This window comes from Chanodichthys erythropterus, chromosome 23 (genome assembly GCF_024489055.1).
Source record: "Chanodichthys erythropterus isolate Z2021 chromosome 23, ASM2448905v1, whole genome shotgun sequence".
Lineage (NCBI taxonomy): Eukaryota > Metazoa > Chordata > Actinopteri > Cypriniformes > Xenocyprididae > Chanodichthys > Chanodichthys erythropterus.
In genome coordinates, this window is record NC_090243.1 from 20,754,494 (window position 1) to 20,826,582 (window position 72,089).

The following is a 72,089-nucleotide window of genomic DNA, read 5'->3' on the forward strand; positions in this document are numbered from 1 at the left end:
CTACTCGATACCATCTGAAACCGAGGACAGATTCTCATGATCCATCTGAGCCATACAGAAAAATGACCTTTGGAGAGAGAGACAAAAACAAACACCATAAAACCATCATGATGGTTGGAGAAACAGGAACAGGAAAAACAACCCTGATCAATGTGATGGTCAACTACATGTTGGATGTAAAGAGAAATGACAAGGTTTGGTTTGAGATCACAGATGATCAGAGTGACCGAACATCAGCCCAAAGTCAGACCTCCATCGTCACTGTTTATGAGTTTTATCTACAAGACAGTCCAATCCATTTAACAGTCATCGACACTCCAGGATATGGAGACAATAGAGGAGTTGAGAAAGATAAAGAGATCGCCATGAATTTGCTTCGTTTAAGCGAATCTACAAAAGAGATCAATGAAATAGATGCAGTGTGTCTGGTGATTAATTCACAACAACATCGACTTTCTGGCAGACGAATATACATATTTGATGCTGTTCAGTCTTTATTTGGAAGAGATATTGCTGAAAACATTATCCTGCTCTTCACACACTCAACTGGAGCTCAGCCTAAAGATGCCCTGATGGCTGTAAAAGAGGCTAAAATCAAGTGTGCAGAGAATGACAAGAATCAGCCAGTGTATTTCCTGTTTAACAACTGTCAGTCAGAAGTTGCTGATGAAGGATATGAAATGATACTGGAACAATCATGGGATCTCAGTTTTAGAGGAATGACAGGATTGTTCAAGTTTCTTGATATAATTCAACCAAAAACCTTCAAGATGACTCAAGATGTGTTACAACAAAGACAGCAGATGGAAACAAATATCTCCAATTTACGATCACGAGTTCAAATGATGAAACTGAAGCAAAGCGAGCTGATACAAACTCAAGAATCTCTTAAGGAATATGTCAAGAAGAATAAGAACTTTGAGTATGAAGTTGAAGTGTCCTACAAAGAGAGGGTTGATATTGATCTTTCTTTAGCCTATAAGGCGATGTGCTGCACCATCTGTGAGGAGAACTGTCATTATCCAGGATGCTGGTGGATCAGAGATCTCTCATGGTGCAGCGTGATGAGAAATTATCACTGTACAGTGTGCACAAATAAATGCCACTACAGCAAACACGTCAAAGAAGCAAAAATATATGTAGCAAAGACAAAGAAGGAGAGGAGGACAAATGAAGATTTAAAGAAGAAATATGATGACAAAATTAGCAATGTTGGGTTTGTGGTCAAGAAGCTGGAAGAAGAACTGCGTGAATTAGAGATGCAGAAAGTGAAACTTGTAAATGATGCTTTTCACTGTGTGAAAGCTCTAGAGATGATCGCACTAAACACTGATTCTGTGTTCACACTTCAGCACATTGATTACCTGATTGAGAAGCTGAATGAAATAAATGAGCCTGAAAGGGCTGAAACACTGGAAAACATCAAGAAGAGAGCAGGAGAAGAAAAACAAGCAGCTCTGAGATACATGTGTTTATCTGAATGTTATTTTTAAAAATCTGAGGAAACACATTAAGTTGGTTGTGAAAAGCATGTCTAATCTCACCAGCACCAAACTAACATTAACCAGCACACTGCCCTTAAGCTCTTTATAGAAAAATCAGAAATAAAATCCTGAAAATGTTGTAACTGCTTTCAGTCTTTCAGTGTGATGTAAATACATTGACTGTAATCATTGAATTCACTGAATTATTCAAAATCATTGACTGTAATTTCAATATTTCTGTTAATCTAAAATTGCATTGTTTTTTCTTCTTTAAGTGTCAGTTAACACTTTTTCATCACATCTGAAGGGGTTGATGTGAAGGGGCCGGTGTGTAGGAGCCATTTTAATGCAGTTATATTTTTGGGTGTCTATTGGGTGGCGCTCTGACAGTATATTAGGAGCGCATGAATAATTAGACAACGGGTGTGTTGATGGTAGAAGTGAGCAAGTAATTGATGCATGTGTAAATTAAATCCATGCACACAGATGTTAAAATGCAAGATTGTGTTCCAATCAATAAAAATTACTTCCAAATTAGCTTCCCGTGAGCTCTCATTCTAAGTTCATGGCATAACAATGCAACATTCATACCTTCCAGCAAAACACATCCATAATGTTCCTAAAGTGTTCAGTTTGAAATTATATTATGGCTGCTTTATTTCACACATACATTTAAATAACAGTGGTGTGAATAAGATATCAATGTTTTTACACGTGCATGTCTCTACACTTCCACATGTTCTGAAAAACATGAGTTGATGTTATACATATTTGACAATAATGACAATAATTAAACACCTGACATGGCTTGGGCTACAGCTTAAAGTTCATGAAGCATGTTTTTCCGAAGGTGCACAGTCCCTTTAAGTATACTGTACGAAGGTTCCTCTTAATATCACATGCTCGCTGAGGTTATGAATATTAAATAGGCTGCATGACGTTCACCGACGTGATTGGCGAGTGGACGCACCAGTCAGCTGATGAATGAACGAATCCAGCCATGGTGAAGGTTGAGCTCATGAATATTAAGTAGGTCACATGACTGTCGCTTCAGGAAGTTTACTGTAGCGTCCTCATGAATATTAATGAAGTAAGCCTTCGCTACTGTAGCGTTCGATGGCGGGATGTTTGTGATCTGAATGGCTGAAGCAGCAGATTCCTGTTTTCTAGGGTTTGATTTCAGCACGCAACAGGTAGAATCACACACACACACACACACACACACACGCTTTTAATGAAGTATAGTGTATATAAATACATATGTCAGTGTCTGTATTGCATAAGAGATGTTGTACTAGAGAAATCATTGCATGATGTTTTATGATAGAGTCACTTACTAAAGCAGTGTAGTGCTACTGTAGTACAGTGATGTATTTACCGTGATATTTACGTGCTACTTAAAGTTATTTTTAAAAATACCAGGGTAATATACTATGGTACATGTCAAAACATTAAAGTACCATGATATTTTTCAGTGTACTTGTGATACAAAACTCATTCTTAAGCTCTTAAATGCACATTTAGTTGATCTGCTTCTGTGTGTAGATCAGTGCACCAACACTGAGATTAAAGGTCAGTCAGTAGTTGACCTTTGGTCTCTCAGAATCTTGAATATTTGGTTAAATATATGTGTTGAGCCACTGATCAGGATGAGAGATTGCCTAGTGCTGAAAAAGTGTGAATTTGACAATAAAAATCATTAAATGAGTCTGGTGTGGGCTTCTGGACTCATACAGTTGAATTAATAACATCATAAATCTGGAGTTCAGCTCCCAGTGATTGATAACATGCATGCCTTAAATGCACTGGAAGTCGCTTTGGATAAAATCTGCCAAATGCATAAATGTACATTAAACTGATGCAAACACTTTTAAACTAATCCGTATCATCCTGATTTTATTGTTTAAGCTGAAAGTGGTCGCTATTGATGGGAAGCTTGATGTTGTTCATCAGAGCAGCGTTCAGTTTGACAGCGAGCTGCCGGAGTTCAGGTCAACATGTCACATTACTACTTATTATATTTTATATATCATATTTCTGTTATTTACAGGGTCCCCATACCCTTTTGGTCCATGATTACATGATACAAAATTATTATTAATAACATATATTTGCTATACAGACCTCAATGATATCCATTCATTTTCCAAGCCTGGAATTCACAATTTTAATACTTCCCTTTTTGTGTCCAATAATAACATGTGTTTCTGCAGGACTCATGGAGGAGTTCATATCCATGCAGACCAGCTGACGGTCACGTCTCCAGCGCTCATGTGGGTGAAGGTAAACCTGCCTGATCATTGAACACACCTGTAGATATGTAATAAATGATGACCATGAGTGATTCCTGGTGTGTTTGGATCTGTTGTGCTGTGTGTCGTCCGACTGCAGGCGCTTGATGTTCTCCTGGAAAAAATGAGGAACGCCGGCTTTGACTTCTCTCGAGTGAAGGCCGTCTCAGGCAGTGGACAGGTGACTTTAAATCATTTATTTATCATTATTTATGCAGTAAAATATACCTGAAATAAATCATCCCTCATAATGATGATCAGTTTTTTTTAGATGTTAATTTTTAGCATTAATTTGGTGGGAATCTGAGGGATTCCCTGTTTTTAAACTTGGTAAAATGTGGTAAAATAGTGGTTTATATCTGAAAGCATAATCAAATTACTCAAAACATTTATTAAACTGACACTCATGGAGAGTCACATGTGTAGAACTTTGATTGACAGACATTTAAAAAAATTTATTCCCAGCAAAAAAACAAAAAATAAATCAGTATATTTTAAAAATATAAAAAAAAATAACACTAATATAAATTTTATACTTATTTATATTACCTCATATATTTTCAATATAAGAATACAGCATGTATACAGCATATGTTTACATAGCATATATATATATATATATATATATTTTTTTTTTTTTGCTGTCAATTGTTAAAAAAATTAATAATTAATCACAACTAACATTAACATTTGTAATATTATTTTATATTGTAATGCATAATTTCACATTGAATCTCCAAATGAATGTAGAAACAGAATAAAGATGGTATATTTTAAGTAATTTTAAGTAATTATAGCAATTTAACATTACAGTATAATTTAAAGCCATAATTTTTTAACATTTAATAGGCTTTAAAAATATAACAACTTTAAATTTAAGTGATGTCGCATTTATTGTTTTTATTCTTTCTGTGATCATATGCAGTAATGCTAAAAACAGATGCTGTGATATTTTATTTATATATATATATAATATTTATTTTTTGCTGTATGGGGTTTTGTGTGTATTTCTGTTGATGCAGAATCAGTTCAGGTCTGGATTTCATGTTTGATCCGATGCTGAATCTCATGGATTTGATCTTTTTTCCAGCAACATGGCAGTGTGTTCTGGAGGAAGGGCGCAAGACAAACCCTCAATCATCTGGACCCGCGGAAACACTTACACGAGCTTTTACAGGTGACGCTCAGACTGTTTGTTGAGGGTCAAACGTCCATCCCTGATGGTTAATACTTCACCTGATGTATGATGACACAAGAGCTTCCTCTGATCATCTGTTTGCACGGGGCACATGTTGTGGAACTGATCAAATGTGTGTTTGTTTTGTGTAAAATCGTACATTGCATGACATACATGAAGTGGGAGCATAAATACCCTCAATCCACATTATGTATGTAGTGCTTGTTATTGTAGTATATATGTTTATGCTCTCAGTGCTCAGTGGGTTGTGTCTGCTGTAGGACAGTTTCGCGCTGCAGGACAGTCCGGTCTGGATGGACTCCAGTACGTCAGATCAGTGTCAGTATCTGGAGGCGGCAGTAGGAGGCGCTCAAACTCTGGCTGACATCACTGGATCACGAGCATATGAGGTGCTTTAACCCTGCCCTGTCTGTCTTATTTATACTAACTATAATGAAAATTAATAATATTAATAACTTTTCTGTATTTGTCAAACAGCGCTTCACTGGAAATCAGATTGCAAAGATTTATCGCTTGAAGCCGAATGAATTCAGAGAGTCGGAGGTAAAACTCAGTGTGCACAAATATCAATAAAACGCTCTCTAGAATTATTTATGAAGATGTTTGAAAATAGAAAGTGACGAGCCCTTCAGGATGATTATCCCAAATTAATGTTTCAGTAGGAAATAAATCAGCACAGGAAATAACTTTGCTCATTAAACTATTTTAAAATGTTTATGTTTGTGTGTAATTCTAATTATATATAGAATTTATATACATGAAAATATATTTTGTTATTTCATATAATAAATTTGATATAAAATAGTTTTTAATAAAAAATAATAAAATATTTATTGATTAATTTTTATAGCATTTGTTATAATTATTATTTTATAAAATATTGTTATAATTAAATAAAATTAGATATTAAAATATGTAGCTATATATATACACAGTATATACACACATATATATATAATTACAAACTGTTTAATTGTTTATGTAAATAAAATATATATTGAATTAAATTAAATTAATATATATTTTTTATTATTATATCTTAAAGTATATTGATCAAAATAAAATAATTATTATTATAAAATTTTTAAATAATTGGTTGATAAGTTATTTTTAATGTGTACATATTAATTTTAATTATATACAAGCAATTAAAACAGCTATAAACATATTTCAGTAAAAATAAATATTCATCCTGATTTTTGTGTTTGTATGTAATTATAATTATATAAAGAATTTATGTAAATTCTTATATATTTTTATAATGTTCATATAAAAGTAATTATCATAGAATTTAAAATAATTATTGTTGATAAAATATTTTAATTTTAAATATTTAAATATGAATTTATATAAATATAATATAAATATAATATAAATAAACATTTAAAACCGCTATAAACACATGGTTTCAGTAATAAATAAATATTCCTCATGATTTATATATATATGTATATGTGTGTGTAAATTCAAACAAATATTTATATATTTAATTATATATCATTTATATATATATACATTTTTTTCTATAAAATAAAATTATTTTGTTTATAAAAGATTGTTTTATTTTTTAATATTATTTAATTAGCTGTAAACAATTTCAGTAATGAATAAATATTCCTCATGATTGGATTTCATGTGTTTATTTAGCTAAATTAAAGAGCGTTGAGTCTGTGTCACATTAAAAGCATTTCCTGAGAGTAATTAAAGCACTAATTATGAGTGTGAATGAACTCATGAAGCAGTCGAGCATCAATATCTGTTGTAATAACATGTAATCGGTGTGATTGTCAGAGAATATCACTGATCAGCAGCTTCGCTTCATCTCTGTTCCTGGGCGACTACGCCTCGATCGACTTCAGCGACGGTACGTTCCCTCACCGCGGGCCTGAGGAGTGTGTGTCATGAGCCGTTTGATTGACCTCCGCCCCTCTCTGTCCTCTGAACACATCTGATGCATTATGAATAACTCTCTGATGAGTATTTCCCAACTCTGAATATAAAACTGTGATCAGATGAGGAAGTTTGCTGTCAGTTTATGAGCTGTGAATTATTAAGAAGTCTGATCTTCATTGAATCGTGTGTTTGTCTTCACATGAAGGTTCTGGGATGAATCTGATGGATATTTTTAAGAAGCGGTGGTCTCAGGCGTGTCTGAACGCCACAGCGCCGGAGTTGGCTGAAAAACTCGGAGATCTCACACCATCTACAGCTGTTCTGGTGATTTAGACTGTTTTTAATCTTTAACATCTCAAACGCCCTCTGAGGCCTGAAGTGATGAACTGTGTGTGTCTTTCACAGGGTCGTGTGTCTCCGTATTACTCTGAACGCTACGGGTTTCCACAGAGCTGTGCGGTGCTGGCCTTCACTGGAGACAATCCTGGTAAAAATCAAGCAGTTTCTGTCATTCTGTGTTCAACGTGTTACAAACGGACCTGCTTAACCTCAGAAAATCAGAATATTGAATGAACAGGTGATGCATACGTGATTTTACAGTGTCACTCAACCTCTTATCACTGATAACATCTTATTGACTGTAGATGGCAGCAACAACACACGAATACAGCTCTACACATGCAGCCATTACACACACACACACACACATTTATTTTACAATCTTTTATGTTTTTATTTATATATATATATATATATATTTATATATATATATATATATATATATATATATATATATATATATATATATATATATATATTACAAGATTGTAAAATAAATTGTCATTTTTTTAGTATACTTATATATGTAAAATAATAATAAAAAATAAATATTAATAAAAATTATCATATAGACATTTCATAAAAAATCTAACAAAAATGACAAAAACAACAGAAATACAAAAACTAACTTAGCTTAAAAATTAAAACAGAAAAATGTGAAAATACAAACTAATTAAAAATATTAATAAAATATTTCAATGATACTAAAATAACTAAAACTGAAAAAATAGAAAAAAATAAATATATACTTAAAAATAATAATAAAAATGACAAAAACAACAAAATTACTAAAACATTAAATTTAAATTAAATTAACAGAATATATATAAGATTGTAAACATTTTTTTTACATTTTAATATAATTATGTACATATACATACACACATATATAAATAATAATAATAACAACACATATATATATATATATATATATATATATATATATATATATATATATAAGTGAATATTGTTGAATATATATGAATGATATATTTTTAAATTAATATAAATTATATTGGAAGTATAACTTGTAATTAGGTTCATTTTCATATATATAATGTCTTCTGAACCATGGTCATGATAATTTTGTGGGATTTATACTTGCACGAAACAGGCCTAGAACGACTGCTGAGGTGAATAAATCTTAATTAATTTTTCCCAAGCATTTTTGTCAGCCGAACCCCTTTGAGCTCAAATATTTTCTTGAATTTCCCCAGAGATTTTAATTAAATTCTTCAATAATTCAACAACACATCTGCATGTTGACGGTTTTCTGAAGTTAATGATCACATGATGCACCTAAACAAGTAATAAAGCTCAGTGTTTTAATTTCATTGCTTTTATTTTAACATTATTTATTTTAATTTGACATTTTGATGATTTAATTTTCACAAACAACCTGCAGTTCTGAACAAAAAATAGAAATGTTGCCTTGGTTTGAGTAAAAGCACTAAAACTAAATTTGGAATAAAAATAAGTGAAAGCAAAAAAAATAATGACAAAAGCACATAGCAAAAGTTTCAATTTTTCTAGAAAGTGCTGAAATGTTTTTTTCCTCGGCTCCATCCTGATGAATTGAAATGAGAATTGCGGATCATTTTTCTCGGCGCTGAAGCTGCTGTTAGCGTGACGTTCCTGGTGATTTATTGAACTTTTGGTTTCTGTAAGGCCGCCAAGAACAGCTCTGACCACCTGTGATTAAACCTGACCCGAGTCGTCCCTCTGTCCCTGATTAAAACATGGAGGAGACGCCAGTGACGCCCGCCTGACCCTGTCACACTTCACTATCAGTGCTTCATTAGTTCATGACGTCCTCCAGGACAGAAGCGTCTGTTTTCAAACAGCAGATATGTGGGACTAGAGAAGATAGATTTGTTTTATTTAAGGATGTTTTGTGTCGTTTCAGGATCTCTGGCAGGAATGAGGCTACAGGAAGGAGATCTAGCGGTGAGTGTTTTACTAATAAACAAATGAAAATACAAACATCAAAGTCGCTGTACCGAAACCCAGAGAGTTCTGATGTTTTACACACATTCACAACTGATCACTTTTGGTCAACTTGTTTAAATTAATATTTTATTCATCAAGGATGCATTGAATTGATCAGAAGTGACAGTGATGCTAGTGTTTAGGAGTTAAATCTGGAGCTAATTAGCTTGAAATCAGAGTTATTATAGTTAAATAAAACATAAGCCATAAAAACACTTTCGTTTCTTAAAATAAACTTAAACTGACATAAAATAAAATATTAAAAAAGCATTATTTTTATTTATTTTCAGCTAGTTGATAAGGCAGCATTCCTCATTTACATTTAGTTACACTAAAATAAAAATGAGTTACTATTGACTAAAATTTGACCTGAAAAATAAATAAATATATATATATATATATATATATATATATATATATATATACTTAAAAACAAATAATAAAAATGACAAAAAACAACAAGATTAATTAAAAATTTAAAAAATACAAACTAATTAAAAAATATTAAAATATCTCAATGATACTAAAATAACTAACTGAAATAAAAATTAAAAAATCATATAGACATTTAAAAAAAACTAATAAATATGACAAAACATAAGATTTAACTTAAATTAAAAATGAAAACAAAAAATATAAAAATACAAACTAATTAAAAAAATATATAAAATATCTCAATAATACTAAAATAACCAAAACTGAAATAAAAATTAAAAAATCATATAGACATTTAAAAAAAACTAATAAATATGACAAAACATAAGATTTAACTTAAATTAAAAATGAAAACAAAAAATATAAAAATACAAACTAATTAAAAAAATATATAAAATATCTCAATAATACTAAAATAACCAAAACTGAAATAAAAATTAAAAAATCATATAGACATTTAAAAAAAACTAATAAATATGACAAAACATAAGATTTAACTTAAATTAAAAATGAAAACAAAAAATATAAAAATACAAACTAATTAAAAAAATATATAAAATATCTCAATAATACTAAAATAACCAAAACTGAAATAAAAATTAAAAAATCATATAGACATTTAAAAAAACTAATAAATATGACAAAACATAAGATTTAACTTAAATTAAAAATGAAAACAAAAAATATAAAAATACAAACTAATTAAAAAAATATATAAAATATCTCAATAATACTAAAATAACCAAAACTGAAATAAAAATTAAAAAAATCATATAGACATTTAAAAAAACTAATAAATATGACAAAACATAAGATTTAACTTAAATTAAAAATGAAAACAAAAAATATAAAAATACAAACTAATTAAAAAAATATATAAAATATCTCAATAATACTAAAATAACCAAAACTGAAATAAAAATTAAAAAATCATATAGACATTTAAAAAAAACTAATAAATATGACAAAACATAAGATTTAACTTAAATTAAAAATGAAAACAAAAAATATAAAAATACAAACTAATTAAAAAAATATATAAAATATCTCAATAATACTAAAATAACCAAAACTGAAATAAAAATTAAAAAATCATATAGACATTTAAAAAAAACTAATAAATATGACAAAACATAAGATTTAACTTAAATTAAAAATGAAAACAAAAAATATAAAAATACAAACTAATTAAAAAAATATATAAAATATCTCAATAATACTAAAATAACCAAAACTGAAATAAAAATTAAAAAATCATATAGACATTTAAAAACAAATCATAAAAATGGCAAAAACACACAAGATTACTAAAAATTAAACTGAAATTAAAAATTAAAACAAAAGTAAAACAAATATATTAGTATCATTGAGATAATTTATTATTTGTTTTACTTTTGTTTTAATTTTTAATTTCAGTTTAATTTTTAGTAATCTTGTGTGTTTTTGCCATTTTTATGATTTGTTTTTAAATGTCTATATGATGATTTTTTAAATATTTTTATTTAGTTTTGGTTATATTAGTATCATTGAGATAATTTATTAACTAAAACTGAAATAATAAATATAAAAAATCATATAAACATATTTAAAAAAACAACTAATAAAAATGACCAAAAAACATGACATTACTAAAATTTTAACTGAAAATACAAACTAATTAAAAAAGGTGCTAAAATAACTAAAACAGATATAAAAATTATAAAATTAAATAGACAAAAAAAAAAGACAAAAAATCAATTTCTAAAACAAATTAAAAATGAAAACAGAAAAAAATATAAAAATAAAAACAAAGTAAAAACACTAATAAAATGTTGTTGATTCTTAAAATCGTAGTCCTGTTATTCTTTCCTGTGTTTAAGGTCCAGTGTTTCTGCCAGTTTTGGACCCATAATTGCAGCTCAGATTTATGTTTCTAAAATAAAATACTGCAATTAGTGATTTAGATTCTGTGTGACAGATGAATGTATCCAAACATCAAAGCCTCTGGATTCCTGTGTGGATAAACCCCCGTCACATGACCACATCCGTGTGTTTCATGTGCTGAAGAAGCACCTTTGATCCGCTCTTAAATGATGAATCGCGTCTCCTCGCTGAACTCTTCGACTCTTCATAAATAATTTCAGCCTCTTTCATCCACACGTTTGAATATATATCAGCACGGACACTTGCGGACACTCGCGTTAGGGTTGATGAAATAGTTGGAGAGCACGTGGAAAACCAAAACCTGTTGAAACTGTTGCATATTCAGGCCTAAAATGGTTCGGAATGTCCAGAGTAACATTCAAATGTAACGGAATGATTGAAGAACGATGAAATGGAATGTTCATATAACCAAGAAGAAACATTTGAAAAGAACATTCATTCAGAACAACTTAATCGGAACGTTAGCTAAACGTTTGTTGAATATATGAGTGTTTTAGGTGTGTCAGTGTGGTGATGTTGTTCTGGATTGTCTCCACAGGTCAGTTTGGGCACCAGCGACACGGTTTTCCTGTGGATCCGGGATCCCAAACCCACAGTGGAGGGCCACATCTTCTGTAACCCGGTGGACTGCAGCGCGTACATGGCTTTGATATGGTAAAACACACACAGCGCCTGATGTAAACCTGGGCGTATGTTACTGTCTGACCTCAGAGAAAATACTCTGACACCAAAACGGTCAAGAACATGTGATTCTGCTGGTCATATTTCACCCCGAAATAAACATTTGCATTGTTTCTTTACTGTACTGAAAACAACCTCATTCTGATTAACATGACATTGTGAAGTATTTGTTGTTTTGCATTTCATTTATTCTGATTTAAACAAAATGTTTCAATAAAATGTTTTTATGCTAACATTTTACAATTAGGTTCTATTAGTTAACTTTGGTTTAAGCATATTAACTAACGATGAGCAATGCATTCGTTGCAGTATTTGCTACTCTTTGCTAACATTAGTTAATAAAAATACAAAATTCTGTAGATTTTGGGGTGAAATATGACATTTCTCTGTGAGATTTGGCCAAGTGTATGATTCTGTTATGCTCATTTTGTGTGTTTAATGTTTGACAGAACTGATATTGTGTCATAATTCATGTTTCTGTGGCTCTTGAAGAATAACCTCAACACTTGACTCTCTGTTCCCGTCACAGTGTTTGAGAAATAAAAGTGAGTCAATGTAAAAACTGCACTCTCTGTGCAGCTCGACACTGACCTTCTTGAATTTTTAAAATGAGGGTTTGAATGTTTTTGTTTACGTGAGGGACGGCGACGTCAGTGCTTTACCCGTCAAGGCTGGATGTATAAAAAGCGAGTTTGGTTACTTGCTTTTTCCTGAGAATGTGAAATTGTATTCTGTGAACTTTAGATGTAATGAAGATTGACCTCATTTACAACATCGTCAGACAAGAGGAAGAGAGTCGTGTTCACAGCATTCAGAGGCAGAAAGTTTTTATCTGAAGTGTCACAGTCACCAGTTATGTTTAACCTGAAACTCTCTTGTGTCTCTCAGCTTTAAAAACGGCTCTTTCACACGAGAGAGGATTCGTAACGAATGTGCTGGAGGATCATGGGAACGTTTCTCCAGCGCTCTGAGGTCCACACCGATGGGAAACAATGGAAATTTAGGTGGTTAAATATTGTATATACCAGGGATATTGTTGTTAACTAAAACTGAAACCATAAAAAAAAACATTTTCATTACTTGAGTTGAAAATTATATAAAATATACATTTATTTTATATTTAAATAACTTATTTTATTTCAGCTTGTTGCCAAAGCAAAATCTTTTCTGTATTATTCTGATGTATTAAAATAAGTAAAATTCAACCTGAAATAAAATTAATAAAAACTATATATAGATAAAAAAAAAATGGCAAAACAAAATTATTATAACCATTAAAAAACTAAATAACTAAAACCATAAAAACATTTTCATTACTTGAAATAAAATAAATGTTAACTGAAATAAATTAGTTAAGTTTTTTATTATTTTATTTTTTTTATTTCCCAAAGCAACATTCTTCATTTTCATTTGGTTTAACTTAATGTACTAACATAACTAAAACAAAATAAAATTAATAAAAATATATAAACATTTTTAAAAATATAAATATGACAAAAACACAACAAAATGACAAACCATTAAAAAAACAAAATAACTAAAACCATAAAAACATTTTCATTACTTGAAATAAAAATAAATGTTAACTGAAATAAAATCAGTTAACAGTTTTTTTTATTTCATTTTATTATTTTATTTTATTTTCCAAAGCAACTTTCTCATATTCATTTGGTTTAACTTAATGTACTAAAATACCTAAAACAAAATAAAATTTAAAAAAAAGTAACATATTTAGAACATATTAAATGTTCATATTAATTATATTAAACATATTTAATGTAAATAAACATTTCTATACTTAATTTTATTTCAGCATTTCTTAAAGCAACATTTCTCATTTTCATTTAATTTAACTTAATGTACTAAAATACCTAAAACTAAAAATGAAAACTATATAGACATACATAAAAAAAAGACAAAAACACAAAATAAAATTACTAAGACTTTAAAATGAAAATGAAAAATACAAAAAAATATTTCAGTAACAATAATAGATTTTAAAAATATATAATAAACATTAAAAAATTATAGTAAAAATTATATATTTTTAATTATATAATAATAATAATAATAATAATACATAAAATAAATATAACAATAATATGTACAATATATTTAAAAATATATATTTAATAACAGCATCTCAATGATACACTTGGATACTTCCCGACAAGTCAACTTTAGACTATCTGTGTTCCTATTTAATCTGAGACATTAGTGACGACAGCATCCATATGCTTCTCACACGACCCTGCCGTCTCACGTGGGTAGTTAATCAATGAAGCCTGATGAAGCCGTGACGTTTGTCCTTGTCCTGATGCGTCTGTGTGTTTTCAGGCATCTATTTTGACGTGATGGAGATTACGCCTCCCGCTGCCGGCGTTCACAGGTTTAATGCTGAAGGTCAAAGGGTGAGTCATTGAGTGGGCGTGCTGTAAACAAGACGCACTGCTCGCTACAGATTGATTTGCCCTTTTCAGGTTCATTTACTTCGGCTGAACAGGTTTGCAAATATTGCCACTGATCTGATAATTGCTTAATTTGTGCTAATTGGGTCACAGTTCAGTTCACCTGCCATAAGATGCTCATTAACCCTCCAGGAGTTGCACCCTCTGTTATTTTGTTCCTACTGTAGCATTTTCACATTTCAGCTTAAAATTTTAGGATTTTTAGGGGTCTAAACACCAAAGGTTTTGGAAAAAAATTGGCTGGATGGTCCCATTCGTACATCGCTACACACCCATCTGACACTAGCTGGCGCTATAATAAGGCAGTTTGCTTTTTGGATCATAACTTTGGAACCATAAAGGCTAGAAATAAATTTCTTACCCCCCACCCAGAATCATTGAGTCAAGTCATACATATCGATTCTATTTCCGCCTATAAAATTGTAGGTTTTAGGGTTAATTGGTCAACAGTTTTTACGAGTTGACCTATATGCAATGTCCAACTTAATAAAACTTGAAACACAAAGACAACAGGGCATTCTGAGGACTCACACCAAGTTTCGTAAAATTCCGCCAATAGGGGGTGCTACAGGGTTAATTTAGGGTTAATTGGTCAGCAATGCCCATTTTTACAAGCTGACGTATAGTTGCTGAATGCAATGTCCAAGTTCAATGAAACTTGATACACAAAAACAACAGGGCATTCTGAGGATGCACACCAAGTTTCGTAAAATTATGCCAATAGGGGGTGCTACAGGGTTAATTTAGGTTTAATTTAGGGTTAATTGGTCAACAATGGCCATTTTTATGAATTGACCTATAATTGCTGAATGCAATGTCCAAGCTTAATGAAACTTGACACATAAAGACAACAGGGCAGTCTGAGAACATACACCAAGTTTCATAAAATTCCGCCAATAAGGGGCGCTACAGGGTTAATTTAGGTTTAATTGGTCAGCAATGCCCATTTTTATGAATTGACCTATAATTGCTGAATGCAATGTTGAAACTAAATGAAACTTGACACACAAAGACAACAGGGCATTCTGAGGATGCTCACCAAGTTTCATAAAATTATGCCAATAGGGGGTGCTACAGGGTTAATTTAGGTTTAATTTAGGGTTAATTGGTCAACAATGGCCATTTTTATGAATTGACCTATAATTGCTGAATGCAATGTTGAAACTAAATGAAACTTGACACACAAAGACAACAGGGCATTCTGAGGATGCTCACCAAGTTTCACAAAATTCTGCCAATAGGGGGCGCTACAACTTAAAGAACATTGTAACTCTGTGACTGTATGATCCATACAATTGAAAATTGATATATATCTTCTTTGGTGGACGTCCTAACATATCCTCTAATATGATTTGGATACTTAAAAAAACATGTAAAAACAACCTCAGGGTTGTGTTTAATTGTCATGAAAATAATGTCTCAATAATGTAACAAGCCCGGTTCTCATCCTGTGGTTGATAGGCGGCTGGCGGTGTCAGTTGAGTTCAGCTCAGTGCTCATGTGTGGGAATGTTGCCGTCAGACTCAAAGAATGCTTTATGGGAGCAGAAGCGGTGTCTGGTTACTTGAAGCCTGTCTTTGTGTTCACTCTTGCACAGGTAGCTGCCTTTGACCGCGAGGTGGAAATCCGAGCCCTGGTTGAAGGACAGTTCTTGGCCAAACGAGTTCATGCCGAAAAGCTGGGCTACAAGATCAGTAAGTGTCTGATCTCCATCTCATGTTCTCACTGTTGTCTGCTCATCTTTGAGTGAGTTATCTCTCTTCTTACACTCCCTCAATCATTAGTGCAGTTTCCTTTGCCAGTCATCAATATTACTTTAGCATCTGCATAGCAACATGCTAAATCCTACCTATATTACCTTAGCAACTGCATAGCAACACCTCAGCAACCGCATGGCAACATGCTAAAACCACCACAGAAACCCCATTGCCGCAATTGCATAGCAACACCCTAGAAACTGAATGGAAACATACTAAAACCCACCTATATTACCTTAGCAACTGCACAACAACATGCTGAAACTGGAGCAGCAACCGCATGGCAGTGTGCTAAAATCAACCTACCTTTGGAAGCACATGGCAACATGCTAAATCCACAGCAGCAACTGCATAGCAAGTTTTCTTATAAACTACATAGCAACACCTTAGCAACCATATGACAGTGTGTTAAAACCAAGCTATTTTTACCATAGCAACACCCTAGCAACCAGACAGCAAAATGCTAAAACCCACCTATATTATCTTGGCAACCACACAACAACTTGCTTAAACTGCAGCAGCGACAACATAGCAACAACCACTTAGCAATTTCCAACCTATATTACCCAGCTATAAACCACATTGCAACATGCTGAAACCACAGCAGCAACAGCATAGCAACACCTTTGCAACTGCGTGGCAACTTGCTGAAACTGCAGCAGCAACCGCGTAGCAACACCTTAGCAACCGCATGGCAGTGTGCTAAAACCCACCTATATTACCTTTGCAAGTGCATGGCAACATGTTGAAACCACAGCAGCAACTGCATAGCAACACCTTAGCAACTGCGTGGCAACATGCTAAAACCACAGCAGCAACTATATGGCAACAACCTAGAAACTTCATGGCATTGGCAACATGCTTAAACTGCAGCAGAAACAACATAGAAACCACATGGCAAGGTGCTAAAACCCAACTATATTATCTTTGCAACCGCATTGCAACTCCCTAGCAACCAGAGAGCAAAATGCTAAAACCTACCTATATTACCTTAGAAACCGCATAACAACACCCTAGAAACTGCATGTCAGCATGCTAAAACCTACCTATATTACTTCAGCAACTGCATGGCAAGATGCCAAAACCGCATAAGCAACTGCATGGCAAAATCTGCACAGCAACTTACCTTAGAAACCGTATAACAACACCCTAGAAACTGCATGTTAGCATTCTAAAACTAACCTATATTACCTCAGCAACTGCATGGCAAGATACCAAAACCGCATAAGCAACTGCATGGCAACATCTGCACAGCAACTTACCTTAGAAACTGCATAACAACCATATGGCAAGGTGTTAAAACCAAATATATTACCTTAGCAACCACATAGCAACACCCTAGCAAAATAATAAAACCCACCTATATTACCTTAGTAACGACAAAACAACACCCTAGAAACTAGAAACCACATCAGCAACTGCATACTGCATTACCTTAGAAACTGCATAGCAACACCCTAGCAACCACATGACAATGTGCTAAAACCTACCTATATTATCTTAGCAACCACATAGCAACACCCTAGCAACCACATGCCAATGTTCTAACACCCACCTATATTGCCTTAGCAACTGCATAGCAACACCCTAGCAACCACCTGGCAATGTGCTAAAACCCACCTATATTACCATAGCAACACCCTAGCAACCACATGGCAACTTGCTAAAAACACCTGTTCAAGGTTCTTCTCCACTCTTGTTTTCTCATTGTCTGCTCTTTTCACTCCTGATTGTGTGCTGTATTTGAATACTTCATGTCCTCCAGCGACCGTTTGTGACTTTCTAGGGTGTATATGAAGTGCTGGCGCGTCGCTGTGTGCGCTCATTTCTCGCCCTCTGTTGTGTGGCGGCGGCGCGGGTGATTATATGATGAAGCGGGACTCTGGCTGCCAAGAGCCGCAGAAACAAACAGGCTTTAATTAAACTCCGATCAGCCACTGAGCACGGGGAATTTTCTCCTCGCCTGAAGGAAATTCCCCTGATTATTGGATGACCCGCTTACGGCTCGCCCCGCTGTTAGAGGAAGATCGGCGCTCGGGAGCAGAGCAGCAGGGCTCAGAAGTTTCACCAGTCAGTCGTGCTTTTATCATGTTTAATATTCACTCATGCAGATTCTGGTTGGCATATCACATGAATAGAACATTAGGACCATTTTTAGGTCTCGAGTGTCACAATATTATTAAACATTGAGATTAACATTAACTAAGATGAATAAATGCTGTAGAAGGATATTGTTAGTTCAGGTTAACCAATGAAAGCTTATTGTAAAGTGTTTTTGTAGTAGTTTTACTCTCACCACCCAGCATCTCTTCCACATGTATTCACTCAGATATCTCCAGACCTGAGGGAGGTTTCTCAGTCTTTTATCGGGCAGGAACGTTGTCTGTCGATTTGTGCCGAAGGTGGTTTGACATTTTGTCTTGCCGCAGGGCGTTAGTGTGATGTAAACTCGCTCTCATCTGAAGGTCAGCGGTGTTCTGACCGGGGTTTAACCAGAGTCACGCTGGACGCGTCTATCGATAGTCATTAATAATGCACCTGCAGCAGTCAACACAAACATCTCAATGAGACCGCGGGGCTGTGCATGTGATGCATGAGTGCATCTCAATGCAGGAAAACACGGATCAGAAGACTCTGGATTGAGAAACACCAGCCCAGGATGAGATGTGTGATTCTCACTGTCCTGAAAACACTGTGCTTTACATTATATCCCTGTGAGAAGGCATTGATGATGATGATGAAGATGGCCACGCCCCCTCATATGGGCGGAGCTCTCACTGAATTCATCATAGTGCTGAAGGATATTGATGCTCTGCATTATAAAAAAAACATTTATTCTTTAATAAATATTTAAAAATGTCTAAATCTTAAATATAAATGCTTAATGTAAATTGTAATAATCATAAACAGAATGTTAAATATAAATCCAAATGAGATGCATTATTAATTCACATACTTAAGTTGCATTTATATTTAAATTTATAAGTTAGATTTACATTTACATTTATTTTTGCTTTTAATATTCATTTCTTTCTTGATTGCTTTCAGAGTGTCACGGATCCTGAAAAACTCTTAAAATCCATAATGTAAAAAACGAAGCCTTAATTATCATTAACATGTCTTAAATCTACTTCTCAAAGATGTAAATAATTTGGTCAAACTCGCACAGATTTAGATATTTTCACTCATTGCTTTTTAAAATGATGAAATCAGTCTAGTGCATCAAAGTGAATTAAAACAGAAATATATTACTCTTCTTATTTTGTATCTCCAAATAAAAATGCACGATTATTATTAAGTTAAGATGTTATATGCAGGTCTTGAACTTTTCTGGAAATATACCTTCTTTCTTTCGTTGATTCGTTCTTTTGTTCGTTCTTTGTTTGTTTCGTTCTTTCTTTTGTTCATTTTTTGTTTCTGTCTTTCGTTTGTTCTTTCTTGCTTGTTCATTCTTTCTTTCGTTCGTTCGTTTATTTGTTCTTGCCTGCTTTCTTTCTTGCTTTCATTCTTTTGTTTGTTCGTTCGTTCTTTCATTCTTTCTTTTGTTCGTTCTTTCTTTTGTTTGTTCTTTCATTCGTTCCTTCTTTCGTTCTTTCTTTTGTTTGTTCTTTCTTTCATTCGTTCTTTCTTTTTCTTTCTTTCTTTCTTTCTTTCTTTTTCATTCTTTTGTATGTTCATTCTTTCTTTTGTTTGTTCTTTCGTTCATTTTTTTCTTTTTGTTCATTTGTTCGTTCATTCGTTTGTTCTGCTTTCTTTCTTTCATTCATTTATTCTTTCGTTCGTTCTTTTGTTTATTCCATTCTTTTGCTCGTTATTGCTTTTGTTCGTTTGTTTTCTTTCTTGCTTTCGTTCATTCCTTTTGTTCTTTCTTTTGTTCTTTCTTTCTTTTGTTCTTTCTTTCCTTTGTTTGTTCTTGCTCGCTTTCTTTATTGCTTTCATTCTTTTGTTTGTTTGTTCTCTTTCATTCGTTCCTTCTTTCGTTCTTTCTTTTATTTGTTCTTTCTTTTGTTTGCTCTTTCTTTCATTCGTTCGTTCCTTCTTTCGTTCTTTCTTTTGTTTGTTCTTTCTTTTGTTTGCTCTTTCTTTCATTCGTTCGTTCCTTCTTTCGTTCTTTCTTTTGTTTGTTCTTTCTTTCATTCGTTCGTTCCTTCTTTCGTTCTTTCTTTTGTTTGTTCTTTCATTCATTCGTTCTTTCTTTCATTCTTTCTTTCTTTCTTTCATTTGTTCTTTCTTGCTTTCTTTTTCATTTGTTTGTTAATTCTTGCTTTCTTTCTTTCGTTCGTTTGTTCTTTCGTTCGTTCATTTGTTCGTTCATTCGTTCGTTTGTTCTTGCTTTCTTTCTTTCTTGTTTTCATTCGTTTATTCTTTCGTTCGTTCTTTTGTTTATTTCGTTCTTTTGCTCGTTATAGCTTTTGTTCGTTAGTTTTCTTTCTTGCTTTCGTTCATTCCTTTCTTTCGTTTGTTCTTGCTTGCTTGCTTTATTTCTTTTTTTTTTCTTTTTGTTCTTTCGTTCTTGCTTGCTTGCTTGCTTTCTTTCGTTTGAAAGAAAGAACGAACAAACATTCATTCGTTCTTTCTTTCATTTGAACTTTCTTGCTTTCTTTAATTTGTTCTTTCTTCGTTCGTTCTTTCTTTCTTGCTTTCATTCTTTTGTTTGTTCGTTCGTTCTTTCATTCTTTCTTTTGTTCGTTCTTTCTTTTGTTTGTTCTTTCATTCGTTCCTTCTTTCGTTCTTTCTTTTGTTTGTTCTTTCTTTCATTCATTCTTTCTTTTTCTTTCTTTCTTTCTTGCTTTCTTTTTCATTCTTTTGTATGTTCATTCTTTCTTTTGTTTGTTCTTTCGTTCATTTTTTCTTTTTGTTCATTTGTTCGTTCATTCGTTTGTTCTGCTTTCTTTCTTTCTTTCATTCATTTATTCTTTCGTTCGTTCTTTTGTTTATTCCATTCTTTTGCTCGTTATTGCTTTTGTTCGTTTGTTTTCTTTCTTGCTTTCGTTCATTCCTTTTGTTCTTTCTTTTGTTCTTTCTTTCTTTTGTTCTTTCTTTCCTTTGTTTGTTCTTGCTCGCTTTCTTTATTGCTTTCATTCTTTTGTTTGTTTGTTCTCTTTCATTCGTTCCTTCTTTCGTTCTTTCTTTTATTTGTTCTTTCTTTTGTTTGCTCTTTCTTTCATTCGTTCGTTCCTTCTTTCGTTCTTTCTTTTGTTTGTTCTTTCTTTTGTTTGCTCTTTCTTTCATTCGTTCGTTCCTTCTTTCGTTCTTTCTTTTGTTTGTTCTTTCTTTCATTCGTTCGTTCCTTCTTTAGTTCTTTCTTTTGTTTGTTCTTTCTTTCATTCGTTCTTTCTTTCATTCTTTCTTTCTTTCTTTCATTTGTTCGTTCTTTCTTGCTTTCTTTTTCATTTGTTTGTTAATTCTTGCTTTCTTTCTTTCGTTCGTTTGTTCTTTCGTTCGTTCATTTGTTCGTTCATTAGTTTGTTTGTTCTTGCTTTCTTTCTTTCTTGTTTTCATTCGTTTATTCTTTCGTTCGTTCTTTTGTTTATTTCGTTCTTTTGCTCGTTATAGCTTTTGTTCGTTAGTTTTCTTTCTTGCTTTCGTTCATTCCTTTCTTTCGTTTGTTCTTGCTTGCTTGCTTTATTTCTTTTTTTTTTCTTTTTGTTCTTTCGTTCTTGCTTGCTTGCTTGCTTTCTTTCGTTTGAAAGAAAGAACGAACAAACATTCATTCGTTCTTTCTTTCATTTGAACTTTCTTGCTTTCTTTAATTTGTTCTTTCTTCGTTCGTTCTTTCTTTCTTGCTTTCATTCTTTTGTTTGTTCGTTCGTTCTTTCATTCTTTCTTTTGTTCGTTCTTTCTTTTGTTTGTTCTTTCATTCGTTCCTTCTTTCGTTCTTTCTTTTGTTTGTTCTTTCTTTCATTCATTCTTTCTTTTTCTTTCTTTCTTTCTTGCTTTCTTTTTCATTCTTTTGTATGTTCATTCTTTCTTTTGTTTGTTCTTTCGTTCATTTTTTTCTTTTTGTTCATTTGTTCGTTCATTCGTTTGTTCTTGCTTTCTTTCTTTCTTTCATTCATTTATTCTTTCGTTCGTTCTTTTGTTTATTCCATTCTTTTGCTCGTTATTGCTTTTGTTCGTTTGTTTTCTTTCTTGCTTTCGTTCATTCCTTTTGTTCTTTCTTTTGTTCTTTCTTTCTTTTGTTCTTTCTTTCCTTTGTTTGTTCTTGCTCGCTTTCTTTATTGCTTTCATTCTTTTGTTTGTTTGTTCTCTTTCATTCGTTCCTTCTTTCGTTCTTTCTTTTATTTGTTCTTTCTTTTGTTTGCTCTTTCTTTCATTCGTTCGTTCCTTCTTTCGTTCTTTCTTTTGTTTGTTCTTTCTTTTGTTTGCTCTTTCTTTCATTCGTTCGTTCCTTCTTTCGTTCTTTCTTTTGTTTGTTCTTTCTTTCATTCGTTCGTTCCTTCTTTCGTTCTTTCTTTTGTTTGTTCTTTCATTCATTCGTTCTTTCTTTCATTCTTTCTTTCTTTCTTTCATTTGTTCATTCTTTCTTGCTTTCTTTTTCATTTGTTTGTTAATTCTTGCTTTCTTTCTTTCGTTCGTTTGTTCTTTCGTTCGTTCATTTGTTCGTTCATTCGTTTGTTTGTTCTTGCTTTCTTTCTTTCTTGTTTTCATTCGTTTATTCTTTCGTTCGTTCTTTTGTTTATTTCGTTCTTTTGCTCGTTATAGCTTTTGTTCGTTAGTTTTCTTTCTTGCTTTCGTTCATTCCTCTCTTTCGTTTGTTCTTGCTTGCTTGCTTTATTTCTTTTTTTTTCTTTTTGTTCTTTCGTTCTTGCTTGCTTGCTTGCTTTCTTTCGTTTGAAAGAAAGAACGAACAAACATTCATTCGTTCTTTCTTTCATTTGAACTTTCTTGCTTTCTTTAATTTGTTCTTTCTTCGTTCGTTCTTTCTTTCTTGCTTTCATTCTTTTGTTTGTTCGTTCGTTCTTTCATTCTTTCTTTTGTTCGTTCTTTCTTTTGTTTGTTCTTTCATTCGTTCCTTCTTTCGTTCTTTCTTTTGTTTGTTCTTTCTTTCATTCATTCTTTCTTTTTCTTTCTTGCTTTCTTTTTCATTCTTTTGTATGTTCATTCTTTCTTTTGTTTGTTCTTTCGTTCATTTTTTTCTTTTTGATCATTTGTTCGTTCATTCGTTTGTTCTTGCTTTCTTTCTTTCTTTCATTCATTTATTCTTTCGTTCGTTCTTTTGTTTATTCCATTCTTTTGCTTATTGCTTTTGTTAGTTTGTTTTCTTTCTTGCTTTCGTTCATTCCTTTTGTTCTTTCTTTCCTTTGTTTGTTCTTGCTCGCTTTCTTTATTGCTTTCATTCTTTTGTTTGTTTGTTCTCTTTCATTCGTTCCTTCTTTCGTTCTTTCTTTTGTTTGTTCTTTCTTTTGTTTGCTCTTTCTTTCATTCGTTCGTTCCTTCTTTCGTTCTTTCTTTTGTTTGTTCTTTCTTTCATTCGTTTCTTGTTTGTTCTTTCTTTCATTCGTTTCTTGTTTGTTCTTTCTTTATTTCATTCTTTCTTTCTTTCTTTCTTTCATTTGTTCATTCTTTCTTGCTTTCTTTTTCATTTGTTTGTTCATTCTTGCTTTCTTTCTTTCGTTCGTTCGTTCATTTGTTCGTTCATTCGTTTGTTTGTTCTTGCTTTCTTTCTTTCTTGTTTTCATTCGTTTATTCTTTCGTTCGTTCTTTTGCTCGTTATTGCTTTTGTTCGTTAGTTTTCTTTCTTGCTTTCATTCATTCCTTTTCTTTCTTTCGTTTGTTCTTGCTTGCTTGCTTTATTTCTTTTTTTTTTCTTTTTGTTCTTTCGTTCTTGCTTGCTTGCTTGCTTGCTTTCTTTCGTTTGAAAGAAAGAAAGAACGAACAAACATTCATTCGTTCTTTCTTTCATTTGAACTTTCTTGCTTTCTTTAATTTGTTCTTTCTTTTGTTCGTTCGTTCTTTCTTTCTTGCTTGCTTGTTTTCTAAAGATCAGAGTTATATTCATGTGTAGGAGTAACACAATAGATGCTGATAGACCCTGGATTATACAGCGAGGTCATGTGTTTATACAGTGTGTGTGTGTGTGTGTGTGTGTGTGTGTGTGTGTGTGTGTGTGTGTGTGTGTGTGTGTGTGTGTGTCCATCTTCAGCAGCACCTGTAGGTCTGAGCGTGTGTGTGCAGAAATGTGCAGAAACGCACACGCTCTTAGGAGCGAGTCTCATGAATATTTAATGAATGCAAATGAGGCTGATCTTAATCATTCCGTCAGTCTTATCCGGAGGAAATGCAGGAATGCTGGGAAATAGCCAAACAGAAACTTCTCCAGAAAATGCCTGCAGTGTTGTTTGGTTATGAACAATGAAACAGAGGTCGACTGTATGCGTTTATATATATATATATATATATATATATCCACATCACTTTCTGTCTGATTTATCAGGTTCATGTTCTCTATTAATATGCAGTTTGTTGATCTGTTCCTCATGGTAAATTTTACAAGTGCAATAATTTTATGGTTTGTTTCTGCAGTGATTTCCCTTTTTATGTGCCATTTTATTGCATAACATTTGTTTATATGCTTTATGCTCCCTGAATTATGCTTTAATTAGCATAACATAATGTTTTATGTCTCATTGCAGCCTGTGATGGCAGCGTGAACATGACTGATGTCTGGCACGGTTCATACACACGTACACACAGAGAAAAACAGCTCACAGCTCTTCTGTCTGTTAATCTAAGGTCATCCGGGGCTAGTTGTCACAGACTCTGTGTCTCAATAACTGTAGTTATGATGAATTATAACTCTATAAATCATCTGTCCTGTAGTTCAGGGCACACGAGTGCTGGCCACAGGAGGAGCGTCAGCAAACAAGGACATTTTGCAGGTATTTATGTTAGGATGCTGTCGTTATCACTGCAACACTGTAAACATGAATGTGAGTTATAGCGTGTGCATGTGTGTAATATCCCCATCATGATGCATCTGATCTGTATGTCAGGACATGTAGTGTTCGTTCATGATCAGACGTGTCTTCTCAACACCACAGGTGCTGTCTGATGTCTTCAACGCTCCGGTTTACACCATCGACGTGGCGAACTCGGCCTGTCTGGGCTGCGCTTACAGAGCTCTGCATGGTAACAACAGCTTTTGCTTATAGTTATATAAGATGATAGATTATAACACGGATCATTCTGGTGCTGTCGTCTGATTGATCAATCCACAGTCCCATAGAGACAAACTGTTAACATAAGTTTACATGATCTACTACTAGTTTTTGCCAGATTCAAATGCAGTTTCAAATGTCTAATTTTATATATTTTAATTAATATTTTAAAATATAAATGAATTATATAAAATTGTATATAAATTAATAAGTATATATAATTTAATTATATTAATATACAAATCATTAACATATTAAATGTAAATGTTAAGATTTCAATTTTTAATTAACATTCAATATTTTAACATTTTGTTTTAAAGTTAGATGTAATATTTACATTTGGACAAAAATAGATTTAAGATTTATATTTATATTTAATCATTTATATTTTTATTATTTTATTTATTTTATAATTTTATTTATAATGTCATCACATTTATAAGATAATGCATTTTAATTAATATATGAAAATATGAATTATATCAAATTATAAAAATTAGTATTTATATATACACCAACTAAATATAAATATAAATCAATTAATTATATTAATATTTAAATCATTAACATATTAAATATAAAAAATAATCAAATTGTGATTTTTATTTTTTTTTTTATTTTTATTTTTTATTTAACATTTTGATTTTAAAGTTAAATGTAAAATTTACATTTGGACAAAAATAGATTTAACATTTATATGTATATGTAATAATTTATATTTTTATAATTTTATTTATTTTTTTTATTTTTTTTGTATAATGTCATCACATTTATAAGATCATGTATTTTAATTAATATATGAAAATACTAATTTTTATAATTTGATATAATTCATATTTATATATACACCAACTAAATATAAATATATAATAATTATAAATCAATTAATTATATTAATATTTAAATCATTAACATATTAAATATAAAAATTGATCAAATTGTGATTTTTTTTTTATTTTTTATTTTTTTTTATTTTAAAGTTAAATGTAAAATTTACATTTGGACAAAAATAGATTTAACATTTATACGTATATGTAATAATTTATATTTTTACATTTTTATAATTTTATTTATTTGTTTTTTATAATGTCATCACATTTATAAGATCATGTACTTTAATTAATATATGAAAATATGAATTAAATCAAATTGTATAAATTAGTATTTATATATACACCAACTAAATATAAATATATAATAATTATAAATCAATTAATTATATTAATATTTAAATCATTAACATATTAAATATAAAAAATTAATAAAATTGTGATTTTTTTTTTACATTTTTTATTATTTAACATTTTGATTTTAAAGTTAAATGTTATATTTACATTTGGACAAAAATAGATTTAAGATTTAAGATTTATACGTTTATATTGTTTCATCACTAGATCTACAAGTTGAAGGAAGATTTGCCTGATTCACATATTATAAAATAATGCAGTTTCAAATGTAATTTTTTAATGTAATTGTTGGCCAACAATGCCCAGAGATGATAAGCATCTGCTTAAATATTTTTTGGATATAATGTAAATATATTTAGGATTTATATTTATAGTTAATAGTTTATTTGCATTATTTTATTTTATTTTTAATTTATTTTATTTATAAGTACTAATGCATGAAAAATACTTCATACCATAACGTATGATAAATGAGACATTTTAATGTTTTATTAAATGTTTATTCTGGCTAAAATTGTCAGACAGTTACTAAAATGAACAGAATGATGCTTTACTAACTGAACAGAATATCTGAATAACTGTCTGTCCTTCAGTTCAGCCGCCGCCGCCTCCGTCTCTTTGATGTCCCGCATTGATCCGATCGTACAGAGGAAGCTCTTTATACTCCACTAATGATGTCTGTTTGCTTTGAGTGTGTGAGGGCCAAAATTCAGACAGACGCTTGAGTCTGATCATGTTAAAATGATGTGATGGAGAGGGTCGTTTAAAAGCCCTCCACGAGCGCGTCAGTCACTCTACAGTCAAATCTGAGCGTCCTGTAGCCTCATTACCAGAATCAAACACGCACAGACGAGACTTCTAATCACAGGACTTTGCTTCATCTAAACATTCATTACTGACCCAGAGCGCTTTCTTTAATAGACCTCAGATCTAACTTGGAGAGCAACTTCCTCCTTAAAATTATGAAGAAGCACAACCATTTTCAACATTGATAATAATAGGGTCATGTGACACTAAAGAGAAATGATGCTGAAAATTCAGCTTTGATCACAGGATATTAAATACAGTTTACTATATATTCACATAGAAAACAGCTATTTTAAATTGCAAAAATATTTCACAATATTTCTGATTTTACTGTATTTTTGATCAAATAAATGCAGCCTTGGTGAGCAGAAGAATCATACATACAAATATATAAACTTAAATAAGGTCTGATGTGATCTGAAATGCTGTTGCTTCTCCTCTCAGACGTACCGAGACACAAATGTTTGCCTGTGTGAAACACAAGAGCCTTTTTATCGGGATGAGAGTGATTGAGTTCCTGACGGATGTGGTCTGAATCAGTTTCCCAAACTCTATTAGATTATGAGGCATTAGATGGATTAATGCGTTCACACTCGCGTCGGCCTCATTATTCCACGTTACGTCTTATCGTGAGTCAGTCATAAAGAAACGAAGCCGCGAGCGTTGAATCTGACGATTGAAGGCCGTTAATTAACGCTGGTCTTCTGACACCAGACACTGGATGGACAGCGGCTCTCGCTCACGTCAACACAAGTCCATTTCCATTACATCTGCCGCTTGATTTTAATCGCTTGTCATGATTTATTATCTTTGCTGGTGGCCGTTAGAGGTGCTGCAGTGATAACAGTGTTTCTGCTGCGTTTGCTTGAACAGGATTTTCTGGAGAATAAACCAGAGATTTCTGTAATATCTGGACAGAGACATTTGTATGAGTGCTGTAATATTAATATGATTGTCCAGATGATTTATGCATTTAATTATGCATTTATTTATTTTTGAATTTTTTATGCTTTTTTATTTATGTATTTATTTATGCATTTATTTGCTTATGTGCATTTCTGTTTATTTGGTTAAATGCATTGAAAAATTAATTTGTTTAAATGCATTTAAATTGAAATTGTTTATTTATTTATTTATTTATCACATATGTTTGCTTAAGTACATTTCCATTTATTTGTTTAAATGCATTTAAATTTATGTATTTATTTATTTGTTTAATTGCTTAAATGCATGGAAAATTCAATTTGTTAAATTTAATTTGTGAAATTTATAGTTAAATTTAATGCATTTAATTTATTTTATTTATTTATTGCATTTATTTGCTTAAGTGCATTTCCATTTATTTGTTTAAATGCATTTAAATCAATTAATTAATTCCATTATATTCCATTTATTTGGTTTAATGCATTGAAAATTGAATTTGTTTAAATGCTAAATAATATTTCAATTGATTTGTTCAAATGCATTTAAATTTAAGTTGCATTTAAACAAATACAATTTGTTTTAAATGTATTTAAATTATTTTATTTATTTTAATTTGATAATTTAAATCATTTTATTATAATTATATTATTTAAATAATTAAAAAAAAAAAATCAACTCAACTTTTATTTATAAAGCCCTTTCCAAACCATTAGAATGGACCAAAGTGCTATCCATAAAAAGTAAATAACTCTAAAACTCATACATATATACAATACCAACAAAATATATCGCCACGGAAATCATGCAACCAATCACTCATAATCCTCAGACCTTCAAAATGCATATTACATTTATATTGTTTTATTCATATGATTGTGTTTGAAGCTTGTCTGTCAAGATAAAATATCAGAAATCTATCTGACATATGAGAGTCAAATGGCCATCTCGACACTGTAATCCAGACATTATTGATCACTGAGAGACGTACGGTGCCTCGGAGGATGATGCAACGGCTGCGAGCTGAAAGAGAAACTTTGCTGTAGTTGCTTTAGAGCCTCATTAGTCTTTCACACAAGATGAAGCAACTTCTGAGAAATCGTAACACACTATAGCATCTTTTCACACACGGGCCGTCCGTCGCTGTCTGAGTGAGTTCATGCCTATTATGTCGATAGAGACGTCCACTCCTACGAAAGGTCAGCGATGCCAGAGCGATGCTTTGTAAGCCTTGCCAGTACCATATTTTGAGTCTGTTTGCTTTTGTCTCTGTTTTAATAAGGCAAAGCAATGCCTCTAATATCACATGACATCATATGGACGACCGTCTCCTGTGGATACGTTTCATTGCATTCTCTCATAAGGAAATTGCTCGGTTCAATAAGTCTTTCAAATTTAGTCGCAGTATCTTCTCATGCTGGCCTTCAGTGGCTTCTTCTCATTATTCTGCTCCTTTTCAGTACCAGAATGAATGTGAGACACGGCCACTGTGGCTGGACTGTATTTCACTGCAGTTTGATTTACAGTCATACAGCCGAGATTCATTTAAGCATTGTGTAGAAGTTAAGACATCAGATGAATATCACTGTTGATCTGAAAGTTGATTTTTACCTAGTTGAACATCTCACAGTCTCACAATCTTTCATTTGTCTGAGCTGCTTTATTCCATGAAATGAAAATAAGATGTGATTTATAGTTAGAATCACTGAAAAGGACAAAAAAAACAACATAAAAGGTTAGTTAGTTAGACAGATAGTTTTATTTTTCTGAGCCACTCTATTCCATGAAATGAATTTTGGATTGTTATTTATAGTTAAAATATCTAAAAAGGAAAAAAAGCACCATAAAAGTTTGGTTGGTTGGGTTGGTTTGTTGTTTGGTTTGTTTGGTTGGTGGATTGGTTGGTTGGTTGATTCGTTGGTGGGTTGGTATGGTGGTGGGGTGGGTTGGGTGGGTGGCTAAGTTGGTGAGTTGGTGAGTTGGTTTGTTTGGTGGATTGGATGGTTGGTGGATTGGTTGGTTGGTTGGTTGGTTGGTGGGTTGGTTAGGTTGGTTGATTGGGTGGATGGTGGATTGGTTGGTGGGTTGGATGGATGGTGGATTGGTTGGTTGGTGGGTTGGTTAGGTTGGTTGATTGGGTGGTTTGGTTGGTGAGTTGGTTTGGTTGGTGGATTGGATGGATGGTGGGTTGGTGGGTTGGTTAGGTTGGTTGATTGGGTGGTTTGGTTGGTGAGTTGGTTTGGTTGGTGGATTGGTTGGTTGGTGATTTGGTTGGTTGGGTGGGTTAGTGGATTGGATGGTTGTTTAGTTTGGTTGGTTGGTTGGTTGGTTGGGGGGTGGGTTGGTTAGGTTGGTTGGTTGATTGGGTGGATTGGTTGGTGAGTTGGTTTGTTTGGTGGATTGGTTGGTTGGTTGGTTGGTGGGTTGGTTAGGTTGGTTGATTGGGTGGATGGTGGATTGGTTGGTGGGTTGGATGGATGGTGGATTGGTTGGTTGGTGGGTTGGTTAGGTTGGTTGATTGGGTGGTTTGGTTGGTGAGTTGGTTTGGTTGGTGGATTGGATGGATGGTGGGTTGGTGGGTTGGTTAGGTTGGTTGATTGGGTGGTTTGGTTGGTGAGTTGGTTTGGTTGGTGGATTGGTTGGTTGGTGATTTGGTTGGTTGGGTGGGTTAGTGGATTGGATGGTTGTTTGGTTTGGTTGGTTGGTGGATTGGTTGGTTGGTGGGTTGGTTAGGTTGGTTGATTGGGTGGTTTGGTTGGTGAGTTGGTTTGGTTGGTGGATTGGTTTGGTTGGTGGATTGGTTGGATGGTTGGTTGGTGGGTTGGTTAGGTTGGTTGGGTGGTTTGGTTGGTGAGTTGGTTAGGTTGGTTGGGTAGTTTGGTTGGTGAGTTGGTTTGGTTGGTGGGTTGGTTATTTGGTTTGGTTGGTGGATTGGTTTGGTGGGTTGAGTTGGTTTGGTTGGTTGGTTGGTTTGGTTTGATTGGGTGGGTGGGTAAGTGGGTTGGTTTGGTTGGTGGATTAGTTTGTGGGTGGATTGGTGGGTGGGTTGGTTGGTTTGGTTTGGTTTGGTTGATTGGTTGGTGGGTTGGTGTGGTTGGTTGGGTTGTTTAGTTGGGTGGTTGGGTTGGTTGGTTTGTTGGTTTTATTTGTCTGAGCTGCTCCATTCAATAAAATAAAAATAGGATGTAATTTATAGTTATATTCATAGTCATTTATATCTAAAAAGGACAAAAAAACTATGTTAGTTTTATTTGTCTGAGCTGTTCTATTCTATAAAATGGAAATTGGATTGTAATTTAAAATCTCTAAAAAGGACAAAAAGCACAATAAAAGTTTATTCATTTATTTAGTTTTTTTTTTTTTTTTTCCCTGAGCTGCTCTATTCCATAAAATTAGTTTTGGATTGTGATTTATACTACTCCCTAAAACTCTTTATAAAACACACAAAAAACTATTTTTTAATATGTAGCACACTGTACTTCATTCCATCTGTGTTTCATCATGTATGTTAAGTAACAGTGACTAAAAATAACTGTAATGTCTTCCTCCAGGCCTGGTGGCAGAAACAGGAGCATCTTTCACAGAGACACTCAGAAGCGCTCCGGATCCGCAGCTGGCCGTGAGACCCAAACAAGGAGCTCAGGAGGTAAAAACACAAACTCACTCACTCCAGGACACTTCACAATCTGAGATCATCTCTTGAATATGATTCACACTTTTTCAAAGTCTAGATTTTGGGCTCTCCTAGAACAGGTTTTCCTGCCTGAATGTTGATTATTTTCCTCATATTCTCTATTGTTGTAGCTCCTCTCTTCTCAGTCTGTCAGAAACACTGATATAGAGAAGAACTGGGACTTTTGCAGAGCTTTTTCATGCTCAAACAGCAACATTACTTGTTGAAAAACATAATAGGATCTCTTTAAATCCACGTGTATGATGTAGTAACAGCGTCTCCTTATTGTTGAGACCCGACAGGAAATATCTGCTGTTAGTTGATTCAGACCTGACTGATATTAGTGAAACTGCAGTCGTTCTGACCTTTTCACGCTGCTGAACGCAATGCGTCTCTTCTGCGTTTTTACCTGCTGAACTCTGCTTTATGAGTCACTGCGTCTTCATTAAATGCTTCTTCCAGATTGGAGAGACGGATTGTGTAGGAAATTACATGCCAGCCTCTCTGCCTATTCAGCAGGGTCAGTCCGGGATGAGCCAAACGCTGCTGACTTTAGACAAGGCCTCTTTCATCGAGCGCTGGATCATTTAAAGCTTTACGAACACTATTAGACCCCATGAACCTGCAGAATGAGAATAATACACACATACTTGATGGAAAATATAAGAGCAATGCATTTATGTCATGTTAACGTGGTTCTGAACAGCAGACCTCAGGAATATGAATATTGAAGTTCACCCTCATATAATTTTTTTTAATGCTTTTTCTCCTAATTCCTGACATAAATGAGTATGGACTAATTCTTTTATGCTTGATATTTTGCTTTTAACCCAGATGTGGATTCAGGTGTCACTATTCTTCATTTCTCAAAAGTCTTTTCTTTATATTTATTTTTGTTGAAACTAGTTTGTTTATTTATTAAATTATTGATTCATTGAATTTAAACTTATTTATTTAATTCATTTAAATTTATTTATTTTATTTAATTTAAAATGTAATTAGTTGAATTGCATTTAAATATTTTTTTTTATTTAAATATTTTATTTATATATTTATTACATTTAAATGTATTTAATTTCATTTAAATAAATGCATTTCAATTAATCTTTTAAATTATTTAATTTATTTATATATGTATTTATTTTAATATGCTTATTATAATTATATTTAAATAATTTTATTATAATTATCTTATTCAACTGATTGTATTAGAATTATATTATTTAAATAGTTCTGTTAGAATTAGTTATTCTATTTAATAACAGAGAAAGTAGAGGAAGTTTTGAGTTTTGGAAGTTAGAATATGTTTCATAGTACAATTAACTTTTTTTATGGAAATTTCCATCTATTTTGCTTTATGTTTCTGGATATGAATATGTTAGAGTAAGCATGATTTATTATTATGAGCCGTTTATATTATATTTTGTTGTTTGGTGGTCCAGTTTACTTGTCAGGAGCGTTTTAACTTCCTCCCCGATTACAGCTACAAGATTGACAGCTCCATTTAGCAGAAGGCAAATTGAACAAAAATTCCCATCATGCTCTGTGAATGAGGTGACAGGGTAACGTTCATACTTAAACCTTATTATTATGCATGAGTTTGGCTTTGACGGCTCAACGGGAAACATTATGATCTGTTTTTTCTTCTGAATGCTGTTGCTGAAGGGTGAATATGTAGTTTGTGTTAGAGATCATATGACTTGACTTCTGCAGAACACAAAAGGAGATGTTCAGCAGAATGTTCCAGGGCTCCAACCAGGATTATAAATTCATCTATATATGACCTGCTATATTCCACGAGTAAAACAGTGAAACTGAAGTCATTATCCACTGAAAGGCTTCGACTTCAGAAGACTAACAATATAGTGTGAGAGTCGTGCTGTTCTGTTCTTGTTTGGAGCTCAACACAGATGAAATAAAGAGATATGGATCTGAAGTAAGTAAATGGGCAGAATTATAATTTTTAGATCAATTATTCCATTAACGTCCAACTCTAAAGTTTTGTTTCAACACGTATCTGTGTTAGCATGTGCACATGAAAAGTGTATGGAAGCCCTTTTCCACCACGTAAAAAAATCATGCTTTGGTGACAAAATGACACAATTATGACATACTAAAGCATGATCAGGAGACAAAAAAGTCAAAATTAGGATATAAAAAGTCAAAATTGTGACGAAAAAGTTGAAATTATGACAAGTTTTTAAAAAGTATGGAATTATTTCAACTTTTCTCATTGACTTTTAATCAATATCATTATTTATACTGTCATAATTATTTAAAAGTGATAATGAAAAATTATGATAGAAAAAGTCAAAATTATGACAAAAAGTAATTAAATCCTTAATTTAACTTTTCTCATAATTGACTATTATGAGAAATTGACTTATTTTTATCATAATTATGACTTAGTATGTCTTATTTTGACTCATATTTGGTCATAATTATGAAATAAAAAGTCATAATTATGAAAAAAAGTCAAAATGATGATAGAAAAAGTTGAAATTGTGGCATAAAAAGTCAAAATGATGCTTTATTTTACTTTTCTCATTTTTAATCTCATAATTGACTTTTTATGTCATAAATTATGGCATAGTATGTCATCATTTTGACTTTTTATCATAATTATGACAGTATGTTCTATTTTTGACACTTTTTATCTCATTTTGACCTTTTTTTTCTTATAATTTTGACTTTTTAACTCATAATTATGACTTTTTAGGGTCTGTATACACACCATTTTCAATTAAAAACTAAAAACTTTATGCGTTTTGTCCATTCATTTACATTACAACTGTGTTTTTGGGGGCCTTTTGAAAACGATACTGTTATCGTCTCCATGTAAATTACAAAAACGAGAATTTGCAAAAGTGGTGACGTCATATGCATGTGTATTATGTATTCAGTCTATAGGCGTGTAGTGTTTCTTTAGAAATTGACAGCGCCAACTAATGGTTGTTTCGCAGATCCGTGTGAACAAGGTCGTTTTGATGTCTGTATGTGAAAAGTTTTAAAAAACTCAAAAGAAAAAGTGTTCCATTTTTAGTATATTGTTGTCATGTAAACGTACCCTTAAACTCTTAATAATGAATTTACCAAAGCATTTTCCCTACACAGCAAAATCACCAATGGTCCCTCTCTAAAAAGTAACACCGAAACAGAATTAAAGTTAATGAGATTATTAAGGAATTAATTGATGAATGAGCATTAGTGATGAACACCTGCTGTTAACAAGCAGAATCACTGAAGAAAAGAAACTCGTCCTCTGCTGAGATCTTGAGATACATAATGTCTTTTATCTTCAGTTGATTTCATCTATGACTGTGGCTGAAGTCAGTTGTAGTTCTTGTGTTTCTCTTTTCTTCATTGATTCTGCTTGTTAACAGCAGGTGTTCATCACTAACACTCAATCATCACTTAATTCATCGCTTAATTATCTCATTAACTTTAACTCTGCTTCAGTGTTACTTTAACCCCATTTAGAGAGGGGCCATATGTAGAGATGATTTTGTCGTGTATGTGACCAAAATGGGCCTCCACAGAAATGTGGCGTCTGAAGTGAATCATACGCCCTCGTCCAGCGCTCTGACGGCCTGTTCAGTCTGCAGACGCACAGAGACACCTGGAGAGTCACTCATTCATTGAAGGAACACTAAATCAACACACACACGTGTGATTCCTCTTGAGGCTCTGCTCCGCTGTGATCTACAGTTGCATTATTTATCATGATTCAGACTCTGAACCCGTCCGTCGTCACATGTGTCACGTAGCGTGTGCCGCTGGATTATGGGACATGAATTAGAGATGTGATTTTGATTATATTAGTGTGTGTCATGCCTAGGGCTCTGGATTATTATAACCGTAATAATTCGCTCTGACCTGAAGCGGCGACATTAACTACATATTCAAATGAGCAGCTGATTATATCTCTAATATCGTTCATGTATCTCATTCCCTTTAAGAAGAGCTGGATTTACATCTTTGTTGTATGATGACGTTGAACTGAATCGATTCACAAGAGCCATTCTGTGCAGTTTGAATCAGTTTTAGTCCATTGTTTGCTCATATGAAAGTAAATCATAGAAGCATTGATTCTGCGCTGTAATCTTTTGAGTTTTTGCTGACTCGGTAATGTCGTGTCTGTTTTGCTTGTGCATCAGTTGCAGTCGTCCATCAAACTTCTTTATTGGCCCGTTTCTCACACAAACCTCTTCATCCTCAGCTGAAGTCATATTAAGTATGCTGTTGAAATGTTACGTGCTGCACATTTCTCTCCGGATGAGCCGCTGCTGCCTCACGCAAAATCGATGGATCATGTCAAGGGCCGGAAAGCAATTTTCCGAGGGAGAAAACATCTAACAAACCCACCCTGAGGGGACGAGATGACCAGCCGTCATCTTCAACATCATCTGATGAATTCATAAATCCTGATTATTATTTTATTACCAGTAGTTGCACGTGTCAAGTATTGATCCCAGTTCACACTTTAGTGGATATAAAGTCTGCAGAATCACTGTAGAGAGAGTTGATATAGACGGCACTGCAGGCTTCATACATGGCAGAAGAGCTGAAATGTCGATTTATGAATCAGTTTATATTTCATTCAATGCTCAAAGTGTCAATAAAATGTCAATAAATAAATGAAATAATAATATTAGCAAAAAAATTAAACAAATATAATAATAGTTGTCATTGTAAGTAAAATACAATAATAATTAAAAAAATGTATGATAAATAATCTTAAATGTGATAAATAACAGGCATATGATAATTATTATCATTATTATAAAATTTATATTATATAATTATACAACTATTATTTGTCCAATTATAAATAATAATGAAACATAAATATAATAATTATTATTTTTGTAATAAAATAATAATTACAGTAAATAATCATTCAACTTATTATTATACTTTTTAAAATTACTATTATAAGTCATAATAAAACTGAAATAATTATAAAAATTATAATAATAAATATAACATGTATATGATAATTATTATTATCATTATTATAAAATATATAATTTATATTATATAATTATACAATTATTATTTGTCTAATTATAAATAATGATAATGAAACATAAATATAATAATTATTATTATTGTTATAAAATAATAATTAAAATAAATAATCATTCAACTTATAATAGTAATTTTAAAAAGTATAATAATAAATCATAATAAAACTGAAATACTTATAAAAATTATAATAATAAATATAATTAATAAATTTTATATATATATATATATATATATATATATATATATATATATATATATATATATATATATATAAATAATGAAACAATAATACATAATAATCATTAAAAAATAAATTTTATAATAATAATTATTACATATAATAATGATAATAATAATTATTATAATGAAATAATCATTAAACATAGATATAATATTATAAAAAAACTAATAATACTAATAGATAATCATTAAAAAAATTAATTATAAAATAATTATTATTATTATAAAGTAATAATAATAATAATAATGAATTCATTATTAATTATTAATTTAATTAATAAAAGCAATAATAACATTATTTATTTAATTATTTATTAATATTGGTGTTTTTATAATAATGCCTTTGCCACCAGCACTCCACTAATAATCCACTCAAGTCTGTGTTAGAGAGTTTTTACCGTGGTAAAAGATGCTGATTTCATGTCATGATGAAGACCCTTATATGGATTATAACTTTGCCACAGTTGCAAATGAGTAAATATCCAGACACATGAATGTCAGCATCCGGTTGAAATAAACTCCTCAAGGACAACTGAAGATGCGGTAGTCAAATCTAATACATGACAAAACCTTATTATATTTCTGTGCATTATATATCACAGAAATATGAGCTGAATGTGACGTCATCACGGTTCTTAACCTTAGCCGTCATATAAATGACAGAGAGAGATGGGGACCGAAGTGCATGAGAAAAAACACATTAATCTTTTGTTTTGTAATATTGAAAGTGCAGATAATTGACGTGTTTTTCTCGTGTTTGCAGGTTTATGCGCCGCTGCTGCTCAGATACGCTGCGCTGGAGGATGAACTTCTGAAATAACTCAATCTGCTGTGAACAAACACTTATTACTGCACAATATTAATCCACCACACATCTACAGATCACTCCTTTGAAGCCAGGACCTAATGCATCAACACTTTAAACATGTGAATCATGTGATCAGACCCACATGTTCATGACAAAGTAGCAGAATTTCTGTAAAGGGACCTAATTTCATAATAAAAGTCTGTTTAAATTTGTTCTTTTGTGTTTGGATTTATAGTCTCATATTGCAGTTTGGAGGAACATCTGATAAAACGCATTAAAGGTGAAGTTGTGCTCATTTTTTCTTCCCTATTGTGACATTTATCCGAGTGAAACGGCTTTGCAAACAAGAATAAATGTAGGGCGGGGCTTGATTTTGTCTGTGGGGAATTGATTGGATGGTAGTGGTCTGCTATTGGTGGATCTCATTTGAGTGACAGGTCATCATCAGAGAAGTGATGGAAGAGCGAGGGGAAGTTATTCTGATTCAAGATTACGAGGAACATGAATTTAAAACGATAATGATGTGCACCGCTAAATCATTTCGAATAAACACTGCAATATTCCTTTAAAATAATGATTTCATGCTGACTTTAACATTGATTCACTGTGTCTGAATGAGCCGTTGTGTGTATTCTGCTGTGATTTTTGCACATCTGTGACCTTCAGTGGTCAAAGTGGAGATATTCAGATCTCCTGTTTTTCCCACCTGAGCTGCTGAAGATAAACGCCGGATACTGAATCAGTCTGTCAGAAAACACTTTACACACTGAAATATTGTTCCTCAAGGCCTCGGTGACGGTTCAGATCTGATGTTCAGTGCACCAGCTATGCGTTTTCCTGTATTTTATTCATTTTCAGGATGGATTTGGGAAAAGTGGACTCTATTGACTGAGCAAATGCAGATAGCTTGCTTTGCACATGGAATTTTGTCTTAATATCTGTCTTTTGATAATGTAGTGTTCAAAATTTTGGTTTTTTTAAACAAGTTTTCTTTATTGATCAAAAATTTGAAAAATTTTTACAATTTAAAATAGCTGTTTTTGTTGTGAATATATTGTAAAATGTAATTTATTCCTGTGATCAAAGCTGAATTTTCAAGAGCAGTGAGTTTCTCTTTATCTTCTCAGTATTCTTCTTTAATTAAAGTCGACCTATAATGCGCCTTTCACAAGATGTAACATAAGTCTCTGGTGTCCCCAGAATGTGTCTGTGAAGTTTCAGCTCAAAATCCCCCACAGATCATTTATTAGCTTGTCAAATTTGGGTTTGAGCAAAAACACACTGTTTTTGTGTGTGTCCCTTTAAATGCAAATGAGCTCCGCTTTCCAGAAGAGGGCGGAGCTTTAACTGCTCAACAACAACAAAGCTGGAGAATCTCACGCAGCCAAAATGTCGACACTGATGGAGAGACTCAGGAAGAAGTTTTAGACATTTCTCAACGGTTAGTGGATAAATTTATGTTGATTCAACTCATCCACTAGCATGTGCCGTCATGTTCATCTTTTGTGTTGAATTGATCCTCGTTTGGCGTAAAATGACGGCATGACAACAACACTCCACAAACAGTGAATCTTTTCCTTATAAATTTGGAGTCAAATGAGTCGGACAGAGACTTTCGAGACCCAGAGCTGCTGTGATTTCTCGTCTCGTACACTGGCATATATTCATGTAAAACAGCCGCTCGAACAAAGATGCTGAACTTCAAAGATGCAAAGCAATAGTGACAAATCCATCCGTCTGAAGATCCGGGATCAAAGGCTTCCACGCCGAGACGCTGAACGACACAGAGACTCTTGTGCTTCTGTTTCAGCTTCAGAGCAGGTGTAGAGGAGCGACGCGTGTCCTCAAATCATCTACTTCTTTTTCGTTCTTTTATGTGCATGTTTGTATTAAGAAGATTCACAGTTAACCAGGAACGTTCTGGCAAGGTTCTCTCAAAGTTATGAACAAACATCCAGAAAGATGAAAGAAATGTTCATTCTCAAAACATCATTTATTCATTGTTTAATGGAACTTTTTTTCTTTAAACACTTCAGTTAGATGTTTGTTTAAAGTTTTTAAATGTTACTACTTGTTTCGGAATGTTCATTCAAATGTAACATTCCAGTAATGTCTGAAGATGATAAAATGGAATGTTTGCACATTCTTAGAACACATTTTAGTTAGCTGGATTTGTCTGTTTGCATTGTTAGAATAGTTCAGTAGTTGTTTTCCTGCAGTTATGAGGATCATTAGTTTAATTATGTGTTTATGTCTGCAGATGAATATCCTGTGAAGCAGAAGCCATAAGCGGCGCAGCGGTGGCGGTCAGTCCTGAGATGAGTGGAGGGACACAGATGGTCAGTTCAACAGGGGTCAAACCCGAATCGCTCTAATCACAGACCGTCCCGCTGCGTTTAGGGCCTCAGAGATCTGCTGAAGGTTTCAGCGTTTACACACAGATTAATGCTGGTGCACTGTCACTCAGACCTGTGCTCAAAACATCTAAAGCATCTCCATTAATAATGAGCAGATCCAAACAAACAGCCGATTTCATTAGTCAGCGGTCAAGAATAGTTCAGAAACATCATGGATGCTCAATGTGCTACTAAGTTCAAGGTTTGTTTTGGTATTTTATAGGCAATTTATGGCTTAAATAATAAAAATAATTGCAGCGTTATATCTTACAATTCAATAGCGAGTTTATATCTCACAATTATGAGAAAAGAAGTCAGAATTAAGAGTTATAAAGTACAAGTTGTGAGATTTTACGTTGCAATTACCTTATTTTCTGAGTGTGATTGTGATCAGCAGTGTGATTGACCAATGAAATCGTGAGAAGCGGAGTTTGTACTTAACTGTTTAGGGAATAAAGTGCAGCAAAAATGCATTGAAAGTATCTAAAGTGCAATATTACAGTATTTGCATTTAGTCTAATAGCAAAAATATGTTTTTTGATCAGTTACTTAAATTGTGCTGGTGATTTGAAAGCATTTTGATATTTATCCTTTGCCAGACTTGATCTGAATAATGACACTATTTTCTTCTGTAGAGCTGCTTTACAGCTAAAATTGTTTCATAATTGATTAATTTTACAACATTAACGCTGTTTGGGTTGTTCTGACCCAGTGGTTGGGTTAAATGTTTGACTCAATGTGCTGGGTAGTTTTATTTAACTCAACTATTGTTTAAAAATGACAGTATTTCTTGCTTAAAATGAACCCAAAATATGTTGGAAATTAACATTTATTAATAAGTTTTATAAATAATATTTATTATTTATTAAATTGCTTATTAATAAATGTTCACCTTTTAATTATTATTGTATCCTCTAGTAATTATGTGTCTGATTTTTAACTTCCAACCTATTTTGGGTTCATTTTAAACCAGACATATAGTCATTTTAAACAATAGTTGAGTTAAATAAAACTACCCAGCAGGTTAGGCAAACATTTAACCCAACTTGGGTTGTTTTTAACCCAGCATTTTTATTTTTTTTTAGTGTTTAGAAATAAATATAAAACATTTGTTACATTATAAATGTCTTTCCTGTCATTTTAGATCAATTTAATGCATTTTTGCTGAATAAAAATATGAAATTCTTTAAAGAAAAAAATCTAACCCCAAACGTTTGAGTGGTAGTGTATGTGTTATATTTATTATTCATAATATATCTAATAATACTGTAGGAGTTTCTGTGTTTAATCTCAGATTAGATCTGTGTGTTAATATAATTACATTTTGTGATGATATAAAGAACCAAGCAGTTGAGATTTGCTATATAGTATGTGGATAAAGCTGGACATACTTATCTATCCAACTCTATATAAAGAGCCGTGCAATAATAGTTACATTTTGGGACGATATAATCAATGGGATTTGCTATATCGTGTATGTGAAGTGTTGGCGATTTTCTCTTTGCACGTTGTAAAGCTGTCGTGGATCTTCTCCATCACAGTTTTCAAACCCTGTTATTTGTCTGATGGTTTTGACCCGCTCGTCTTCCGCTGATGGAAAACCTCTGATTGAGTTTATTGATGCTGTTGGCCGTGTCCAAGTCAATCTGCAAATAAAAAGCTTCACGCTGAGCTCCTCTGGCTTTAATGTCTGTGAGAGCGAGGAGCTGTTTTTCTGGAGCGGAGGGTGATTTTAGACTGTGAAGACACTAGATGGACATGATAATGAACGGAAGCAGCTGCATGTTAACGAGCGCCAGCAACACATCGCTGGGAAAACATTGCTTTCAAACTATTTTCACTCAGAAATCGCTAGTAAATTTCACAAATAATTACAATGATACAACAAAGAACAGTGAATTAGTGTTATTTTAATTTTATTATAGTTCTTTTATATTTTAGTTTTCATGTGTTTTTGTCATTGTATTCTTTTTTTTATTATTATTATTATTGCTATTTATGTCTAATTCATTTTTATTTTAGTTAGTGTGGTACTTATTTCCAGTTAAAAAATTTAGTGTTTCAAAACTTATTTCAGTTTATTGCAGAGGCAACATTTCTAATTTTTGTTTAGTTTGTTTTTTAACTTATATATATGCTGTTTGTGGAGTTGTTTAATCAGATCTTAAGAGGGATTTAATGTCTTCTTATAACTTCAGTGGATTTAATTTTTTCTGTTCTTGTTGTTTCTCTTTCCTTCAGTGATTCTGCTTGTTAACAGCAGGCGTTCATCAGTATCTGAATTCACTCGTTTGTTTTTATTATATTTACTATATTAATGAAATAATGTAGGGAATAGTGAATCGAAGTGTTGACTTTGAGCGCTGTTAATTCACAGTTATATTGCAGTAGGCTACTTTCTCGAAAACTAAAAATATTACCCAGAATGCATTGTTTTCAGCGGCATATTACTGTTTTAACGGAAAAGAGTGTTTTACTGTCAAAATGTGGTTGTTTTTTACAGCATTTTATTACAATGCAGTACTTATATATATTAAATAAGGTGAATTTCATACTTAAAACAAGAAACAATTAATTTTTTGCCATATATGTTTTCTTGTTTTAAGCAGAATCGTAAATGGTACATCCTCAAATTTACAGTTTAAAGTGTTTTGTATCTGTTTGTATTTCCTGATGTTGATTCAGGTCAGAATTTGGCTGTAACTGCTGATGATGTGATAAAACTAATTAATATTTATGAATAATATCCAAGCAGATTCATAAGGCATCATCATATCCTGTGACGTCCACATCTGCGCTCTCAAATGTAAGTCTCGCTCTTTCCCCTGAAAACACATTTTATTTTTATCTTGTTTGTTGTTTTCTTCTGGCTGACCTTTCACAAATACAAGCATGTTTAAATCTGTGATCTGAAGCAGAAAACTGACCTTTAACCAATCAGAGTTCAGTGTTGTTCTCCACTGGCCGCTCAGCATGTTTAACATCCAGCACAGGGTATGTTGAGACGAGCGCGATCACTTCCTCTTGCCGCAGGAAGTAGTTTAATCTGCTCTTCGCTCCTGCCAATGGCTCATTAGTGAGTTATATTTCATTTCGATCCGTCAAGCTGCTGGAAAATCTGCTGCTTTATTGTGAGAAATGACTTCATCTCGTTACGTTTCGCAGCTTTCCCTGTCAGATTCATTTCAGCTAATTAATATGCTTCCTAATTAATGTACACACACGCTTCTGTTGCTAATTTAAGAGGTCTGACTTCACATCAGATTTTAGGGAGTACAAATATCATAATATCTCTGCGTTTATGATTTGAAGTCAACATGAAGTGCTATTCAAGTGATTTACTTTTGACAGAAACAGATGAGAGGAAAATGTAGAGTGTTTTTCTTCAGAATAACATGCACTGATGAATTCTAGATTTTAAGTTAATAAATACATTTTGATTTCATGCAATAGTTTGCATTTAGTGAGTGGTGTCTTGTAATTTTTTTTGCATTATTAATCTGATTTTGAAGAATATATTGACTTTTGGCAGCCTGATGAAGATAATATGATAGATTATATGTAAAAATTATATCAAACCCAATTTTTTAATCGCTCTAGAAAGGTCAAGCACAGTGCATTGTGGGATACAGTGTACTACACATAAACAAAACACACTTATTTTAATATCATTTGGATACTATTATAGTTATTAATATTTTTAATTAGTTTAGATTTTTATATTTTCTGTTTAAATTTAAATTGTAGTTAAAATTTGAGTAATTGTTTGTTTTTTTTGTCATTATTATTAGTTTTTTTAAAATTCGTCTTTATGGTTTTTATATTTTTTTATTTCAGTTTTAGTGAATTTGGATTTTATTTTTATATTTTACCATTTCATTTAAATTTTAGTTAAAGTTTTAGTAATTTTGTTGTGTTTTTTTTAAATATATTTTGTAGTTTTAATTCATTTTATTTCGGTTTTAGTGAAATTTTTTTGATTTTTATTTTATTTTTTATTTTAGTTTGTTTATGTATATTTTTTTATAATTTTAAATCATTTTAATTTCAGTTTGAGTTATTTTTGTTCATCAAGTTGCTTTGGCAACTAGCTGAAATAAAATGTTTATTTCATTTCAGGTAAGTTTTATTTTATTTCAAGTAACAAAAGTTTTTTTATGGGTTAATCAACTATAATAACCCGAACACACAGTAATGCATACTTCAGAAGTAAAGTTGGTAGCTTTTCCAAACTGTCGTTAAACAAACAAACAAGGTGTTCTGGTACTTAAATGAGAAATAAGGTTATTTAAGTTTCCTAAAAGTGATTGAAATATACACATTTGGACAAAATGCCTTTTGCGTTTTCAAGAAATATCCTCTTGTTCCACTGGTAAAGCAGTTTGATGCCCTATACAGTACAGTATACAGTATGTAAGTGTTGCAGAAAATAAAGCCCATCTTTGCATTTCCCAATTATACATTCCCTGATCAATTAAAGTGTCAGGTTTGATTTTATTCCGACGCATTAGCATGTCAGGCGTGCCGGAGACGAGGCAGTGTGCCATTCTGGATAAATCACTGTCAGCCGCCGCGCTGACGCCGCACATTGTATTGTCATTGTGTCAGTTTGAGGAATAATGCAGCAGAGAGAAACGCTCTCACTCCAGAACTGCTGAAACTCCTGTTCCTCTGCTTCGCTTACCGTCCTTCTCTCGAGTTTGAGAATCTGCAGTGAATTCAGTTTCGATTGGACCCTGTGAAACACTAACACTAAACCAATTACTCACCTTTGAAACTGACTTTCTAGTGTGAGTTTTTCAGATGCAGATGAAGCCTCACTCTCACCCCGTGTCACATGTTCCCTGTGATTCCCCCTCAGGTGATCATTGATTCGGCTCTTTTATTCTCACCTATGGCTCTGTTTTACTGCCGGATTAGAAGAATGTATGGAAGTGAGAAGTGACATCTATGATGATGACGCAGCCGTCCGTGTCCCAGATACCCGCTGATGTGGAAAGTCCTGGCAAACGGATCCATCTTCCCTCACCTGCCGCTGTCTCGTCTCTGGAGGGGGTGAACACTTATGCACCAACGTCTCATGTGCATTTCTGCTGCTGAGCATCAATATTGTATGGTGTTAAATAAACACACACACACTGATTTGGTCAGACGGCCCAGTCTGTTGTGATTGGTCAACCTGTAAGTAATGGAAAAACATGACTTATTTTTTTACAGTACATGAATGAAACTCCATCTCGTTGTACTTACTGCACATGTAATTAAGTGTGTGATCTTGACCAGAGCGGATTTATTCATCAAACCCTTTGCTTCCTTTAATTAATTCATGTTTAAAGTTACAGAGTGTAAAATATTATTCAGGGCTTTGAATAGCAGGAATGACCCGAGAGAGCGGCAGGAAAAGCGAGTGAGATGTAACAGAAGAATGAAACAGACTGCATGAAGGCATGCTTTAAATTGCAGACGGCGTCTTGAGGGAGATTCATCCGCTCGGCTGCTGTAAACAATGCAGAAAAGCACAGATTCATGACAGGAATTCAGAGCGCGTCCACGAACTTCATCTTTGAAGTGGAAGAGAACGAGAAAAAGCGCTTTCCAGGATTATTAAGTGAGCTTTTCCCATAGGAGAGAAAAATCCTGCATGAGATTCTTTAACATCTCAACTGTGTCTCCTAAACAAGAACCAGAGAGCAAAAGAACTTTCTTCTGCTGCTCAGGTGTTTTCAGACTCACGTTAATTTCATATAGACTCTAACTGGATGAAAACTACTGTAGTGACTCAATTGGGTCTGTTTTTATTTTATGGCAGAGTGAGTCTGAGACTGAACAAGGCAATTCCAGAGTCAAATGTGAAAACACTCTCCCTCCTTTAGTGGACTTAGACACTAATCCTACTTCCAAAAGTCCAGAGATGTGTGACCTTAAAGATGGTAAGAATTGCACAGATCGCTGACCTGCTGAGAGACTTCAGCTCCATCTCCTCTGAGTCTCTCTCTCACACACACACACACACACACACACACACACATTCTGAAACACTGCTACTGTTTGTTTATCACTGATGGCGGGAGTGAGAAGAAACAGAGAGAGAGAGAGGAACAGAAGTGACAGCGGGAGACATGAGAACAAACAGATCTGTGTGTTTAATGTATAAAGACTGAGCGCCACAGATGCATGGGGGATTATAAATGTCATATTAAATATGAGTAGTTTAATATTAATTCATTCTTATACCAATATTAAAGTGGACCTATAATGCTCCTTTCTCAAAATGTAATATAGTCTCTGGTGTCTCCAGAATGTGTCTGTGAAGTTTCAGCTCAAAATCCCCCACAGATCATTTATTATAGCTTGTCAAATTTGGGTGTGAGAAAAAACACACCGTTTTTGTGTGTGTCCCTTTAAATGCAAATGAGCTCCGCTTTCCAGAAGAGGGCGGAGCTTTAACAGCTCAACAACAACAAAGCTGGAGAATCTCACGCAGCCAAAATGAGGAAAGTGTTCAGCCTTACATTGTTCAAACCGGAGTCGACACTGATGGAGAGACTCAGGAAGAAGTTACAACTTTTAGACGTTTCTGAATGTTTAGTGGATAAATTTATGTAGTTGCTGTGGAGTTGATTCAACTCATCCACTAGCATGTGCCGTTTGTGAAGCAGTCCGGTGTAAAATGACGGCATGACAACAACACTCTACTACAACAACTCTTCCTCTTCTCTAAAGCAGCCCAACATGGCCCCGCCCCCTTTGTTGAGTGTTCTCAGGGGCGGGGTTTATGTAAATTTTAAGGTTTGTGATGTCACTAACCCAGGAAGAAGCTTGTTGTAGTCCTTAAAAAATGAATTTTCCCTTTGCATTGAACTTTGTGCGTCATAACTTTGCAGATGTTGTTAATGTCAAACAGCAACATTACACACTAACTCATAATAATCATAATAAACCACTTTAATATTTAATGTTACAGATGATTTACTAGTGGGTGATTTTGACATTAATATTAATTAATGATTAGTGCAACATCTTCAATAGATTCATATTTTAATATTAATATTTGATAATAGTTCAGCGTATAAAATATTAATATGTAATATTAATTCATATTTTAATATTTAATATTGAAGATGATTGATTTACCAGTGGGCGATTTTATACATTAATATTAATGAATGAATAGTACAACATCTTTAATATTAAATATTAATTGATTCCTATTTTAATATTATTATTTAATCTAAAGGATAATTTACTAATGGGTGTTTTTTTACTTTAATATTCATTAATAGTGCAACATATTTCATATTAAATATTACTATTAAAGGTGATTTGCCAGTGGGTGTTTTTTTTTTTTACATTAATATCAATTATTAGTGCAACATATTTCATATTAATATGTAATACAAATTAATATTTTAATATTAATATTAAAGATTCTTTACCAGTGATTTTTGATATTTATATTAATTAATGAATATGTCAACATCTTTAATAGTAATGATTCATATTTTAATATTAATATTTAATCTAATTAAAGATTTTCTGCATTAATATTCATTAATACTGCACCATATTTAATATTAATTCATATTTTAGTATTTAAGATTGAAGATTTAGCCACAGATGATTTCGGATATTAATATTAATGAAATAATATAAATATGAATTATAAGTGGAGAAAGAAGATTCGCCTGCAGAATGGTGAAGTTATGACATGGACCAGGATAACCAGCTAAACCTTGACCTCCAGGATTTTGTCAGAAAAATGGAAAGAGTTTGAACAAATTCATGCCAAAAAATTCCTTGATGCATAAACATTCAGTTTCCTCTGGTTGAGAGGAATAAATAATTGATTGATCTTAATTTGTCAGAGTCGTTCACTGGACAACTCTTATAACAACTGCATTTGATGACAAACTAGAGAAGTGCTCTGCTGTATTGAGTGTGTTCAGCATTCCTGATTCATAGAGGAACTGATGAAACTCGGGATTAATGCTTGAACACAGAGAATCAGGAATGTGATGCTCCAGATATCCTTGCTGTTTTGGAAGAGGAAGAGATGAAATGTGTCATAATTTTGCATGTGAAGGAAAAGCCTCAGAAACACATCAAATGATGTTAGCAGATCAAAAAACCTTTTCAGAAACAAATACAGTCTGTCTGTAAGTGTCTGTTTGCTGCATCTGTATAATAGAATCATTACATATTTCTTCTGTTTTATGATTTATTGTCCACCTGTATTTTCCCGTCTCTCCAGACGTCTCGAGATTACGCCTGTTGAACCACCAGTTTTAATTCCATGTTGACTTTCATCTCTTCATTCTGAAATCAAGAGAAGTTAAAAGTTAAGACATTCACACTCATGTTCAGGTACACAAACATTAACACACAGCTTTTGTCTTCCAACGGCTGAATGCACCGAATGGGATAAATACAGTTTGGTTGATCAGTGCTTTCCGTTGCTTGAAAGCAAATCAAAGCCGCTGTTAAATCTCATTTGTGTAGTTGACTAAACAGCAATCACGTTTCTAAAACTGAACAGTCTTTAGAGTTCCTTGTTTTCGCCAATAATTGAACAGAAATGGCAAACTCAGTAACGCACAAACAGACACTGAGGAAACTGGCAGGATGGGAAATGAGGCATAAAATTCAGTTCATGAAAATCAGACCGAGCAAAGAAAAGCAGCACATTTTCAGACCACCAGAGATCTCTGTGATGCTCCGTCTGTTTTTTTTAGTGTTTTACTGTTTGTTTGATCATGCATTTCATTGCTTTTGCAGTTGATTTGTGTTAAGATGTGTTTTGTCTGTCCTTATTCATTTATTTGCAATTTATATTACATTTATGACTTTTATCCAAAGCAAATGTTTTTTCTTACTTAGTATTTTTGTCTTGTTTTCCAGTACAAATATCTATAAACATTCTTAAATCAAGATACATTTACTGGAGAAGCAAAATGACTTACGATAATAAGTCTTGTTTACTGAAAAATGGATCATAATTTGGTGAGTTTATGTTTAAAATGGAAGACAAATACCGGTCAGAAAAATAAACTTAATTCAGAGGGAAAACAAGATTATTTTTCTCAGCATGTTGACAGATATTTTTCATGTTTCAAGCATAAAGTCACTTACTTTTGACACATTTTTCATAAAACAAGACTTTATATCTAAAGTCATTTAGTAAATGCATCTTGATTTAAGAACATTTAGATATTTATTTGGGAAAACAAGACAAATACTGTGGAAGAAAATCACTTTTACGGTTTGATCTACAGGAATTTTATTTAAAAGAACAGCATGAACATTCTGCTAAACATCTGTTCCCTTTCAGTCGGTCACGTTCAACGTACGTCAGTAGTGACCGACGAATTGGGATATCGCTTAGAGAGCCCTATCATCTTCGTGTAAACTAAAACAAGCCAATGGAATTGGCGTGCGATATTTGCATAATGCGCACCGCCCCCGACAGGTGTATATAAATAGGAAGCAGATGCAATCGCACTCTGTCTTTCGCTTCGGAGCCATTCACTGGTGTCCTGTTTTAGAAGACTCCTTTCTTCGTTTGTTTTATTCTAAAACATTGCCTCAGAAGAGGATTTACAGCGAGCTTTCAGTGCTGGTGAAAGGGCACGTTCAGCGAGGTCGCGAGTCTCCGAGGAGCTGAGCTATAAGCTCGAAAACTGCTGTTTTCACAGCAACACAAAGAGTGTGTGCGTGTGTAGCGATTTGGGCCGGTTCCTCGGTGTGTCAGGGAGTGGTGTACCTGACACATCGCGTCGCTCCCTGGGTGCTTCAGCACGAGTGAGTTGACTTCCCCTTCTAAAAGAGCTTTACAGACGAACCCTGACAGTATGTCATTTCGTCTGTGCGTTAATGGGTGCGGTCGTTCCCTGGTCCCTGCTGATGGGCACAATTGTTGCATCTCGTGTTTGGGCATTCTGCACGCTGAAGCAGCTTTTGTGGATGGTTCATGTTCCCATTGCGGGAACATGACTATCGCGATGCCGAGGTCGAGACTCCCCTTCCTGAAGTCTCAGGAAGCGGGGGTCCCCTCTCCTATGCCGCGTACGACCGTTTTTTCCGGCCCCGGGAACCGGTATGACGGTACGGCGCTGTATAGAAAGGGTGACCGGAGGATTACGGTCAGGGCTTCCCCGCCGAGCGGAAACGCTCCTCGGGCCCCTGCCGCCTCATCAGCACCGCAACCCATCGTGCCACCGTTGGTTTCCGCTGGGCCCTCTACGGACTGTCCAGCCGTTACCTTTGGTGTGCTGGCGGCGGATCGGATGTCGATCGCTGCATCGGAAGGTGAGCCTGAGTCCTCGGGGGAGGATTCGGACGCGCTGCCGCCCGGGACGGTAGCGTTGCCCGAGTCGGATCGCGAGCTCACGGCTGTGCTCTCCCGGGCCGCCTTGTGCGTCGGGCTTGAGTGGAACCCTCCACCCTGTCCCGGCCCATCTCGGTTGGACGATTGGTACTTGGCGGGGGGTCGCGCTGGTCAAATCCAGCGTCCCGCCCCAATGCCTTTCTTCCCGGAAGTACACGATGAGGTGACCAGGTCTTGGCAAGCTCCGCATGGGGCTCGTAAAGGGCCTGGTCCCTCGTCCGCCTTCACCTCCCTGGACGGCGGGCTAGCAAGGGGGTACGCGAAGATCCCGCCAGTCGAGCGGTCTGTTGCGAAGCAGTTGTGTCCAACGGCCGCTGGCTGGCACGGTGAGCCGCGTCTCCCGTCCCAGGCCTGTGAATTCTCAGCCGGTCTGACTGAGAAAGCTTACAGTGCCTGTGGGCAGGCTGCCTCTGCCCTGCACGCGATGGCCCTTTTGCAGGTCTATCAGGCAAAAGCGCTGTCGCAGATGCCCCAGGAAGGTCCTGACCAACAGCTGCTTGGGGAGCTGCGCGCTGCCACTGACCTTGCCCTCCGGGCAACGAAGGTGACAGCGCGTTCTGTTGGCCAGGCGATGTCTACTCTGGTAGCCCAGCAACGCCACCTCTGGCTGACCTTGGCAGACATGAGGGAGACCGACAAACATCGGTTCCTGGATTCCCCCGTGTCTCCGGTCGGCCTTTTCGGCGACGCGGTGGAGAGCTGTGCCCAACAGTCCTCCGCTGCACAGAAGCCGGCTGAGGCTATCAGACATGTCATTTGGCAGCGTTTCGGCGAGGCCCAGGTAGTCCTGTTTGCCTCCCCGGAAACTGCCCTCCGCCAGTGGTTTTATTCCCTGACCGGCGCGCTCGGCACGGATGCCCTGGCACACAGCTGGCCCCCGGGTCTGCGCAAACATGCGTTTCCCCCAGTGAGCCTTCTCGCACAACTCATGTGCAAGGTCAGGGAGGACGGGGAGCAGGTTCTGTTAGTGGCTCCGTACTGGCCCTCTCGGACCTGATTCTCAGACCTCATTCTCCTCGCGACAGCACCTCCCTGGCCGATTCCTCTGAGGAAGGACCCCCTGAAGAGGGTAGGGGATCTGCATGCATTTTCGGTCGACGAAACGTGCCTAGAATTCGGGCCCGGTGCTTCTCACGTCATCCTGAGACCCCGGCCTGGATACGTGCCCAAGGTTCCTACCACTCCCTTCAGAGATCAGGTAGTGAACCTGCAAGCGCTGCCCTCGGAGGAGGCAGACCCAGCCCTAGCTTTGCTCTGTCCCGTCCGCGCTCTGCGCGTTTACGTGGATAGAACGCGAAGCTTCAGGACATCAGATCAGCTCTTCATCTGTTACGGAGGCCAGCAGAAGGGAAAGGCTGTCTCCAAGCAGAGGATGGCCCACTGGATAGTGGATGCCATCGCCTTGGCGTACGAATCCCAGGGCGTGCCTTGCCCGCTCGGGTTGAGAGCCCACTCCACCAGAGGGGTGGCCTCTTCCTGGGCGCTGGCTCATGGCGCCTCGCTGACATATATCTGTAGAGCTGCGGGCTGGGCGACACCTAACACGTTTGCTAGGTTTTATAGCCTACGTGTAGAGCCGGTATCCTCGCGTGTACTCGCATCCACTAGTCGGTAGACGTGTTGTACCCGCTCTAAGTGTCGGCTTGCAATGCCATTCCCGCCACTGGCCGGATACGTGCATACTTTCACTCCAGTCGTGTTCCCCGCTGGCGAACCCTGTCGAGTTCCTCCGCCTCCCCCTTCGGCTCGGACATTGCGGAGTGTCTGATGCCAGGCCTACATCCGTCGCTGACGCTGTCTGTTGGCTGGGGCCCATATGTCGTGACCCCTCTACGTGAGCGGTCCCATATGTGTATTTTCCACGGTTTAAAACTCCCTACGGGCCGAGTCCGTGTCTTTCCCTTAGCAGAGCCAGCTCTGCTGTCACCTGTCAGATGAGTCTCCCCCTAACCAGGTGGAGCCATCCCAGGGACTCCATATGCGTACTGCCCCCCCGGGCCAGTCCATGTGTGTATTTCCCACATAAACTCCTCCCCCATTGGGTAGGTAGTGGTCTCCGCAGCGTCCCTTACGGGTTCGCTTCCCCAGTGTGTCTAGTTTACTTAGTGGGTAGTGGTTAGACAGCAGTAGACTCTCTCGGTGTAAGCTCGCCCCCTTCACCGCCAGCCGGTGCTATGGGCGGCTGAGCTTGTGCTGGGCACTGGAAGGGGTTTCGTAACTGTGGCGCTTTAGTTGGGATCCCAATTCGTCGGTCACTACTGACGTACGTCGAACGTGACCGACTGAAAGGGAACGTCTCGGTTACGTATGTAACCCTCGTTCCCTGAAGGAGGGAACGGAGACGTACGTCCCGTCGCCACAGTTTCTGTACCCTCGCTGTAGTGCGGACACCAGTTGTCTCCTCAGCGAAAAACAGAGTGCGATTGCATCTGCTTCCTATTTATATACACCTGTCGGGGGCGGTGCGCATTATGCAAATATCGCACGCCAATTCCATTGGCTTGTTTTAGTTTACACGAAGATGATAGGGCTCTCTAAGCGATATCCCAATTCGTCGGTCACTACTGACGTACGTCTCCGTTCCCTCCTTCAGGGAACGAGGGTTACATACGTAACCGAGACGTTTTTTTATGTTTCACGAAACGAACAACACGAGGGTGATTAATTTGTGAAAGAATTGTCATTTTTTTGACTGAACGACTGCATTAAGTGCACAAATCTCTTTTTCTTTTGTCGTGTTTGAACACATCGCCGCAAACACGGACTCTTTGCCACAGCTGCCACCTGACTTATTTATAAATATTTATTACCAGCCATGAAACATAGAATAATCCTTATTAAAGTTACAAAAGTTGTTCATTAAAGAGCAATGAGTGATTGTTTTTTTTTTTTTTTGCTTTATTAAAGGTGCCCTAGAATTAAAAATTGAATTTACCTCGGCATAGTTGAATAACAAGAGTTCAGTACATGGAAATGACATACAGTGAGTCTCAAACTCCATTGTTTCCTCCTCCTTATGTAAATCTCATTTGTTTAAAAGACCTCCGAAGAACAGGCGAATCTCAACATAACACTGGCTGTTACGCAACAGTCGGGGTCATTAATATGTATGACCCCAATATTTGCATATGCCAGCCCATGTTCAAGGCATTAGACAAGGGCAGCCAGTATTAACGTCTGGATCTGTGCACAGCTGAATCATCAGACTAGGTAAGCAAGCAAGAACAACAGCGAAAAATGGCAGATGGAGCGATAATAACTGACATGATCCATGATATCATGATATTTTAAGTGATATTTGTAGATTGTCTTTCTAAATGTTTCGTTAGCATGTTGCTAATGTACTGTTAAATGTGGTTAAAGTTACCATCATTTATTACTGTATTCACGGAGACAAGAGCCGTCGCTATTTTCATTTTTAAACACTTGCAGTCTGTATAATTCATAAACACAACTTCATTCTTTATAAATCTCTCCAACAGTGTGTAATGTTAGCTTTAGCCACGGATCACCATCAAACTCATTCAGAATCAAATGTAAACATCCAAATAAATATTATACTCACATGATCCGATGTATGCATGCAGTATGCATGACGAACAATTTGTAAAGATCCATTTTGAGGGTTATATTAGCTGTGTGAACTTTGTTTATGCACTGTATTATAGTCGAGAGCTCGGGGGGCAGGGAGCGTGCGATTTAAAGGGGACGCAACCCTGAATCGGCGCATTTATAATGATGCCCCAAAATAGGCAGTTATTTTGACCTGAAACTTCACAGACACATTCAGGGGACACCTCAGACTTATATTACATCTTGTAAAAACTGGTTCTAGGGCACCTTTAACATCAAAAACACAGACAGCAACAGGAATATTAGGCTACTGTACCTTTAAGAGCTACTGTTACTAGGGCTGGGTATTGACACAGTTTTCACGATTCGATTCAATTACTATTCACATGCTTTCGATTCAATTACGTTTTCGATTCGATTCAAAATCGATTATTTTGGATGTAGTATTTCAGTTACAGTACACTGTAAACTACACAAGTCAGTTGGTACTACTTTACTATAATATTGAAGGTTAAATGAACTTATTTGTATATAAACACTTTCTATTATAAATAAAGTTTAGAATAACATAATCATATTTCTACTCCAGTTTGTTTTTTGAAATATTAACATTTAAATCGCGGCTGTCATAACTGATTTATTCAAACATGCATTAAATATTGAGGAACATTAAACATTATAATGAATATGTAACGGTGCATAGCTATATTTATCTTTCTAGAGTTCACTTTTCTAGCTGACTAATGAGTTTATGGTCACTGAATATGTTTTTCTGAGGTAAATGTGACGTCACGTGACATTGTTTAAGTTTTATTGACGTCTTTCCGAGGTTGAAACACTGATTGAGCGATTACACGAGACATGATACGGATTTCAGTAAGATGTACTGTATATTTTAACATACCTTCAGATGTTCATGTTTATTTCGCTGTAACTGGTATTAAAGCGGAGGAGAGGATGATCACATGCTTCTCTTCAACTGAGACGCTAAAGCGATCCGTCACGCCACATTAAACAGCGCCAAAGCGGTATTTATTTTTTGAATCTCATAATAAGATGGACGTCATTTGGACTTCATATCAAAAGTAAAAAAGCACAAAGATTATTGCGATTTATTGGATGGGAGGCGCTACATATTCTGCTCATTCATCAATTAAAAACAGACTACACTAATCCATTCTTGGGATTTAAGAATCAATATCGGTTTGCAATAACATCTATTAAAATCGAGAAATCGATATTTTTTACCCAGCCCTAACTATTACACATATTTATATTCAGTTAACACATAACTGACTATGTATGACTAAGGATACTTGCCAATACTGGCATTTTGACATAATTTTGCTTGAATATGTCAAGCACAATAAGACAAGAGAGAGAGCTCAATTCAGCATTTGCGGGTGCGCGCTTTAAACTTCCCACACATCGCGCGAGTAACGAATTGAATCCCTTTCACCGTCTTCTTGAGCATGAATATTTAAATTGATAAGGCTTTAAATGTTCGTGACGAAGCAGCGCTGACCCATCAACTTTCCAAGGCTGCAAACATCCATCACGACGGATCAGCGTTTCTCCCGCCATTGTGTTCCCGCCGGGGTGATATGAGGAGAGGACGCGCGTTCGCGATTTCAACATGACGAATGGCTGTAGATTGCTGTGTCATAATTAACGATGGACATTACCGTGAGTCTTTGACTTACCTCGCGTTACCCGGCTCCATATCATAGCAGGTCAGTCTCCACAGCACATTAGGACAATTAATACGCTGGCTTAACCTTCGTCTGCCTCTCTACGTGAGCAGAAAGAGTTCCCGCCACCGGCCGCCATGACTGATGACACCCGACGGCCATTATCAGGACTTCACACGTGTGTGTTCAGCGCAGAAAGAGTGTGTGTGAAACTATATGGGCTGACTACATTTTGCCCATTATTTGTGTATTAGTGATTAACGTTAGCAGACATTGCATCGCTCAAATTCTCCTGTACGAGTGTTTCCTACACATGTTCACTCTAAAACTCTGCCATTTTGTGTTTTTATCAGCATGTGACCTTTGCAGTGACCCTGTCATCATCTGACCCCTGACCTTGATAAAGATGGAGGAGCTTCAGCTCGTTTCCGACACTTTTATGGGCTGATTTAGAGAGACGCATGATTTCCTTGTGGATAATCTATGGAGTGTTGCTCTCCTCAGGACCGGACGCTGTTCATCAGTCTCAGAGATAGAGCTGTCCTCCTTTCTGTTCACGTGGACGACATGCTGTGCTTTATCTCCACTGAGAGAAGCTATCAGAGGAACGCGGCTGTAGAAAGGGAGGATCTGGACTGTAAATGGGTTTATCAGTTCTGCACTAGTTTAGGATGATTATAGAGTCTCTCCTACTCTCACATCCACAGATGTGGCCACACAAACATGGGTATTTTTTATATAAGGATTTTTTCTTCCTTTGTTTACAACAACATTGCGTCCATGAAAATGCAAAAATGAAACGATGTCAAGAGCATGCCAAACCAACAGGTGGCGATATAACCCTAACTGTAAAGCCACATTGACCAATCAGAAACCTGGTAAAAAGGTTATTACTGGTTCCTGTTCTGACATCACAAGCTTCTAAAAATCTTCACCCTGGCAGGAGTTTATGTTCAGTTTCAGTGACAGGATACTGCGTTTGCGTGTGGACGAACGGCTAAACCGCATAGAAAAAGCTGTGGTTTTGAAAATAAACGTGTTCGTGTGGATAGGGCCTAAAAATTTCATTCTCGTTTTTTTTTCTTCATGATTAATGTCAAAATCAAAAGAAAAAATTAGTTTAATTATTTTTATACAAAATTACATTTTTATAGTAAAGATAATTTTTAAAAGTGGAATGAACATCATTTAAAAACAAAAGAAAAAAATTACAATTAAAAACATTTATTATTCTTATTTCTTTCCATAATTAACCACAAAATCAAAAAGAAAAAAAAATATATAGTTTAATTATTTTTATGCTAAACCCCAAAATCAAAAGAAAAAAAAATAGTTTATTTTTATGCTAAATTAAATTTTTATAGTAAAGATATATTTTTAAAGTGAAATTAACATAATTTAAAAGAAAAAAATTACAATTAAAAAAATGTAATATTTTACAATATATATAATGTAATTTTTTCCATTGCAGTAGATTATAATATAATATAAAGAAAAAAAAAAAATATATATATATAGACACGCATACATATATACGCATATGTGCGTTTATGTATAAAAATGATATTATATTATATAATAATATATTAATGTATATAAATTCATATAATACATAATTTATAAGTTATAATACAGTTTATTAATAATAAAATAAATAATAATAAATATGTACAATATACAATTAATTATATAATAAATATAATATATATATATATATATATATATATATATATATATATATATATATATATATATATAAAATGCATGTGTATGTGTGTAAAAAATATATTAAAATATAATAAATAATATATTAGATTTATTCATATAATATATATATATATATATATATATATATATATATATATATATATATATAATAAAAATATACAAAATACATGTGTACGTGTATAAAAATGATATATTAAAATAATAAAAATATTAATATATAAATTCATATAATATATAATACAAATAATTTTATTAATTTTATATATATGTATAAATAATACAGTTCATTAATAATAAAATAAATAAAAATAAATATATACAATATACAATTAATTATATAATAAATATATAATACATAATACATATGTGTATGTATACAATTATATATTGATATATAATAAAATATTAATATATAAATTAATATAATATAGAACACAAATAATTGTATAAAAGTGAGGGTGTTAAATATCCTTAAAATCTAACTTTTTTAATTTGATTGAACTGAACATGATCATTTGTGCCTAATCTGAAATATGATGTTTTTGTTTTGATGTTTTTCCACTGATTGAAGGTGTTTCTGAAGGTGTTTGTGCCGTCGGAGGATCTTCAGTCACACACCTGCTGCATCTGAATGAATGATGGACTGATTTTTCTTTCAGCTGCACAGAGAAAATCTAAGGACACGCTGAAGGAAGCAGAAGCAGAATGGCTAAAGTGACATTGTGTCTGGATTGTCAGGGGGAGATTGGCATTAAATTTTCACAAGAATGTGCAACTGCAGTATTTGTGCCGGACGTTTGCCGCATTAAACTTTAATGCCGCTGCCGCATCAGTGAGGAAATTAACTTGTGCTTTTTATTTACAGGTGTTCAAGAGGCCGCGTCCTCGACCCAGAATCAATATATGCTGATGACCTCTGACCCCTGCCGAGTCTGGAGATTAGGATCTGATCAAAGCTTCCCACAGAGCGTGTGCTTCTGCTGAGCAGGTGATTTGAGATGATTGAACAGGGATAGTTCAGAGAAAATATAGTTATATATATGTATTAACAGCTCTGAGTGTTTAAGAAGGTGCTACAGGTCAAGCTGGTTAAAGTTTCTGACTTTCTGTAGTTTCCCATCAAGAACACGGATGAGATTATAATGACGCCGGCAGTTAGCCTAATGCACATTGGGATCTTGACATTTAATTTTAAAGTTCACACGAAAAAGGTAATTGCTTTTGAATGACCTGATAATGCTTTAGGAGAGCGGCAGAAAGCCTTCGTAACATTAACTAGTCCTCTAATGGTGATTATTTTCCCCCCGGCTTCGTGTCACGATTACTGAGAAAGGTTTCTGTAAGTAAATAATGTATGGATATAAATTTCTGCTACTGAACGACTGCTGCTTGTCGTCATTAAAATACAGGATTGATCTTTTCCATCATGAGGCCATCAGATGATAAAGGTCAGGCGCTCGTCTTCCTCATTAATAAAACTGGGAAAGCGTGAATATTCATAGTGTGGGCTTTGGGTCCAGCGACATGAAAGTTGTGTTATATTACCACATCAAAACTTAACAACCAGCTATGAAACGTGTATGCTGTTCTCATGAAATTTTCGCTGTAATGTTAAAGAACTCATTAAAAACACGGATGCTCTGGCAGTAAAAAAGGCCGTAAAGCTTGAGGACAAAAGGACGGTTTGGTCAGCCGGAGTTAGACGAGCTCTTCATGAAGATCACTGACGCTGAACTGAGTTTCTCTGATCTCTCTGTCTATAGACTGTCACTATATTTCCAAAGCAGTTTGAGAAGGGAATATTATATTGCATATGGATATTTTTGCATTTTATATATATAATAATATTTTTTTTTTTACACAAACAATATATATAACAATATACTATATATATATATATATATATATATATATATATATATATATATATATATATATATATATATAAAGCAATAAAAATATATATATATTTTTTTAATTAATAATATTTCAATAAAATATTCAATATTTACATTTAAAATATTACAATTATTTTTTTTATTAATTATAAAATTTTAAAGACTAAACGATATTTACTTTTATTTAAAAATATTTATATTTAATATTTTTATATTAACAATATATTATGTAATTATATCCATCTATAGCTATAAAATATTTTATTTTTTTTTTAAATAATATTAAATAATATTTCAATAAAATACTTTCAATATTACATTTTTAAATATTACAATTAATTTAATTTTAAAAATATAAATATAAAAATATTTACTGTTATTTAAAAAATATTTATATTTAATATGTTTTATATTAATCTCTCTCTCTCTCTCTCTCTCTCTCTCTCTCTATATATATATATATATATATATATATATTAATTTTTTTTTTTTTTTTTTTTTTAGTTTGCATGTGTTTTTTTTGTTCATATTTGATAAATCAGTATCATATAGTGAGAATATGGAGGGGAAAACAACCTGTTTTACTCAGAGGCCTAAACTTTTTTTGATTTTAGGATGCAAAACGCATTATAATGCAATGCAAAACAATGATGATTGAGAGATGAAAAAATAAACGTTCCTTAAAAGCCTGATGGATCATATTTAACACTCATGTTTTTTCTATAAAACATTATATATGGATAAACTTGTAAGTTGCTTCGGTCCAGTAGGTGTTCATCCTGAAATATTACAAACAATAACTCATATGTTACTGTGTTTATCAGAGGAGATCTGTGGTGTTTCAGACTCCAGCAGTGTCACTGCAGACACTATTTGCATTTTCTGCCCCCCCTCACCCCGACGTTATTATTCAGAATGCTTATATAACGCAGATGTGTGGCTTATGTAACATGTTTAAGATGTGTACAATGAGAGATTGTGTGTTCCTGGAGCTACAGGAGACTGGCCCACTTCTGCAGGTTAGAAACACAAAACTGAGTGTGCAGAAACAAACCATCACTGCGTATGAACCATCTGGTTTTATACGTTTTAGGAATAAAGAATTGACTCGATTTCCTTTCTTAATTAATGATTCTGGCCACGGTTAATTAGTGCATGTTAAAGAAAAAAACATTTCATGAAATTTCCTCGCATCTGAAACAATTTAATGTTCATGCTGAAACCGCACAGGCTGTTGTTCAGTAGTGTTAATTAAAGCTTGTAACAAGCAGTCCACTGATGGCAAGTGTGATGAACCCATGTGCAGTTTTATTCCAAAAATACAAAAAAATAAATAAAGACTTAACAGAGCATAACTAGCTTGACTTAAAACATGAACTTAAATACAAACACAAACAAACTCACACAAACAATACCAGACAACAGACCGAGGAAACATGAGGTCAATATAAACCCCGCCAAATTAACTACAGTAGCCTAAAACTAGCCCAGTCGCGTTCCACGGGGTAAAATCCACGTTTTTGCCGGGATTCCCCTGGTAAAATTTGCATTCCAGTGGATAAATGTCATGTTATTTGAGGTCGCTTCAACCTGCGGACTTGAAAAACAACCCCCGGTAACAGTGTTGAAGCGCAGGAAAACCACAGACTTGGCAACACTGCACCTGTGAACATGATTAAACAATTAACCAATAAGCACATGACATGATCACATGAGGACAAGGGAATCACATTTTCAAACAGCGATTTTCTTTTATTTATTTAATTAATTATCTTATTTTATACATTATGGATAAAATCAAGTTCCGCTAATTTTCTTATATTTCTTTCTTTCTTTTTTTTATTTTTTTATTTTATTATATTATCTTATTTTATTCATTATTTCACTTTAATCATCCAATTAATTCCTGAAGCATACAATTAAATGTCTGGTTAAAAAAAAAAAAAATGATGACGTACTAAATCAAGTCAAATATTACAATAAAAGACAAGATTATGACATACTAAGGCATACTTAAGAGATTAAAAGTCATAATTAGGACACGTTAAGTCAATTATTACATAAAAAGTCAAACTTATGACATACTAATTCAATTATTACATCAAAATTATGACATTCTAAGGCATAATTATTAAATAAGTCAAAATTATGACATACTAAGTAAGTTTTGACATAAAAGTCAAAATTATTACATACTAAGTCATAATTATGGCATACTAAGTCATAAAAATGACATGAAAATCATGCAAATAAAAAGTCAAAACTATATTTCCATAGTCATAAAATAAAAAGTCAAAAGTGTGACAAGTCGAAACTGACATAAATCAAAATTATGAGATGAAAAGCTGAAATTGAGATGAACATGACTTTTAATGTAATAAAATGGGCTTTTATCTTAGAATTAGAAATATCTAGTTCAGTCTCTAGAGGGCGCAGTCTGCAAGCAATCACACCATTACCGTATTGCGCAATCTGATTGGCCGCTGCTGATCCTGCAGCCAATGAGATTGCTTGCTCGACATTTAAACAGTTCCTCTGAACCCCTCCACCTCCCCAGCTCCACCTGCCCAGATTATTCAGCAGCAGCAGATCTTACATGCTCACAGCAGCGAGTCTGTGTTTTTATTAGCAGTAATGCTCTGCAGCAGCAGCAATAATTAACAACAGCGACAGCATAGCAGATATAGTCCGCCAAGACCAATCACATTAACATTACCATATTCGATAACATGCCAAAACTATTCCAAGACTTTCATGACTACGTTTTTAATATCTTAATATTTTTCCCCCCTAAATGGTTTTCCATAGATTAAAGCTTGTGATTTTGTCCAGTTCTGGTCAGTAAAGTGACGCCTGAGATCGAACCCATCAGTGCTGCTATAGAGATGCACACTTAGCCTCTAATCAGGCTGGATTTACGCTTTTACAAAACAAGTCGAAGGCCAAACATTATTCCTGCTGTGAAATAGCAGCTAAAATGATTTTTACGAGCAGAGAGCTGCTTTAAATGCACGGCAGTCAATCACCGCACTGTAATTATGCATTTGAAACGATGTCTATTTTAATAGCCTTCCAGAGAAAATAACAATACGCGCGTTTTATGGAGGGAGATAACCATTTCTCCCGGAGCTTTTCCCTCACCGAGCAAATGCACATGCAGAGACGAAACGGCTCTCCTGGGAAATCAAGTCCTTCACAACTCACCGCCAAAAAGTACAAGTCATGTTCTCCACAAACTGCATGTGTTGCTACTGTATGCATAAATAATGCAGCAGACGCATTAGAGCAGGATCTGTGTAAGTTCACACAGCAGGGACGATCATGTGATCTGAGGCTTACTGCAGTCGCACACAGTCCTCGACTCGCTAACTTTCTGTAGGGCATGAATGTGTTTGAGATGTGTGATTCTCTTATACAATATCCATAAATAATAAGCTTATATATAAATCCACATAAATGAGTTTGTGAGGTTATAATATAATATTTGGTTGCATTCTCTGTTTTGGAAGAAAATGTCAGTGACGATGGAGTACACTCTAAAAAATTGTGTGTTTGTATAAATTTTTTTGAGTTATGACAACTTTGAGCGAATTTATGTTCAACCAACAGGCTACAACTTAATTTGTAGCAAAAACACAAATTTCTAAATTGATTACTCAAAAAAATTAAGTTGCTCCAACTCATAGCACATGCTAAAACACATGAAAAAGAACATAAAAAACATAAAATAACACTTAATTTCAACATTTATTCTCCTTATCCAGCATGCTGGGAACTAAAAATCCACAGCTAAATTGTCGAATTGTCATTTTTTTTGTCCAAAGGCCTTAAAAATAATAAAAAACACAGATATGACATCCAGAGTATGAAAGGTAGTACAACTAGATCTCTTTTATTGAATCCAAAAGGTTTTAATTATATTTTGCTACATATAAAGGTATTTTAAAGATTTTGAAGTGTCAAAAGGTCATTCGGTTTAACCGTCCAAAGACCAATACAGCCATTTCATTAGTCATTAAAATATCTTAAAGTGTAATAAATGTATATATTTTTTATTCTGGCATGATTTTATAACATCATATATCAACATAGTGCAATTGGTATTAAAATTATGTGTAGAAGTCGTTGCTTTGTTATGAGAAAGAATGTACGGAAAAAAAATTAATTTCATTGATGTCGTTCGGAGTAACCAATATAAAGGGACCATTTTGGATCAAGTCATGCGGTCAATATCTTGTGACAGGATGTGACATCATTCATACACCTGTAAAGGACCACATGGTCATGAAGTAAAGTAACTAAATCTTTCTTAACTATTTGATAAATTCATGTTTTCACTTGATCATACGCATGTCCCGAAACATCAGGTCATTCGGTGCAACCGCTATAAAACATAGAAAATGTTGTAATATTTTAAAAACTTGTACTAAATATAAAATGTCTGATTGTCCTTTTGTTAGCTAGCTAGATATCAGCCTGTTAGTGTTGTTTGAAAATATCATCATTCGGTAAAACCGAATTACTTTTTTGGTGACAAATTTTGTCCATCTTGTAAAAAATGACAAAAGCAGTATTAATTGATTATAAAAACCACATAATCTCATTGTTAACACTTAATAAAACTTAAAAATTAATTATATCTCCATTATGTTTTTTTACACTTTTAAAAAACGTATTCGTCAATGACCCTACTGCAACTTAATTAAAAAAAAGGCAATTAATGCAGAAATTTGAGTTTAAATTACAGACGATATTAAGTTGATGTAATGATCAACATTATTATGTCAACAAAATAATGTTGCAACTAAAAAGGTTTAATTAAAACAATAAATTAGAATTTTTAACTTGCAACAATGCAATTATTTATATTGTGGTAACAGGAATTACAAAAACAATATTGTTTAAAAGTTTATGGTCAGTATGATTTTTTTTTTTTTTTTTTTAAATAGTCTCTTCTGCTCACCAAGGCTGCATTTATTTGATCAAAAATACAGTAAAAAACGTGAAATATTATTACAATCTGAAATAGCAGTTTTCTATGTGAATATATTGTAAAATATAATTTATTCCTGTGATTTAAAGCTGAATTTTCAGCATCATTACTCCAGTCTTCAGTGTCACATGATCCTTCAGAAACCATTCTAATATGCTGATTTGCTGCTCAAGAAACATTTATGATTATTATGTTTTTGTGGAATCAGTTTATTTTTCAGGATTCTTTGATGAATAGAACATTCAAAAGAACAACATTTATTTGAAATATAATCTTTAGTTACGTTATAAATGTCTTTACTGTCACTTTTGATCAATTTAATGCATCCTTGCTGAATAAAAGTATTATTTTCCTTTCATTATTTTGAATTATTTTAACCATCTTCATGAATCTCGTCCTGGATCTTCCATCAGATCATCCACAAATGTGTGTCAGAAAATCTAGAGACGTTGCTGCTCAGAAGTTACACACACATTTTTGTGACGTTTCTGCCGGTTCACATGTAATGCATCAGTGAGCGTGCCAAATCAATCCGTACACTGATTCTGTCGCTTATTCGGTGGAAATGTAGTGTGTGACCTGGTTACGTGTGTTCATGGTTATCTCTGTCTGCAGGTATTTCAATGTGATGTCTTTGATTCTCTGTTGAAAATCATGTTTGATGTACAGTGTGGCTTATTTACATGTTCTGACTATACAGACCGGCCCTCTCCTCAACGTAAGAGCCATTTACATCTGTTCGAGCTGAAATTACGGTCACGCCAAGAACATTAGGAGAATCAGAAGTTCAAAGAATGAAGAATTTTTTCTTCACAGGGATTTTTACAGCCAGTCGTAAATCTGAAGAGAGATGGAGGGAAGATCATAATGGATGAAGACATTCCTTCTGCATCCTCCTGGTATCCTGGATATGTCAGTTTCTCAATTTTAATCGATTCTCATTATTGCTAACCGATATCGATTCTTAAATCCCAAGAATCGATTAGTCTAGTCTGTTTTCAGTTGATGAATGAGCAGAATATGTAGCTCCTCCCATCCAATAAATCACAATAAGCTTTGTTACTTTTGATAATAAGGCAAAGTCTCAGATTTCAAATGACGTCCATCTTATTATGAGATTCAGAAAATAAATAGCGTTTTGTCGCTGTTTAATGTGGCGTGACGGATCGCTTTAGCGCCTCAGTTAAAGAGAAGCATGTGATCATCCTCTCCTCCGCTTTAATACCAGTTACAGCGAAATAAACATGAACATCTGAAGGTATGTTAAAATATACAGTACAACTTACTGAAATCCGTATCATGTCTCGTGTAATCGCTCAATCAGTGTTTTAACCTCGGAAAGACTCAATAAAACTTAAACAATGTCACATGACGTCATATTTACCTCAGAAAAACATATTCAGTGACCATAAACTCATTAGTCAGCTAGAAAAGTGAACTCTAGAAAGATAAATATAGCTATGCACCGTTACATATTCATTATCATTTTTAATGTTCTTCAATATTTACTGCATGTTTGAATAAATCAGTTATGACAGCCGCGATTTAAAAAAAAAACTAATTGGAGTATAAATATGATTATGTAATTCTAAACTTTATTTATAATAGAAACATCATTGAGTGTAATTTAAGTGTTTGTATATAAATAAGTTAATTTAACCTTCAATATTATTAACGCATAAATCGAAAGCATGTAAATAATAATCGAATCGAATCGAATCGTGAAAATTGTGTCGATACCCAGCCCTAGTTATCAGAATAAAGGCTACCTGAAAATTAAACATTTAGGCCTATAAAAAAAAAAAAAAAATGTAATTAATAAATTATTTTTTTATTACAACGGTGAAAAAAAGTCCTTAAAAAAAGTTATTTTTTTCAAAAATATATTTTCTCTACCTATTCAAACTTGATATTTTTTTCTAACAAGTAATATTACTTCAAATACACATAAATGTCCTTCCAACTTAAATAATACTTGAATTTAATAGTTTTTTTTTTCTGTATGTTTATCATATATGAATTAAATGCTCAAGAGTGCCGCTATTATGCTATATTAAAGGTTCCTAAAGTTGTTTTGGCTTCTCCTACAATCTGTTTACATGAATCCAAAGTCAAAAAACATTTTAATTTTCTCATAATATCCATTGCAGCATCAGCACTTTGTTCAGTCTAAAGCAGTTTGTTCAAAGATTCGGTGTCTCTAAACCCCGCCCTGCTCTGATTGGTCAGATGACCCAGTCTGCTGTGATTGGTCAGAAACCAAATGCTCATTATCATATCCGAATCTCAGCTCTTGGTTCACAGTGATACGAACAGTAATGTTGGCGTCGGTTTTACCGTATCAGTCTCTTTGAAAACAGCGTCTTCTCGCATGAACAACACGAACCAAACTCTTCCAGTCTCAGATACAACTACAGAGTTTGAGGGCGGGGCAAAGAGACGCTGTTCAGCCAATGAAGACCATAGACTGGCATTATGCAAATTAGTTCCAAACCTATATTCGTTTCAGGCTGTTTAGGACACAAAAACTTTGAAATCTTTGAAACTTTTACATTCAAAAACAGCTTTATATCACACACCAAAACAGCATAATAATATCTAGTGTTGCCAACCATTTTAGACCAATAATAAACAACAAAAAGGCCATAAATGCATCGTCCTGAAGAAAGTTTCTTTCGTATAAACTTCAGGGCACTCTGACACAGAGAAACCCTGATGTAGAAGTTTCTCAGACAAACAGCATATCTGACACCTGGAGTCACGCGTAAATCATCCGCTCGGACGAAAGGTCAACAGAAGCATCGCCCCTCGGGAAAGAGAAACCAGACGCAAGAAACAACAGCGCTGCTTCTGACATCTGTGTATGTTGAGGTCACATGACACACTCGAGCGGATTCTGAGAAGGTAAACATCTGAAATGAATCACTCCTTCTCCTTCTATATTCATGTTAATCACTATGAGATTGAATTCTGAATTAATTTGGAGCGAATGTTGTTTTTCCAACAACAAATGCAGTTTGACATGTTTACACACGCGGCGCATTAACAGCAGGCGTGTGTTTGATGGGATTATTTATCTGAGAGGAATCTTTTTCAAAGAGAACGATCCTGTGATGCTTTGAAGTCACGATTGAACTGACGATGTCCTCCTGAACAACAGAGAGAAATGGAAAAATGAAATGGATATTTATATCAAACATATTTAAATCATGTTATTGCATTTTTCCATATGCTGTTTCTGTCAGTATCAACTGAAACTGAACGTTTGGATTGTAGAAATGCATTTAACCAATAAAATAAAGCAGTGAGCCACTTCAGGTCATGCATGGCATGTTTTATTTGTAATATATATATATATATATATATATATAAAATAATACCGGTGAATAATACAATTTATATATAGTATATTTATATATATATAAATGTATAGATATATTATATTCATATATTTCATTTTTTTTATGTTTATTAAATAATATTTAAATAATATTTTTAAAAATATGAAATAATACTGGTACATCTTAAAACACTAAACTACAACTAAAATTAAAATGAAAACACAAAATATTATATATAAATACATTAATATATATATATATATATATATATATATATATATATATATAATATTAATATATTTTACTATTTTAATTTTAGTTTTTAGTTGTAATTTTGTGTGCTTTTGACATTATTATTATTAATATGATTATTATTTAAATATTTATTTCTATCTTTAATTTATATTTATTTCAGTTTTTTAGTTATTATTGTACTTCAACTTTTTATTTTTCATTTAGTTGCCAAGGCAATATTTCTCATTTTTGTTTACATTTTTTCAAATTTAAGTTGTTCTTCCAATATTTATATTTTATTTCAACTTTATTCCAATTACTGAAAACATTCACTCTAAAAAATGCTGGATTAAAAACAACCCAAGTTGGGTTGAAAATGGACAAACGCAGTGACTGGGTTGTTTTAGCCCAGCGGTTGGGTTAAATGTTTGACCAATGTGCTGGGTAGTTTTATTTAACCCAAATATTGTTTAAAATTACTATATTACTCACTTAAAATGAACCCAAAATATGTTGGAAATTAAAAATCAGACACATAATTACTAGAGGCAACAATAATAATAATCAAAAGGTGAAAAGGTTTATTGTTTAATTATTATTCATAAAACTTAGCAATAAATGTTAATTTCCAACATATTTTGGGTTCATTTTAAGCAAGCAATACAGTAACTTTTAAACAATAGTTAAGTTAAATAAAACTACCCAGCATGCTGGGCAAACATTTAACCCAATCGCTGAGTTTGTCCATTTTCAACCCAAATTGGGTTGTTTTTAACCCAGCATTTTTGATTCCAGCTGATGGTGTTTCTATTTTAGTGACTTTGAATGCATCTCATCCAGAACTATTCATTATATATTATTCGTTTAATTGTTTTAGTCTTCAGTTTTTGTTTTTTGCACAGATCATTCACACTTCCAGCATATGCTATATATGCCATTAATAATTACTCATTCTGTGACAGGAAGGTCATCTTTACCTTTAGATAACTGAAAGTCTGTAATATAAAGAGCCACAGAAAGTAAAAGCTGTTGTATCAGGCCCACGTTCATTAAATAAAGATCTCTGTCTCTGTGAATATCTATCATGTGTGCATGAACCTCATGTTCTCACCCGTGAGTCACAGAAAACATTTCAATATTATCATTGTATAGTGCAGTTCGAGCACAACCTTCATCTCTGTAGGAGGAAACATGTTCATCTGTCCTTGGACGAGAGTATTGACTGAAGCACAGACCTCCATTCTCTTGCAGAGCGAATCATCCTTGGGAAATGTCATACCATTTAGTGAACGCCATTGTTCATGGCAGCCGCTCATTGATATTTATTGATATTCCAGTTGGAAACGACTGATGGATTCTCAGGATCTGAGAGCAACAGGAGAAGAAATCTAATCTTTGGTAAGGAATAATCACCTGGAAATGAACTATTTACTTTATTTCCTCACCTAAGAGGCTATCGTACTCCAGAAATCCCCAAACTGAAGTCCATGTGACTCAAGTCTTCTGAAGTGAAATTTACTGTTTTGCGCTTTCCCAAACTTGCATGTGAAGATGCGTCATGACAGACTTTGATTCTCTTTACTTTGATTCATGTTTTTGGTCTCATCATATGCTCTGAAAAAGAACGTTTTGCTAATGAGAATGTTATTTCTAAATGTTCTCTGAACATTCAAAGCGTCCAACTTGCTTGCTTGTTACGCAAACGTTTAGGCAACATTCCATTTTATCATCTTCAAACATTCTGAGAACGTTACTTTTGAATGTTCTCTGAACATTCCGAAACAAGTTGTAACATTTAAAAAATGTTAGATGAAATTCCGACTAAAACATTTCAGAAAAAAATAGTTTTGAGAACATTATTGAAGAGCAGATAACATTGAGCAAACGTTCTATTAAGGTTACTGTAAGAACCTTCCCTGTTAGCTGGGATTGTGAATGATTGCACTCAAAAAAATAACTCTTTGAACGAACATAAAAAAATCATGGAAAGGATTTCCACATGATTAAGTTGCTTTATTTCAGCATTTTGCAATTCTGTTATTCCAATTGAATGTACTTACGTTGGGTCAACTTAATTTATTAAGGTTGATTCAACTTATTTGGGCACAGCTTAATTTAATAGTGTCAGCCCAACTAATTTGCAATGTTTTGGACCAACTCATTTACTTAAGTTGATCCAATCTATGCAATTTAAGTTAGCCTAACACAAGTGCTTAATGCTGAAAGAAAGCCATTTAATCACGTGGAAATCCTTTCCATGATTTAATTACATTTATTCAAAGAATAACTTTTGAGTGTTAATAAATTAAAACCTTTTTATCCAATAAAACCAATACCAACCACCTTAAAATACAGGAACTTTCCCCATCCAGTCAAATCCAATCAATGGAGAAAATCAAACTCTTTCCTGTATTATTATTATTATCTTCATTCATTCATTCACATTTATTTAAATGTTGTCATTTCATTTTCTACATGCAGATTTCATAAACTAAAAAATTGTACTAATTTAATATATTTAACCCTTTTTTTAAAAAATAAATAAATAAATGTTAAAATTTCATTTAATTTCCTCCAAAAAATTTTATCAGATTTTGAAAAAAAATATAAATAAATAAAAGTGCATAATTTACTGCAAAGCTCTGGTCACAGATGGACATCATCTGCTCTATTACACTCTTTTTGTATGTTCAGCTCTTAGTTTGATGAAGATGTTTGTCGGGTCGGTTTGCTTTCATGTGCAATCAAGAAAACCAATCATGTTTTGCCCTATATTTACCCTGTTAAACGAGGAGGTACAGCAGGAGTTAATTGGTTGTTTCTAGCAGCCGCTGAGCTCTTAAATAGAGTTTCTCTGTTTTTGGATGAGATTTCTTCTTGTTGCACTAAAGCACCTTGGAACATGATCATTCTCATTTGATAGTCAGCTACCTTTCCAACATTAATACTGTACCCTTTATAAAGTACAAAAATAGCATTACATTGCTGTTAACTAGTCTAAAACAATGAGTAAACAGAATATTAATAGCTAAAAAGGAAAGTTGTCATTTGAGTCAAGTCACATTGATGGTTCCAAGAAGAACCTTAACATCCATGGAATCTTTTGGAAAAAGGTTCTTAAAATGTTTATTTTTAACTTTATTTTTAAGATATCAGTACAGATTGTTTCAATGCAGCTTCACAGTAATAAACAGGAATAATGTAAAAATTCACCATTTTTGTGCCATTATTCAGCTCAATTCAGTTCAAATTCTGTTCTCAACCGATATTATCAGTGAAGGTTATGATAAAGACATGCACTGAGGAATTATTCACAGCAAGAGCAGGAAAATAGATGAGCATAAATGGAGTCAGTTGAAGTTTCTCTGTGTGTTTGTGACGTCCGTCTCAAACTGTGATCGATCTCCCTTGGGGTGTCTGTTTGTGTGTTTGTGTATCGACGGGCAGCTAAATGAATTTATGTTGGTCTTCTCATGGACTCGGAGCTCGATCAAACCGATCAAACCCCAAACACAAACCCCCACAATCCAATGCTGCATGACGCTGGAGTCCTGCTGCTGCTGAT

The 72,089-nt window shown here is 34.0% G+C and overlaps 1 protein-coding gene across 4 annotated transcripts; it reads left to right on the top strand.

Annotated features, from left to right (window-relative positions):
- The first annotated feature begins 2,580 nt into the window (after nucleotides 1-2,580).
- xylb (xylulokinase homolog (H. influenzae)) lies at nucleotides 2,581-45,724 on the top strand. 4 transcript variants are annotated; one of them, XR_010893775.1, is made up of 22 exons: nucleotides 2,581-2,677; nucleotides 3,393-3,475; nucleotides 3,698-3,767; nucleotides 3,876-3,956; nucleotides 4,866-4,952; nucleotides 5,234-5,362; nucleotides 5,451-5,516; nucleotides 6,765-6,837; nucleotides 7,072-7,190; nucleotides 7,272-7,353; nucleotides 9,112-9,152; nucleotides 12,091-12,206; nucleotides 13,122-13,237; nucleotides 14,571-14,644; nucleotides 16,299-16,395; nucleotides 25,282-25,340; nucleotides 25,503-25,590; nucleotides 32,086-32,180; nucleotides 38,242-38,566; nucleotides 40,547-40,625; nucleotides 43,438-43,488; nucleotides 45,544-45,724. XR_010893775.1 is itself a non-coding variant. In XM_067377979.1 (19 exons), the coding sequence occupies exons 1-19, from the start codon at nucleotides 2,624-2,626 to the stop codon at nucleotides 38,296-38,298; spliced, it is 1,587 nt and encodes a 528-aa protein (XP_067234080.1). In that variant the 5' UTR covers nucleotides 2,581-2,623; the 3' UTR covers nucleotides 38,299-38,831. The 4 variants fall into 4 exon arrangements, 1 of the variants encoding a protein (XP_067234080.1); XR_010893776.1 differs by lacking the exons at nucleotides 2,581-2,677; nucleotides 3,393-3,475 and having other exon boundaries at nucleotides 3,701-3,757; XM_067377979.1 differs by lacking the exons at nucleotides 40,547-40,625; nucleotides 43,438-43,488; nucleotides 45,544-45,724 and having other exon boundaries at nucleotides 38,242-38,831.
- The last annotated feature ends 26,365 nt before the right edge of the window (nucleotides 45,725-72,089 follow it).

What these genes read in the sequence shown, in the direction of transcription:
- xylb (XM_067377979.1), top strand. Translation starts at nt 2,624, where the DNA reads ATGGCTGAAGCAGCAGATTCCTGTTTTCTAGGGTTTGATTTCAGCACG. An exon ending in CCGTCTCAGGCAGTGGACAG is followed by an intron (nt 3,957 to 4,865) that starts GTGACTTTAAAT and finishes TCTTTTTTCCAG; the next exon opens with CAACATGGCAGTGTGTTCTG. An exon ending in CCAAACAAGGAGCTCAGGAG is followed by an intron (nt 32,181 to 38,241) that starts GTAAAAACACAA and finishes TCGTGTTTGCAG; the next exon opens with GTTTATGCGCCGCTGCTGCT.